Source organism: Pocillopora damicornis, chromosome 8, assembly GCF_964200805.1.
Source record: "Pocillopora damicornis chromosome 8, jaPocDami1.2, whole genome shotgun sequence".
NCBI classification, from domain to species: domain Eukaryota; kingdom Metazoa; phylum Cnidaria; class Anthozoa; order Scleractinia; family Pocilloporidae; genus Pocillopora; species Pocillopora damicornis.
Genome location: NC_142677.1, coordinates 22,638,512 through 22,707,106, shown reverse-complemented (window position 1 = coordinate 22,707,106; position 68,595 = coordinate 22,638,512). Strand labels below are relative to the sequence as shown.

At 36.8% G+C, this 68,595-nt stretch overlaps 8 protein-coding genes and 1 long non-coding RNA gene across 19 annotated transcripts in view; 7 read left to right on the top strand and 2 right to left on the bottom strand.

The window, feature by feature from the left end:
- The window catches only part of LOC113679752 (protein MMS22-like), a 32,155-nt gene extending 27,535 nt beyond the window's left edge, over positions 1-4,620 (top strand). For both annotated transcript variants that reach the window (XM_089179908.1, XM_027196720.2), the window contains exons 30-39: position 1; positions 308-361; positions 860-906; positions 1,506-1,584; positions 1,698-1,756; positions 2,241-2,335; positions 3,123-3,183; positions 3,320-3,377; positions 3,838-3,971; positions 4,132-4,620. The exon at position 1 is cut by the window's left edge and continues 98 nt beyond it. In XM_089179908.1, the coding sequence (XP_089036034.1) occupies position 1; positions 308-361; positions 860-906; positions 1,506-1,584; positions 1,698-1,756; positions 2,241-2,335; positions 3,123-3,183; positions 3,320-3,377; positions 3,838-3,971; positions 4,132-4,234 (691 nt within the window). In that variant the 3' untranslated portion in view covers positions 4,235-4,620. The remainder of the gene's footprint in view (positions 2-307; positions 362-859; positions 907-1,505; positions 1,585-1,697; positions 1,757-2,240; positions 2,336-3,122; positions 3,184-3,319; positions 3,378-3,837; positions 3,972-4,131) is intronic.
- Positions 4,621-5,239: 619 nt separating this feature from the next.
- Positions 5,240-7,804, top strand: LOC149041833 (glutathione S-transferase omega-1-like). The gene is made up of 5 exons (XM_089179918.1): positions 5,240-5,404; positions 5,640-5,802; positions 6,328-6,428; positions 6,579-6,696; positions 7,453-7,804. The coding sequence occupies exons 1-5, from the start codon at positions 5,315-5,317 to the stop codon at positions 7,674-7,676; spliced, it is 696 nt and encodes a 231-aa protein (XP_089036044.1). The 5' UTR covers positions 5,240-5,314; the 3' UTR covers positions 7,677-7,804.
- Positions 7,805-9,263: 1,459 nt separating this feature from the next.
- LOC113679751 (glutathione S-transferase omega-1) lies at positions 9,264-12,132 on the top strand. The gene is made up of 5 exons (XM_027196719.2): positions 9,264-9,429; positions 9,601-9,763; positions 10,555-10,655; positions 10,843-10,960; positions 11,401-12,132. Exons 1-5 carry the CDS (start codon positions 9,340-9,342, stop codon positions 11,643-11,645), a joined length of 717 nt encoding a protein of 238 aa, XP_027052520.2. The 5' UTR covers positions 9,264-9,339; the 3' UTR covers positions 11,646-12,132.
- A 1,948-nt stretch (positions 12,133-14,080) lies between these two features.
- LOC113679760 (tRNA wybutosine-synthesizing protein 5) lies at positions 14,081-21,720 on the top strand. 2 transcript variants are annotated; one of them, XM_027196731.2, is made up of 10 exons: positions 14,081-14,631; positions 16,244-16,310; positions 16,558-16,683; positions 17,055-17,104; positions 17,761-17,853; positions 18,316-18,489; positions 18,969-19,038; positions 19,533-19,598; positions 20,109-20,186; positions 20,685-21,720. In XM_027196731.2, exons 1-10 carry the CDS (start codon positions 14,180-14,182, stop codon positions 20,787-20,789), a joined length of 1,281 nt encoding a protein of 426 aa, XP_027052532.2. In that variant the 5' UTR covers positions 14,081-14,179; the 3' UTR covers positions 20,790-21,720. The 2 variants fall into 2 exon arrangements, with proteins under 2 accessions (XP_027052532.2, XP_089036042.1); XM_089179916.1 differs by lacking the exon at positions 20,109-20,186 and having other exon boundaries at positions 14,100-14,631; positions 20,685-21,012.
- On the bottom strand, positions 21,419-37,183 carry LOC113679754 (structural maintenance of chromosomes protein 6). The gene is made up of 30 exons (XM_027196722.2): positions 36,760-37,183; positions 35,805-35,919; positions 35,346-35,451; positions 34,539-34,675; positions 34,393-34,454; positions 34,119-34,199; positions 33,873-33,974; positions 33,642-33,779; positions 32,834-32,914; positions 32,403-32,549; positions 32,054-32,142; positions 31,562-31,726; positions 30,768-30,946; positions 30,340-30,515; positions 29,910-29,936; positions 29,526-29,606; positions 29,276-29,362; positions 28,822-28,931; positions 28,223-28,316; positions 27,617-27,682; positions 27,376-27,432; positions 27,188-27,238; positions 26,666-26,785; positions 25,744-25,881; positions 24,918-25,033; positions 24,297-24,396; positions 23,491-23,649; positions 22,593-22,745; positions 22,239-22,336; positions 21,419-22,062 (listed from the first exon to the last, which is right to left on the bottom strand). Exons 1-30 carry the CDS (start codon positions 36,943-36,945, stop codon positions 21,969-21,971), a joined length of 3,315 nt encoding a protein of 1,104 aa, XP_027052523.2. The 5' UTR covers positions 36,946-37,183; the 3' UTR covers positions 21,419-21,968.
- Positions 37,184-37,185: 2 nt separating this feature from the next.
- Positions 37,186-44,033, top strand: LOC113679755 (uncharacterized). Its single transcript, XM_027196723.2, has 13 exons — positions 37,186-37,358; positions 37,493-37,531; positions 37,954-38,529; positions 38,771-38,950; positions 39,504-39,605; positions 39,909-39,986; positions 40,178-40,285; positions 40,530-40,622; positions 40,714-40,782; positions 41,114-41,200; positions 41,908-41,997; positions 42,999-43,112; positions 43,606-44,033. The coding sequence occupies exons 1-13, from the start codon at positions 37,305-37,307 to the stop codon at positions 43,723-43,725; spliced, it is 1,710 nt and encodes a 569-aa protein (XP_027052524.2). The 5' UTR covers positions 37,186-37,304; the 3' UTR covers positions 43,726-44,033.
- Positions 44,034-45,961: 1,928 nt separating this feature from the next.
- On the bottom strand, positions 45,962-47,842 carry LOC113686576 (uncharacterized). Its single transcript, XR_003447665.2, has 2 exons — positions 47,313-47,842; positions 45,962-47,219 (listed from the first exon to the last, which is right to left on the bottom strand). It is a non-coding gene; the product is annotated as an uncharacterized LOC113686576 (long non-coding RNA).
- Positions 47,843-49,649: 1,807 nt separating this feature from the next.
- Positions 49,650-66,524, top strand: LOC113686601 (solute carrier family 28 member 3). 6 transcript variants are annotated; one of them, XM_089179910.1, is made up of 11 exons: positions 49,650-50,198; positions 50,374-50,521; positions 55,327-55,709; positions 56,445-56,586; positions 57,159-57,350; positions 58,041-58,202; positions 58,526-58,782; positions 59,120-59,288; positions 59,718-59,897; positions 64,318-64,498; positions 65,644-66,524. In XM_089179910.1, exons 2-11 carry the CDS (start codon positions 50,417-50,419, stop codon positions 65,721-65,723), a joined length of 1,851 nt encoding a protein of 616 aa, XP_089036036.1. In that variant the 5' UTR covers positions 49,650-50,198; positions 50,374-50,416; the 3' UTR covers positions 65,724-66,524. The 6 variants fall into 6 exon arrangements, with proteins under 6 accessions (XP_089036036.1, XP_089036037.1, XP_089036038.1 ...); XM_089179911.1 differs by lacking the exon at positions 64,318-64,498 and adding an exon at positions 64,546-64,726 and having other exon boundaries at positions 50,012-50,198; XM_089179912.1 differs by lacking the exons at positions 49,650-50,198; positions 50,374-50,521 and adding an exon at positions 50,791-50,902.
- Positions 66,525-68,231: 1,707 nt separating this feature from the next.
- Positions 68,232-68,595, top strand: part of LOC113686603 (hemicentin-1) — an 11,003-nt gene continuing 10,639 nt past the window's right edge. For 2 of the 4 annotated variants that reach the window (XM_089179906.1, XM_089179904.1), the window contains exon 1: positions 68,232-68,373. In XM_089179906.1, the coding sequence (XP_089036032.1) occupies positions 68,349-68,373 (25 nt within the window). In that variant the 5' untranslated portion in view covers positions 68,232-68,348. The remainder of the gene's footprint in view (positions 68,374-68,595) is intronic. The other 2 variants (XM_089179907.1, XM_089179905.1) reach the window with 2 other exon arrangements.

Genomic DNA, 68,595 nt, shown 5'->3' with positions numbered 1-68,595 from the left:
GGTAAGAGCAACTTTCATTCAACCGAAAGAACGCGCTAAAGAAAGTTTGTTCGCCCAGGCTAGAGAAAAATTGTTGAGCATTGCAATTATTAAAATGGAATATTTTTGATACTTCTTACATCGCAATTTTCCAATCTGCGCAGTCCTTTATGGTTGTTGCAACAACCGACGAGAGCCTCAATGGTGTAGTATTGGACTTTAAAGTTTTCAGCCAACCAAAGCAATTTGGCTCCTCGCTCTTACGTCCTAGACCGACTTAGCTTTTAGAAGAAATGTTTTAATTTGTTGAAATTATTTTTTGTCACAGATTTTGCCATCTTCCTCTCAGGCAGCCAATATTCCGACTAAGAACCCTTTTCTGGTATGTTAACTTGCTCATTTACCATTTATGGGTTGTTACATATTCAATTTTTTTTCGATAGCATTAGATGTTTTTTGTATGCATATCACCGCGCAATGACGACAGAAAGTTTACGCATGACAATTACGGCAATAAAACTTATATTTTCCAAGGTGGTAGGTTGCAGTTTGTTGTAATTTTATCTATTCTGAATTTTTTGTTTTTGTTTTGAGTATATGCCTCCCTCGGTGGTTTTGAATCTCACCAAACTAGCGGGTTCCCGCAAGTTCGACGCGATTTTGAACGTCACAAAAAGGAGGCCACATATTGTAGCGTATTTTCTATCCTTCTCATTCACGGCGAATGGTATTTTTTTTCCTTTCTTTTTATTTCTTCTGAATTGATATTTGGACTGAAGGAGAAGTGAACAAAATAATGTTTAACTTTTACCTTCCGCTGTTATCGCAAACGTCATGCACAACAATAATTCTGAGTGCTCTCTCTATGGACTTTCCACAGGTAGTTCTCAAAGGATCATGTTTAACCGATCCTGCACCTGAGAACAGGTTTGTGAAACAGGAAGGAAGCTATAAATAGCTCATTTCTTTACATCATTTATGAAAGACACTCATTGCACTCACACGGCTTCCATTCTGCATTCGCGAAAAATTATGAAGTCTTTGTAATCTTTTCTTAGCGATTGCCATTACGAACTTGAGTGTCGTAAAACCAAACTAAGTCATTAACAATGGCTAATCTGAGCGAAGGAAATTGTCATCAGGGAGCTTGTGAGAACTTAAAATAAAAGCAAGCAACATTCCCACCAAATTGTCTGAAGGGCGGGAAAACGCGAAGGATCAAGTTTCGATTGGTGTTAGTTTTACATCTGATTGGATAAGAATGCGTCGTGAGTGTGCTTGTCCAATCACAGGGCGTAGTGAAGAAAACCCCTTGCAATCCTTATTGTCTACAATAAATGAAAATTGCTCCCATGCGAGAAGCACAATGGAAATTCTGAAACATAGAAAAAATAATGGGAATATTATGTTCAGTGTTTAGACTTGAGAATGTACATAAAGATCAACAACTTTTTTTAGAAGGTATAAGTTCCAAGAATGTTGTTAATGCTTTCGTTCTATAAAATCGTTCTATTTTTTCACTGTAGCGAATTCCGCCAATTCGTTGTGGAGATCATTCAAGAGAATTTCTTGTGCCTTCCACAGCAGCCTGCGAATCTAGCGACAGTAAGTTCCTTATTTAAATGTTGTTATTGATAAGTTCTTATAAGGTAAACTTTAGAAGAAATGATATCAGAAAATTGTTGTTTAACTATTCGGTTTGCGACCTTTTTTTTCAGACTTTGTCCTTTTTGGAGCAGTTATTTCGGAAAACGCTCTGTTCTACTGAGACAGCAAGGTACTAGCAATTGATTTGTAGACATTCTTTTTTACAATTATCTTTTTGATTAATGCCTCATTTGTCTTTCTTATGGACAATAGGTTTCACAGTGAAACGGGTTCGTTTCAATATACTCCATTTTTAAAGGGGCAGCGACTTAAGCGAATGAAAACTTAAAGGGGCTGTGTGCTCAATCGTTTCGAAAAGTCACTTTCCTAGAATTCATTGTGGACAAAGAAACCCTTCCTTCCCTCCCTCCATCCCCCCTCACATGACCTCTGAAGACGAGGTTGGAATGCACACGGTCTAGATCGGTCCAGTGGCAAACCAGAAACTAGTCTGAAACATTTTAGACCCTGTGCGCGTGAAAGTGACGGCGAGGAAATATGTCAAATTTAATCTTCTCCTGCGTTAAGGATCGAACAGATAAATTCAGGGAAGGAAATCGTAGCCAGGTAAACGGAGAACAAAATGGATCATTTTTCTCATTTTTCCATTGCAGAAACACCCCAGTTTTGCTAGAATCTATCATGTTTTGTTTACTAACGTGTAATCAGTTTACCGCGGGAAACGAACCCCCCGAGATAAGAAGGCAAGGTAAAGGATTTCAAACATAATGGTAGTTGGGTTGTTATCTTCTTGTTTAATACACTTGAGATAAAGTAAAATAGTTTCTCGTGATGTAGTCACCCCCGAGCTGGACTGCGGAATGTCGAATGCATGCTGTGAATCCTAAAGTAAGATTGTTTTTATTTTTCTGGTGGGGAGAGCTCTAGTCGATATAGGCTAAAGTAATGAAATTTTTATTGTTGTAATATGCATGTATGTATGCATGTATCAAAGTGGTAGTTTCTAAAGAAACTGTGATGCTACGTCGATGGGAGAGTATAACAGGGGATTGTCTAACAGGCCCTTCGTCATAGCTGACGAAGGGCTAACGTTTGAAATGTCAGCCTTTAAACTCTTTAAGGTGGCCAATTTCCATTATCAACCCAGTTGATAATACTAAATATATATCAACTTTATTTATAGAGGGTGACAAAAGCCAATTAAAAACTGAAAAAAAACTTGCGGTTCTCAGTATCTTTTCTTAATGTACTCATTGTTTGCATGTTTAGATTTGAGGGGCTAACATCAGACATCAAGACATTTAGACATTACTGGAAAATATGATGCAATAGAGCTGTTACAATTTTGTAAAGATAGTGAAACCTTTTCCTGATCGTTTTCCCGGTTACATGAAATAAAGTAAATAATAACAATAATGGCTGCGGATGGACAAGTGTGATACATGTTGTGGCAAATGGGAATAGTTACTGAAGGGTGAATTTTTAAACAGGCACATATTATGGTGAATCTCCTTTCGTTTCTTCTTTCATTTCAGCCACTGAAATCTTACGTTTGGTGGTTGGAGCTTGTACGAAAACGCCGGAAATGAACTCCAGGTAAAGAATGAACTTGTTGTTCCCTTAATGTACGTTTCTTTTTCTTTTCTTTTTTTTTTTTTTTTTTTTTTTTAAAAAAAGGTTGTCTATTTAGAGGGTAATGTTGACATTTTGAGGTGATTTCTTTGTTTTTCAGGGAAGTTCTTTTGCCTCACTTAAGAAATTTCTTGTACAGTAAAATCACTCTGTACCAGGTGAGATTGTCTGAGATAACAGCTATGGGCAAAAATAACAACTACGTAGGAAAAATAACAAACATAACATGCTATTTTCCATTTTCTTCTTTTATGATAAGGCTTTTCTTATCAGCTGTGGGTGTCACGGGTTCAATCATGATCAGTAGGCATGTTCTCCTTACTATTCTCTATACATTTCCTAAGGTCCTGACGAGGGGAATTTGTTTAACAGTCAGGAGGCCCTTTTGTTGGTAATCGTTTCTTTTACTCTCGTGACCTTAATGTTTGATTCAGGGGTGATATTGTACGGGGAAATAAGATGCCAGTCACTCATAGGGTGAAAGGGTTCATTAACTGGAAGCTGATGAAAGGAAAAATGTGAATGTTTTTGCCTGTTACTGACGTTTGTCGACATTTCATTTCCGCGCATTTTTTAACTGACGTAGTAAAACCTTACTCGCTACTCTTCTTTTTTCAGGGTTTAGTGTTTAAAACACTTGAAACACTTGTCCCCTTCGACTCAGACCTCGTCACGGCGTTGATACCCGCCTGTAAACAGGCTGTGATACAGCTCGAACAGAAGAGGGGAGTGGGAACTGACATGCAATTGAGGTAAGCTGATTACTCATAGTGCACAGCCGCGCCTCCCCCACCCCCACCCCACCCTCCAATTTTCTTTTAAATACTTTATGGAAAAACTTTATTTCTTACGAATCCCTTGCATTATTAGGATCAAGTTTCATTATTTTTGTCTTTTTGCATTGTGCTGTAGATCTTCGTTTAAGTCATTTCTGAGTAAACTTGGACACAGCGGCGGAGAGGCAATCAAAGATTTCGAGAAGGAAGATACGGCCACAACATTGAATGTATCCTGATAGCAATGGTTTTAAGAGAAGTGATCAGTTGACACAAATGCCCTGGAGAAGGACTTTACGAAAGCTGAAGAGGAATTAAAGGCAACTGCGACAGTCGACGAAGTGATTAATGTTTTGGCTCATAGTGAAGAACACGTTAGAAAAAAAAAATTTTCGTAAAAAGATATACAGAAAAAAATGAGAGTGAATGAAGTAACTATTATTTTCTCTAGCCTCATTATTAGCCCATGTCACATTTCACGTCGTGGAAAATTTAATTATTTCGGGCATGAAACAGTTGATATGCATAATGGGAGGGCTCACTGCGGTGAAAAATCGTGTTTTTATTTCTACTAATTGTATTCCAAAACCTACGGTGAAATAATAAATCTCTGTCTTTAGAGCAATTTTTGGGGCGAAGGACTACACTCTTTTTCTTCTTGAATTCCACCCATTCACTAAAGTTAACCCCCTGAAAATTCTTTTTCAGGAACTATAAGAAGTATACTTTAGTGATGGTAAAATAAATCAGATAACTTAGATACGTCTTTGAAGTTAAACCACTTGATAACTGTCCAAATTTGCCATCAGGAATACGGTGCCGCTTAAGACAGGTTTGACTGTAACCGTTTCCCTCCCTCTCCCCCTCCCCACCCCTTCGCCTCGTATAAAAAGAATTGAAGGGTCAAAATACATGAATCACACCCGAAAGAAAACTCTGTGGTCTTGTCCTTGCCCATTGTCCATGGGCAAGTTACTGGAAAATTCCTATTCCTTTGGATTAGCTCGCGTCCAGCTCCAGTCGCGTCGAACAAAGACTAACTCTGTGGCAGTTGGAACGTCTTCGTCCACAATAATGGTTCTATATCGTGAGAAAAATGATGAAACGTTCGCTGGGGAAATTGTGTTCGATCCTACCGATGTATTGCGAAGAACGATTTCAGTCGTGACTCGACTGAACAAAAATAAAGCGTGACTCATCAGGTCAGCTGTCTCAACATGAAAGTAGCCAATACCGGGCCGTCAGTGTGACGCTGCAAAAATTTATGGTCGCACCGTGACTGTTATAAGAGTTGAGTTTGCTTTTTTTTTCGTGGAGAAATGGCTCACTTTTCGAAAGGATCTGACAAGCCGGCGCTGAAAGGCGAGAGCCTTCGCCTTTACAGTATGAGATTCTGTCCATTTGCACAGGTAAAGTACATCGTGTCTGAGGCAACGTAGCTCGTAGGCGCTTTGCATGTTTCTTTTACGACTGTTTCATTCACTTGTTTGCGTGCGCAGCACATCATCGTGTTTTGTGTTTTTTGTTTGGTGCTTGTCTTTATTTTCGATCGTTTGGCACATTCTAGCAAGCTTCCGTAATAAGCCATCATTTCCATACTTCATTGTAGTTTGAGTTGTATTCATCCCGGTGATTTATTTGCAGAGAGCACGACTTGTGTTAGCAGCAAAAGGAATCGAGTACGAATGTGTGAACGTCAATTTGATGGATAAACCAGAATGGTTTATCGAAATGAACCCAGCTGGAGCTGTCCCAGTGATCGAACTGCCTGATGGAAAGGTTCTTTATGAATCTGCGATATGCTGCGGTTGGTAAAATGTTTTTTGTTGCTGTTGTTGCTTTTGTTTCGCGCTTCTTAGTGTTTGACGCTAAAGGAACGCACGATTCTCATCTCACTTTCCGGCCTATGATTGCAGAACCAATAAAACGGTCCAAATTTGATTTGCCAAAAAATTGTAGGAAACTCTGAAGCTCTCATAGAAACTCTGCATGGTTTAAAATTTCCGACTATGAACTTGTGTGGCCAATCTCGGCAACCATTGGTAAACTAATTGGTGTCCCCAATTAGCTTATCTATAGCTAAAAACATTGACACGTTAATTAAGTTTTCATTCATTCATTCCTTCAACAGTTTTTTAAAGTTTCTCCTGCTTCACTTTAAAACCTTTGGGAACTTTTTATAGAGATAACATAATAGGCCAAATAATCATAAATGTAGCCCTTTCATTCTCACCTAATATTTAAGGAGCAAGCCCTTTTTAGTTCTAACTTTTTCTCAAGCTGAACTTTCTTCAGACCCTTTGTCAACTCCTTGTTAATTTTGTTTACTTAGAATTTTTGGAGGATTTTTATCCAGAGAAGGAACATCTATTTCCAAAAGATCTAGTTGAAAAACACAAGCAGAGAATAATGGTTGAAGTTTTGGGAAGCAAGGTATGATTGATCTTTATTAAAGCTGTTTTATATAATAAATGGTACTAAGTTTGAATCACATAGCAAAGACTTGGACATGGCAAATGGCAGGTGGCAGAATTTTTTAATTTAGTTATTGGGAATGATTGGCATATGTATTATTTTTTTTAGTTGATTCCTGCTTATTATAAAGAGATGCTGGGTAACGGAAGTCCTGAAACAGTGGCAGAACTAAATAAACATCTGACTGCTTTTGAAAAAGAACTGAATGGAAAAAAATTTGTTGGAGGTGGGTTATGAAATAAACTGCACCTGACAACTTTTTCTTATTTCAGAAGAGTGTGATTAGAATGTACATATTTCTTGGATTTCTAATGAAAATCCTAAAACTTCTAAACTTTACTGCAGAAGTCCTTCTGACAATTTCTAAATGTGGCTGAAAGATCCCCTTAAATTTTCATCTGAAGTCCAAAAATTTTTTCATTTAACAATGCTAAGTATCCAGTCTAATTTGGCAGGTATATGTTTCCAGAGTAAAATTTTTCTTCTGGAAAATTGACAACAAAGGCAATTAAACTCACACAGATCAATATTTATCAATCTGTATCTGCCAGTTTCACTGACACAAGGATAAATAATTGTTTCACATACATACCACACAGAAACTAAAAAATTAGTTTATTTTTGTCATTATTCTGAGAAATGGTCTAAAACCAAACTCTTGACACATGATTTTGTCTCTTCAGTTCTTGCCAGTCACTTGCAAACTAGCCAATCAGCACATGTGAAAAGTATTATTCATTTGTGTGGTGTACAATAATAAAAAAGTTATCCCAGTTTTTATAGTCTTTTCCTTTTAAAGCAAAAATCCACTGAATTGTGCTTGGAGATTTTTACATTAAAAAACACATTAGACACATGGCAAGATGTAGGACCCTAGAAACATAAGAAGAAAACTGGGTGTTTGGTTAATTTGAGTATTGGAATGTTGGGGAAAAGTATCACACATAATAAAAATGCATACATTCCGGCTTTCTTGTAACAGGTTCAAGTCCCAGCATGGCAGACTACCTCATGTGGCCATGGATTGAACGACTCTATCTAATAACTGATCTCCTGAAGGGGTTCCCAGTGCTCTCAGCCTGGTGTGCGGCCATGAGTGAAGTGCCTGCTGTGAAGGAGTGCTCTGTTCCGGCAGAATGGCACAAAAAGTTCTATGAAGGCTACAAAGCGAAAAATCCAGATGCACAGCTTGTTGGTCTCGAATGAAAAGCCTGAAACACAAATGTTAAACACGATCCTAGAGATACCGACAATGTAGAAAGGATTCTGTGTTTATTAATGATCATATAGCTGTGTACGAAACGAGAGAAATAAAAACTAAAGAAACAATCGCATATTCAGTAACAAGGTTGAGAATATACTCTTAGTAAACGATGTTACCACCAGCGTAGAAGTTGAGTCGTTGCTGTGTATCATTGTATGTAAATCATTCCATAACGGTCAGTAAGCCATGAAAGCTGCTGTCCTTTGCATTTTTACGATGGTAGGCTGGGAACGACTAGAAATTCCAAATGTAGGACTATTACTTGGAATAAGTGTGGATACACACATTGAAAATCTAATGTGCCGAAAACAGAGGGAAAAAAGTTAGTAAGGAAGAGTATACGATGAAAAATGTATCAAGCGCCTCCTACATCTTGCAGCGGAAACTAGCGAGGGTTCTATCATCTTATCAATCTTGCCACTTCCGTATACGTCAGTTACGTTCACTGTCCTTTCGATACTTCTTTGAACAAGTCATCTCATCAATGAACGTTCTGTTACACGAGCTAAAAGGCTTTGCCGAGAAGAGGTTTTAGACTTGGTTTTTCCCTCCCCCATCTTTGATAATCGTGATAACTTCTAATCATGAAACCCCTTGGTGAAATAACCCCCCCCCCCCCCTCCCACAAGCTGGTAAGACGTTAAGGTATGACTCCCAGGCGGACCCCTTCTGCAAATTTGTCAGCTTTTCGTTTGTTTTGTATTTTTCCGCTGATGCATGATGAATGATTTGTGTGCAGAGAGCGCGACTTATGCTTGCAGCAAAAGGAATCGTGTACAAATGTTTAAACATAACTTCATGTCTAGGCCAGACTGGTTTTTTTTTAATGAATCCGCTTGGCAAGGTCCCAGTTATAGAGCTTCCTGGCGGAAAGGTCTTGTATGAGTCGGCAATAGTGGTAAGTAACCGTCACGAGGAGTGGAAATGTGTTGGCAAAAAATCCTTTAAGAGATCCAAACTCGATCCTTAGTCGCTATTAGCTAATTGGACGTGCAATAGTGTTGTAGGATCTCTCACCCATCTTGTGCATGGATCGCTTCAGTATGGTGTATAACTACTTCCAAAAACAATAATAATAATAATAATAATTTATTTACTTCTATAGCGCCCTTTAACATTTGAATGATCAAAGGCGCTTTACAATTAGTGTCTTCCACCCATCCCACCCCAGGGGAGGACATCCACCACACAGTAATCTCGTGCGTGGGAAATTAACGTCTCCTACCCCAACCCTGCAGGAGACGGGGCTTGACTACGGTACGAGTGTCAAGTAATTAACTCACTATCGGGCAAAATAGTTGATAAAAAGAAGAATAAGATCGTTTGTTAATTGCTTATCTTTGCTTGTCAGTCGCATGTAACTGAAGTAGAGAAGTACGATAAGTGACGTGACAAGATCCTTATTGCACAGGTGCATGAAAATATTACGTGATCTCAAGCGTGCGTGACTCTAAAATGCGTGACTGATGACTGTGCAGGGACTGCGCAGTGACTGTGCAGTGACTGCGCAGTGACTGTGCAGTGACTGCGCAGTGACTGTGCAGTGACGGTGCAAACTCATTCGAAAGCAAACGTACTCTGTGAGCTATCGTTCTGTGGACTAAAATGACTCACTTTTCTAAAGGATCCGAAAAGCCTGTCTCAAAAACAGATGGCCTCCGCCTCTACAGTATGCGATTTTGTCCTTACGCACAGGTAAACATTTTGACGTTCTGTGCGTGCCGTATTAAACTTGATAGCCATAGTTGTGAAAGGTCAGAATCAGTATTTATTTCATCTGCCTTCTTTCTCGTTGGTTTTCTATTCGGGGTACTTGTAACACATTCTGCGAAATATACTCAGCGATTGTCTATTCCATGTTTGTAGAGAACACGACTAGTGCTTGCAGCAAAAGGGATTGAGCACGAGTGTGTGAACATCAACTTGAAAGACAAACCAGAATGGTTTTTCGAGCTGAACCCCGTTGGAAAGGTCCCAGTGATTGAGCTGCCTGGTGGAAAGGTTATTTACGAGTCTGCAATATGCTGTGGTAAGGGACAAGGTTTTGAAATCTTGTGTACGGGCCAAATAAGAAAATTCTTTCATGGCCTGGATTTCAGGAGTAACTTGAAAACCGTATATTTATAGTCAAACTATTGCAACTTCTCGATCCATGTGCGATTGTTATTACTTGTCTTCACTTCTCTTTTCAGAATAATTACTTAGAACGTTATTTAGAGGAGTTAATATGTTTTTCCGATAACAGTACTGTTTTTCATGGCAAGTGCTTGGCAATGTAACAACTCGGATGTCATGTGACCTAATACGGAACTGTACGTAGAACAAATCGCTGAATTTTCTCCAGGCAATAGTATTTGGGTAACCGGACTCATCTGCTTGAGATCCAAAATATCAATCTTTCCTTTTTGACTCGACTAGTTCCCTCTGAAATTAGTCATCATAAAATATTTTCCTGTTTATGAATGATTTCTTCTGAGGAGGAAGGGTTCAAGTTTGATTTACTGAAATCCCAAAGCCCACTGGTTCTGCCCCGGATTGAAATTTGATGGACCCAGTCCAGCAAGGAAAGCTTTGAACCAAATTAGTCTAAATTGTAGTCAAAATTTACAAAATGTCACATTTTCATCCTAAGTTGCAGATTCCTGTGTAATGAGGTGAAAAAAACCCATGTCTGTTGTTAGACCTTTATTTTTTTTTTTTTTTCCACGCAAAAGACTTCCACAAAAACTGGCTACCTTTTTAAATGACTGGCTACCTAAACATGAAAATTCATAAAATATTGGAGTTAAACTGAAAATCAAGTCATTTGTCATCTTTCAGATTTCCTAGAAGATATGTATCCAGGAAAGACAAATTTGTTTCCGAAGGATCCATTTGAAAAACACAAGCAACGATTACTGGTTGAAGTTCTGTGTAATAAGGTACACATTCATTCTTACCCACTCCTTATAGAATGTTTCTTCAGATTCAGAGGCAGCCCTGGAAGCTACAGAGTTTTGGAACAAAAACTGATCCTCAATTCAATGCCATGTCATTTGTGTCATGAATAAATTTATTACTTCCTGGTTGATAAAATCCAAGCCAATTACTTGATTTTATGCCTTGCAGCTCACATCTGCCTTTTACAAATCTATACGGGGTGGTGATGATGCCAAAGAGGAACTATACAAGCAACTGGCTGCATTAGAAAAAGAACTCAAAGAGAGGAATACAAAATTTATTGGAGGTGAGCTCTTGTCAATTATTTTGATTCAGATAGGTTTAAGTATATTGCCTGTTCTTCCAATGCTAGAGGAAACTGGTAACATGACAATTTGGTTAATTGTCTGAAAAATTAAAAAAAAAATTATATAATATCCTTCTCCCATCTATATGTGAAGGCCAGGGTTTCCCAGTTTTCATGAGGTTTTTACATTAATTTTCTAATGAGCCCCAAGGCTTATTTCTTTTCTCTGAAATGTTTATTTCTTCATGTTGATCTTTCAGTCTTCAACTAGTTTCATACCAGGAACTCGCACAAATAGATTGTACAGGAAGGATTCAGGGAGACAGGATTAGAAAAAGCTTCCCTCTTTCCACCACATCCTGTAAAAGAATCAGGCAAATAGAGCTGATAGTCTGCAAAGAAATCCCTAGTTCAAAATTATTATATTTCTTATTTACCAGGTTCAAGTCCCAGCATGGCAGACTATCTCATTTGGCCATGGCTTGAACGGCTCTATCTAATGACTGACCACTTTAAGACTGACTTGGGTAAGTTCCCAGTACTCTCAGCTTGGTGCGCGGCCATGAGTGACGTGCCTGCAGTGAAGGAATGCAGTTATCCAGCGGAATGGCACAAAAAATTCTTAGAGGGATACAGTACTGGCAATGCAGAGGCTCAGTTGTATGGCATTGAAGAGAAAGTGTAAACAGGCTTTCAAATCACGTTCGTATTTTTAACGTTGCTCCTTTCCAGAACTAAAAGGAGAAGGTAGAAAACCGTAATGAAAAAATTGAAAATATTTGTCGCGTAGTTATCTTCCACTGTGCTTGTCACGCCCTGCTTCACATTGCTTTCGGGGGCCGTGAAAAGCATATGATAAAATTTGACGCTTTGAATGAAACAAAGATATTGTGAAGGTTTTGCATATTAATTGAAAATTGTTTTTGCGGCTTCTTTAAGCTTTGATCATGAAAATACTATTCAAACTCCAAAACTGAAGGCTGTCACACTGAAGTTCCGACAACAAGGTGAAATGTTGATTGTGGGTTAAAACTTTTTTGTTTTTTACCATATAAAGAATACATACGTAAATGCACTTACAGTTACTTTCACGTATCTTGTTCCGTGTTGCGATATTCTCCATGCGGGGGCTGTAGAATTTTAATTCTGAATAAAACAACAGATCATGAGAATGTTGTGCATGTTCTTTGACAATTCTTTAGCGACTTCTCAAAATTTTGCCTAAAATTTGACGTCCAATTTCAAGGTACAAGGAGAAAAAAACGTTCACGACGTCCTTTTGGACCAAGTATAATATCAGCTTAAGGGTTCTGATATTGCAATGTTCCTCACTCATTGTTCAGCTGGCTATTTCAATCATTTCTACTCATCATCCGAAGAATCGACGTTAATTGTGAACTCAGTACATGATGTTTTATTGTCTCCAGAACTACCCAGTTTTCAGTGGCTATCGTTGCCATTCCTCGAAGTTAAAGATCATCTCAAATATGTTAGTCTTTCTTTATTTAATGATACTGGAGGGGATTTCATATTCATTTTTTCTTCATTGGGTGACCTCTAAGGACGTCGAGAAAGACTCAAGTATAGAAAAAAAGTTATTCATTTCAAGTAATACACAATTTCACGAGTGGAGCTTTATTTGAGACCCAAAAAATCTTAAGAATCATCCATGGTAACGTTAGATAGTAAATTTGTTGTAGACTTGCTATGATGTACCTCTTGTTCATAGTTTTTATGATCACTAAAATGAATTTCCTTTTTTACCCACGTTCAACTTCAAGAGAAGCGGTTAATTTACTCCTCCGTGAACTCTTTGTTTATTGCAGGCACTAAACTAACGAGCCGGTTGAAAACAGTCGCGCGGCTTTTTCACACCTCCCTCTACTAGCGGAAATTATGTGTCACAAGGCGTTACCCACTGGAAGCCAAGTTTCCAAAGACCATTATTTGATACCTAGGCTGTCGAAATCTGCGCGTGTAATTTATATCTAATTTGCATCTCTTAAGCTTTAAAAACTTCTACATTTCTTCTGTCATTGTCTGACATCCCAGAGAAAAGTTCTGTCGTTGTGGTGGGTAAGAAAATAAGCAACAAACAAATTTTAGAAGGAGTAAATATGAAAACAACTCGGAAAAAGAAACGTAAAAGGACACTTTATACTTTGACATTGTGCTGGCGATTCAACATTTCAAGTACACAACTCAACATCAGATGTTTTTTTCTTCATGTTTTTTACGCAATTCCGGAATTAAGCCGTCTTCGTCAATAAACCAGCTGTTTTTAAAAGCAACATAATCCATTGGGAAAATTTTCTCCATACCTGTTTTGTAGGCCGTCAAATTAGCGGCGCAGTCTTTAATCTAAAAAAGTCAAATAAAACAACAGATGAACATCAAGGTTCTTTTGAAGTCGAATTTCTTCCAACTCACGTCACTTTTTTATTCATGATCGGAATGAAACTATTTTTATCGGTAAACTAGATGTTTTTGAAATTAACATCAAGAAAGCCTTATCATTCGTGCGTGTTTTGTTGCCTTAAATATTATGGCCTTGGGTTGTGCTATATAATATCAAGTTGAAAAGGCTGAAAAAAAATTCCGTTGAGGTCCACTTTCTTCTAGTGCACCAGTTTAGGGAGTGGTTAGCGTATGTCGTGTGATCTTAAGTAAAATCTGCTACATGATTGACTGTTCAAAATAAACGCAACTTTCAAGCCGAATAAGTTCATTTTAAATTTGTGGTTTGAACTGAACTCAATATGCGCTGATATAGGTAGGAAGTTGAATAAATGGCTTTTAAAGTAGCCCTTTGATATACTCAGCAACAAGCTGCTTAAATTAAACAGAACTTTACGAATTAACTGGGACGATTAAATATGTAAAACATGGGGAAAAACAGACGGATCGATACATATCTTAACAGAGGCTGTGTTCTGCGATATAATATTATCACATCAAAGAGTCCTGTAGAGGGTGTCTTATTTTGTTTTTCAATATTCGCTTTATCTACATTTATAATGACGACAATAACTCAAATTCTAGAATAAATTCTTTAGATGCAAATTTCAGCATTTGCTGTAAATATAGAAACTTCCTCCCTAGCGATATCGCGTGACGTCATTCTATGCCCATTCTTATATGAAGGCAAGGACGTAATCTTACCAACCATCTGTGCATGAAAACAAAACGTGAACACAGCCGAAGTGGATACACAGCATCATGGGGAGAAGAAATTCCCTTTCACACTTTCTTTTCATAATTTATTTACAATTCTCACTGATTCCCGTAGCAAAACTCTCGTTGGAAGAAGTTTCTTCAACGGATTTTAGTGCACCTCCAGGTCACTTGGAGCCGCTCGGATCTCGTAATGTACAACACTCTCTTGAAGTTATCAATGACTTCTTAACTCCTATGGAGTTTTTCAAAAACTACGTATCACCCATAAAGCCTGTCTTGATACGAGGAGGAGCAAAAATCTCGCCGGCCTTGACCAAATGGACAGACGAATATTTCCTTTCTTTACCCGAATCAAACGATTTTAATGTTACTGCAGAACAAAGAAAGAAAGAGATTCGAACATTCCCTGCCTACGATGTGAGCTTCAAGGAGTTTGTGTCAACGTACAGAAAAGAGGATATTTACATGGTTAATGGTGTCCCTCCTTTCCTTCAGTAAGTAAATTTTGTTGTTACTTTGTTAAACTTACCAGAGGTGGATTAATAACAATAGATTGTTTATTTGCATAATTTTCTTCGACGGTGTTGATCGTAAAATACGTTTAAATGGTGTATTAGTTTTTAAGATTTTAAAACTGTATCCTCGGTTTAACTTGATGATTTCACATACAGCTGACACATTGTCTTAAAGACCTTATGATGATTTCTGGATAAAAAAGGATACAATTTTGGTATGTTATAACGTTCTCAATTAATAAATTCACCCCTCTATATGGATTTGCTTGAAGTAGTAGAGGTAGAGACCGAAAGACTGTAATTTAACTATATTTAAATATAATTTAAAATTTCATGCGTAATTTAAACTCACATTTAAACAGGAAAAATCGCATATGGCCTGGTCCTGAGTATTCTGAGTTGAAAATATTGTGGTCTTATGCTTAATGATACAGTGTATTTTTCAGAGATTTCTTTCTTCATCACTAGAGAACTTTTGAACGGCCATGCATTATCTTTTGCTTAATGAGATCTGTGCCTACCCCTTAGAACAAACATGAGTTGAGGATATGTCAGGTGTTCCATTGAATATGTTTGCTTATATTTATGAATTTCACAACCTTTGTAAAACTCCTTATTTCAAAAGATTCTGAATTGAGATTGAAGTCTGCAGATGGTGCAGATGTTATCACGTTCTAATCGCAAGATCAAGTCAGCTATTAATTTCACAGTTTCAACAATAGCTGTTCAGCAAAAAAGTGGACTGAAGCACTATTAAATATCCTGTGTTGACAGCATGATTTAGATTGCATAGTTATCCTTCTTAAGGGTGCAGGCAAGTCAAGAATTTAAAGAAAGTGACGAGACTTTTAACTCTGTAATACATGTTTCAGCAGAATCTTCTGTCATCTTCAGTTAATTAACGTACAAAGCATTGGAAGTTGAATTCTGATAAAATAATGGTGACAACAAGAAAGAGGCGAAGCATGAAAGTGTGAGGATTAAAAGGATAGTTTTAAATTTACATGGTGTAATTGTTGATTCAAGGATGGTTGTTCCCTTTGAGTATGAATAGCTTCTTTTATCTTGAGTTGAAAACTGGTAGTGGTGTGATCCAAAACATAGAAGCTACCTGCTGAACACAAAGGGCCACAATGTGCAGAATCATGCAGATGCCTGAAAAAGTGAGAGGCCCTGTCACTGACTAAGTGCTCTCTAACACATGTGGAAAATTGCCGGCACGTTTCACTGATGTAACAGGCATTGCAACCAGCACATACAAACTTCTAAACCACATGTGAACGGAGCCCGTCAGGGACAGGGTCTTTCACACCAAACAAGTTGCCGATCTTGAAGGAAGAGAAAACCAGCTTAATATCCAAGTTGCATTGGATGTAATTTATCAGGAGTTGTTGAGTTTGAATACTTGACAGAAATCAGTAGGGTTTTATGGATAATTCAAACACGGAATCTATCATTTCATAACATATAGCCAACCGAAAATAGTATAGTTTAATAATAAAATAGTATCTTAACACTGTTAAAAATAATTTGGACATTGTCTCAGCTTGTAACTTTTCCTACACCTCAAGTGCTGTCCATTTTAATGCAGGAAAGATGTAATCTTACCTCCACCACTTTTATGTAATGATATTGTGAAGGACAAGTTAATCGACACGGTTAGTCATTGTTCCAATGTATTAAATTCACTGATAAAATTGACGCCTTCCTAGAAAAACACTAAGCCTGGATCACATATTTTTATCTCAAAATTAAGTCTCTTTGAAAGGGTCTGAATTTTACAAGTTTCTAACACCTGCAGATTTCTTCATTGATTTTGTCCCTTTTTTGTGTTTTGTGTTATTCTTCTGTTAATCATTTTGTGTGTTTGTTCAGCCCTTTTCCCATGTTGTTTTAACTCTCCAGGTGATGTGGTTCAGTAGTGGTGGCACAAAGTCAGTCTTACATAACGACGATGTTGACAACATCAACTGTTTATTCAGTGGCACCAAGGAGCTTTTATTTATAGACTACAAAAAGTACAAGAAACAGGTGTGCTTGACAGCCATTTTGTTTTTCTTTTAGTTGTTTTGTTCAAAAAAAGATTGTTACCTATTCCAGGGTTAGAACAATATTGTGACATTTTGTTTTAACTCACTCTGAGATGAAAGCTTGAGAGGTATTTACCTTAATTAGAACAGTTACAAAGGTCTTATTAAGACCAAGTTTCACTTCTTTTAATCCAACCTGTCAAATGTCTTTCAAACACCTGGTCCCTGAACTCTACATTAGCTTTTAACAATTTACAGTCAGTGTATAGTCATCGTGATGCTTTCAGGCTATATACTAGTAAATATTTCTCTTTTACAAGGATTTCACCATGCAATATTTGAAAAAAGGCTTTTGTTTCCTTGATTGTCAAGGTTCCTATAGATTTCCCATCTGGTGGCTATTCTGGTGTAGATGTTGATCGGTAAGATATTAACAATATTATTTTGAAGTCCATGACTGTTTTTGTTGTTAAGTGGTATATTTCCTAGAGACATGTTTGTTGGTTGGAGTTTTCACATGAGTGTTTTTGTGACCTTAAAGCAACTTGCTGGCTCATATTTGGCAACTGGATATGGGACTGTCTATACCGTGCTAAAAATTTCCTTGCATATTTTGCAAGGTATTTTTGTTTGGTAAAAGAGAAAGAGGAAAAGTACGATGGATAGCTTTGAAAACAAATGTTTGACTGATCAATGATTAATTTCAAAGAAATTAAGTTACTTCCTTATTGGTCTGAATTTTTTTTACAAGTCTGGCAATATTTTTTATTTGACCAAGGTTGAACATGAAAGGGAGGCCTTGGGTAGCATAACTGTGACATAAGCATAACCTTTTCAGTGTTAATAAATGAAATATTTATCCCTTATCTCTGAAGATCTCATTAGAAATTCTCCTTACTGTATGTCATATAGTTCTTGTGATGTTAGTTTTGAGAATTTGGTATTGGATCAACTAATAATCCCCTAATTAATGTTTTTCTTGATTCTCATCACTTGTCTGCTTGATATTATATTGATATTGTAAGGAGAAATTCTGTCTTGGTCTTAAAGGGTTAACAATTGCTGTAACTTTTTTCAGCGTTGATTTTGTTAAGTATCCCAGTTTGAAAGATGTAGAGTATTTCAATGTGACAATGGAACCTGGTGATTGTCTGTTCATTCCTTACAAATGGTGAGATTTGCTCATTTGAATAATAATGCAAATTTGCAGTGCTTTTTAATGACTTTAAGTTGGCTTTTATAAGTATCTTTAAAGCTGTGTGGTTTCTGGCATGAAAAACTACCTTAAAGAGTATTGCTGATTAAGCTTCATGCTGCTGAAAGGGGGAAAGCTATGGCTGAATAAGCCATGTAGCTTGAATGCTGGTCAACTGCCCTAAGGAAGGTCATCGGAAAGTCTACAAGTGGAGGGAATTCTTAGGATTCTTGTTTGAATGACAATATGTTAAAGAAAAGAATATCGTTCTCATGAAATTGGAATTTTTAGAGTTATAGTTGGGAAGCTCCAAGGGTTAACAATTAAAATGGATTTTTATGATTCAAAGAAAATCTCAGAGATGAACATCAGTATTGATTGATATTATCAGGTGTACAAATAAACATACATTGTAATATTTCATGTGATTAACCTTAGGTATCACCAGGTACGGTCATATGATCGTAACATAGCAGTGAATGTTTGGTGGAAACACATACCTGACTTTGTTCCACAAGATTGTGATATGGAACCCAACCAGACATTGGACAATTTTAAGTTCTCTTCTCTTGAACAAGAGGCAAGCAATACCCAAGAGCAAGGGGGTTTTATGTAAGTGAAAGTTTGCTAAAGTACAAATGTACCTATAATTTTTAACCACTGTTTCACTTGATTATAACTTAATGATCAAGATACATTTGGCTCATGCAAGAGGTATTTACAGTTGACCACACATTAGCCACTATCAACTGACTATCTACTGAACTTTGATCAATCATGGATCAACTTTGGAATGATTTGATAACTGACTATATTTAGATACATATTTGTCAGACATAAATATTGACTCAGGCCTCTGATAAATTGCTCTAATGAAGGGCCAAATCTTGAAACTACAACTTTAGAAACTCTTTACGAAGGCCAATTTACATTTATCAACACAGTTGAAAAAACTAAATTATCTTTTTATACCCCCCATAGATGCAGCACTATTATAGTTTCTTTAGAAACTTTCTCCCTATTATACAATGTAGTATAAATGAATCAAAAGGTTTCTCAGCTGATTAATTTTCTTTCAAATTTTTCTTCAGGAAATACATGAGTGAACTGATTGCCAATGGTCAAGTTGGTTTTAGGGAGTTTGAAGACAAATTGAAAACAGTATGTAGGCTTTCACTCTAGTAAGCCTCTGGGGTGGATTTGTTACTAACCTTTAAACCCAAGGAGTGACCAGCTTCTAATTTCTCCATACAGTTATGTAATACAGCTGAATCATTCATTTATTTTATGAAAGTAAAGGAAATGGTCACCACCTTTAGAAGCTTTGATTGTAACACAAAGTTATCCTTGTCAATAGCGAAGGAAGTGAACAGAGAAAAGTATAGGGGATACAGATACTCATGTTAGGGTTGATATTTGTTCAAAAGTTATTATCAACAAAAGGATGACTTTCTATATAGAAATATAAGTCGCACCAGATTCTCAGGGCTCGTAATTGGTAAGGAGATGATAACCATTACCAAACAGATTGTTGGTGGTTAAAGTGAAATTTTGATACTTTAGGTTATATGTTTTAAAATAAGAAAAAAGAAATGAAGAGCTTATATTAGATGGGTGTTCCTTGAAGATTTGAAATGGATGCTTTTTTCTCTCAGGAGTCTGCCATTGTTGGTGTTGAGCCTTTTGAGTGGAATGACAAGCTGTCAGCTGTGGCTAGGAAGGTTAGAATAAGGAAGTTATTGTCTATCCAAGAAGGTTCATTCCAGTGATGAACAAACAAGATCTTGCCATTTAGTCAGTATCAATTCCTAAAAGACTCTTTAGAGGCAGTATAAACTCTGTTATTGATTCATAGGAGTGACTGGCTTCTAATTTCTCGTTACAGGATCGCCCTTGAAACAAATGTAAAGATCGTAAGGATAAAGGAAATGATTACCAATTTAAGAAGCTCCTGATTGTCAAACAAACTCTCCTTGTCATTGCTGTAGAAAATGTGAAGATTAGAGTGTGGAGAATATGAATATTCATTTTAGGATCTAAAGGGTGGAAGGGTGTTGCTCTTGGGGGTGTAAACAGAACTTGTTTATCAGGGGGTGAAGTATCTTCTCTGGTCATCAAATTAGTAACCCATCAGCTTAAAATCAAGCCTTTTTTGCTCTCCTATGTTATGGGAAATATTTCTGTTATAGGCAATAGCATGGTTATTCCTAAGTCAGAATCTCTCTCCTCAGATATTTCAATTATTAGACAAGGACAAGGATGGGTTGTTTTCAAAACATGATTTCAAACTATTGGAAGAGGATACTTCAGTAAGTTTATTTTCAGTCTTCATCAACCTCACCTGTCCTTGACTTAATTTAGTGACACTTCGAGGAAGTATTACAGTTATAGTATTGCTAGTTTCAATATTCTCATTTCTTGCAATACCGTTTTCCTCTTAACCCCTAAACTCCCAAGATCTGATAGTCAATTCCCCCCTGCAGCTACAACATATTTCCTTTTAAATTAGTAACAGGAATTTGGCGTTAGATCAAGACAACAACTTCTACTTAATATGTTTGAGTATTCTCATAACCTGTTTGCTAGATAATGTATGGATATTGCAGGGAGAAGTTAGATTTTAATCACTTCTGGGAGTTAAAGGGTTAAATTAGAATTTTTGTTAAATAAATTGGAGTGAGAAAAAGTTTTTCTTTTCTTTCTACATTTGTGACAAGTACTTAAAATTTATATTTCTTTCAATCCCTTTCCATCTTACCTTTAGTTTATTGCCTGACATTTATGTTGTTTTTCTCATATTTTGATAGGTGGAGAGTGTTGTTGAAAATGAATTGGCCAGGATCGAAGATATAATAGAGGATCAAGTGGAATCAAACTATTCTCCCCAAGATGAGATAAAAGATGAACTTTAACTCAAACCAACTTTCTTTTATTTTGATAATCTTTGACTCCACTCATCCACTTAGGCTGACTAAATTGAAATAAATTTTAATTTTTTTCCATATAAATGTACAGTAACTAAAATTGAGAGTTATTCTTAGTTTTGGGGCCCAATATCTTCATTTGAAAAATATATTTTAAAAAGTAAATTGTTAGTTCAATAATTAAGTTAAAGCAGAAGCAGTTTTACAGACATCCCTGGGACTCAGTTTTATTACTCTTCCTTTGAAATCACAGCTCCTTTCAAAGACGTCTTTTTTGGGGGGGGTGGGGGGGTGGGGGGGTGGGGGAAAGGGAGTTAGCAGGAAGGCACCATCAGTGGTTGATAGGAAAGCAGATAAGGTAGAGAAGAAATTTAATTGAGTTTCTTGACTTCCCCATCCCAAAACGCTGATCACACAGACTTATACATAAATTTGGTTTTATCAAATTAGTTGATGATGTAAATTAGCTATGGTAGGGAGTTTCCAAAGCTTTAGAATCTCTTTCCAATTTCAGTTGATGGAACCAAATTATCTTGTAAGACCCCAAACAGATACTGCACCTTTAGCATCTTACACTGTTTATTTATTAGTGCACAAATGGTATTTTTTAAAATGCAGGTTCAAAACTGTTTCATTTATTAGTCATTCAGTTGGTGGATGAGATGTTCAGAAACCTCTCTTGACTTGTTACAATTCCCAACAAAACAACAATGTCAACTTTCAAACAACTGCAGTGGTCCGATTCCTCTTTTTTATACTATGGCAAAATTATCTTCATCTCTTTACTACTGGTGTGTATTGTCATTTAAAAAACTTATGTACAAGTAAATTCAGAATAAAATAAATATTCAACCTTCATGAATTCATCACATGCACTAACATCTACCACAGAATTTCAATAAAATTTGTCATTTGCAAATCCTTGTTCTTAATTTACTAACATTTGTCACAAATACAATTTTAGAAGATGATTTTTGCTCCAACAAAATCTCTGGTCATAATATTTTGCTATCATTATTCTTGTCATCTACCAGTCAACCTGTGATTGAAAGACTAACATTAACTGTCCAAAATTGTGGGCTTTCCATTCTTCTTTCAACATAATTGATTGGCAATTTGTATAACAAAAGAAACTGTAACAGTGTTACAGTAACTGTAAGATGTATTTCAAGCATTGGCAGGAGGAAAGTCTAATGTAGTCTGTCCTCTTTCAGGATCAAGAAGTCTGAATATTTTTACTTTTGTGCTGCTTCCAATGGCACTGGAAGAAACAAAACATAGGAAGTGTAAAAAAAAAAAAGTGAACGAACATTTTCATAGTATACAACCAACTAGTGACAGTGAGAAAATAAAGACTGATTGACTGAGACTACCTTTGGAATGGTTACAGGACCAAATAGCATTTGTAAAAACTTAATAATGTTTCAGAAATCTTACCTCATATCCTGGGGTGTAAGAAGAATGAACTGCCTTTCTTGTTGTTCTTTAGCAACTTTTAGCATCATTTCCATGCTAATCCGTCTGTTTACCATGTCCTGAATGTCAGAAAATGAATACTATTTATTCAGGAAAAAACCTGCTTTTTATTACACTACATGTTTAATTGCAAGAAGCAAACTGATTGGCAGAAGTTTTCCAAACATCTACAGCATTTGACAACTATGACCACTTTGCTCCCTCTCCAAGATGGCCTTAATGGAGAAGTTTACTGAAGAGAATGACCTAAATTTATTTTACAAATCAAATACCCAAAATAAGAAGAAAGAACCATTTGCTTTGTAAATCACCCACCATGAAGACATCAAATTCATCCAGACATCGAAAAGGCGACTCCATTGCTTCCCATAGGGCCATGATAAATGAAACTGTGGAAAATGATCGCTCTCCTCCAGATAATGAACGGGTATCTTTGGCAACCCGTTTGGTGCCCTGTTCAACATTTACCTATAAAATTGGGAAAATCTTTAGTATTCTGAAGCCTAATGTTGAACAAATTCTTTTTCTCAAACCATTTTTTTATCATGAAGCTTGTAAAAGTGGCTGATTTGATCACAGTATCATCATCTGGTTGAGTGGAGAGCTGTTGTAAGGGGCATTGACATCATGGCAGCCTAATGCAGAGTTGCTTTGTAGTAAAATGTTATAGCAGTTTACAATTGTGTTGAAAACCCCAAATTGATTAAAGTAATATTGACGACCAATTAGAACAAAGGTTTATATTATCATTAGCTAATGAGAACTCAAAGTGAAAACGGGCAAGGTGCTTGAAGTGTGAGAAAATGTGAACGTGATTCTTTTTTAGTTTTGCATCTGATTGGTGGAGAAGATGGTGTGAGTTTTCTGGACCAACCACAGAGCAAAGTTTAGTAGAAAACCAAAGCAGATTACTGTTGACAGTCAACTGAAAATTATTCAAAATATGTGTGGGCCAAAAGTTTGCAATGATGTTGTGATTGACTCTATCACTCCCCCACAAATCATGTTCACACATTCAAACAGTGTTTTTATTTGTAGGTTGATTTCCTTGCTTCAGTTTGTTCTCTTGTCTCACATGACAATTAGCCCATCAATTCCCATACATGCAAGGCTCTTACAGCAAGGCATGAAGTGGAGCCTTCATATAAAAACCTTGTTATACAAGTTCAATAAAATAGGTGAAGAAAATTAGAAATCATAAAAATTAACCAACCTGAAGGCTTAGCGATTCACTTCCATGATCAAAAGCCATCTTACCACTGTAACCTCTCTGAGAGAGCATCATTGTAAAGAAGTACTTGGCACGAATAGCAATGTAATGCCTGTAATTTATGAATGCTTTAGCTCTCTGCTCCATGACTGCCTTCAGGCGCTACGAGTATGGAGGAAAAGTGATATGATCAAAATATCAAAGTTTTGCCATATAACTACTTTTCCTTACTAATTAGCTACACCGATATTGCTAACATTAATTTAAACGACTCCATTTGACAAATAGATTCTGTTGAGTAACAGATCACAGAGGATGTCAAAATGTAGTGAGAGCATCAGTGACACACCAGGTGCATCACTGATTTTCTTAGCACATTTTGATGTCTTCTGTTGATCTATTACTGAACAGACATGGAATCTATTTGATTTTGTTGTGTATATTTTTTTCTTAAAAAAGCAACAAACTGTTGATGATAACACCAGCTATGCATCTGTCCTCTAACAGATCATAAGAACCAATCAAAATATGTTCATAATTTAGCTTATCATATAAAGTACAGATTACTCCCTACAAATCCAAATATAGCCAACTGTGAAGTGATAATTTAATTCATATTTCTTTACAGATTTGTCACAAAATTTGCTGTTAGATCAAACTAGCAATTTCTATGTGATAGGTATAAGTATTCTTGTTGCTTACTTGCTATATAATGTATGGATAATATAGGGAGAAGTTACATGTCAATCACTTCTGGAATTAACTATTCCTGCAGAGGAAAACTGTACAATTCAGAGGGGGAAACTCACCCTGTTGTATCTTTTTAGGTTCTTCAATGACTCCATAATACCTTCATACCGTTTCTTTGCTTCAAAGTAATCTCTTGTTATATCCTCATGTCTGCCCTTGCTGGGAGAGGGTGAAGGAAAAGAAGACAAAAAAAAATCATGAACAACCCTCACATGAGAGTAAGGAGAAGGAAGCAAGGGGCCCATTCAACTGCAGTTTATTCAGGGATTTTTATAACTATCAGCTAACAATGGTGTAATAGCTGGCTGTATCTAAAATGGGGGGACTAAGGCATAACCCAAACACAAAAGATTCAGGCTCAACAGACAGTGGTAAGAGGTCTTATAGATGGTGATAGACTGCTGGTAACTGGCTGTTACTGAAACCATGACAGCGTGTAACAGCTAGGAGAATTGTCACTACCACCCCCCCTCTCCCATGAATGGTATGCCAGTCCACTTAGCATTTGATAGAACTTATATTGATATGATAGAATAGTATTAAAGTTTGCTGATACTTATTTAAATCTCTATATTGCTCTGAAAAAAAGTTACAAGCAACTATTGAGTTCATTTGCATCAAAAATACGGAGAAAAAAATATTTTGCCCTTCATGACACAAGTTTTAAAAAGTGTGCATACTTTCGTTCTTCTGTCTGTATCCGTTTGGTTTTTTGAATGATCTCTGTTTCAAGACTTTTCACTGATCTTTTTGTTGTAACCCGTTCACAAAACTCGCTGGCTTGTTGAGTCTTCACCTGAATAACGACAAACAACAGTTTTAAAGACAGAAAAATGCACTCTTTTACAATGCATCAGTAGAGCTAGGAGGTCATTACATACCTACATTACATGTATCAAGATGTCCTCAAATAGCTGCATGCACAAGTAACAGTTATGAATTGACAAAAAAAAGGCTAATCCGGGTCTTTTTTGCATGAATCAAGTATGAGAGTTGCTATTTGTTGCAGAAGGGATGCTCATTCATGCTAGACACTTAACCCTAACCCTAATCTTAAGCAACCGTTTTGCCTACAAATTGTTTTTCTAATAACCAGTTCACTAATGTCTTACAGCCTAGGTCATTTCCCCAATGTCTCATGGTAGTTTGCTAATGTCCCATAGGTTGTTTCACTAACAAAACTAAAAGAAGACATTAGGGAAACAAGTTAAGAGATGTTAGGGCAGTGACCTAAGACATTGGTAAACTGGTCAATATCAAATAAATGCAATTCCTCCCAGGTGTAGGAAAGCATTGTGAAAATAAGCTGTCTTGTCCAAGATCAAAAGACAATAGCCCTGACAGTGTTTGAAGCTGATCTCTTTGGAGCTGCCACATCACAGCACAGTCTTCCTTAGGTAACAGACAGAGGTTATATAAATTACAGCCACTGATAAAAAAAAAGGAGTTCATGTGCCCAACATGACCCAACTCAGGAATATGAAGCCTTATTAATGATATCCTTACCCTGACAAGTTTTTTCATGTTTTCATGTTCCCTCTCTGCTTTTCTGATGGTATCCTGTAGTTCCTTCACCTTTGTTTCAAAGTGTTTCTTGTGGCTCTTCTTTGTCTCAATCTCCACTTCAATACTATTTTGTTGAGTCTTATTAGTTGTACAAGGAAAATAAGACATTGATAACTGACCTCTCTCAGGTAATGTTAAGCGTTGGCTATTCATACTTTGATAATCTAGGAAAAGATTGGTATGGTTTTACTTGGCTCTTTTCTTAGCCTATGGAGCAGTTTTCAATTTACTTCTGAAAAACTTTAAACCAAAGTACATTGCAATCACAACAGACATCAGGAAGTGAGTACTTAAAGTAAAAATAGACAAACCATCAATAACATGGGAAAATGCAGGCAACCAAGTCTCAAATAGTTTTTGTTTTGTGTAGTGTATGATTGATCAATAGGATGGCACAAGTTTTTTTTTTTTACACCAATAAAAGACTGAACTAATGGAAAACCAAAACAATCACCAATTACTTTCAACTCTCCAATTGAAAATTGCTAGAAGAATCAAGCCATCCTCCTAACTTGTAAAATCAGTATGCATGTTCTCCATAACATTTTCTATACACTTCCTGAGACACTGATGAGGAGAACTTGTTTAACAACAAGAGCTTATTTAGTTGTTGATCATTTCCTGTATTCTCATGACCTCAATGTGCGACTCAGGGGTAATATTGTAAGGAGGAGTTAGGTGCTAGTCACTTTTAGACTATTGTTTACACACAATAGATAGAAAATCACCAAAATGGAAAGAATACGGCAAAAATTGAGGGAGCAAGGATAGTTAGAGATGAAGACAATTGTATCACATGGTAAATGACAAACTCAAAAAAATTTTGGTCTAACTTGACATATTAAACAAAATGTGTTCTCACTCTTAATGGTTCAGCCTTGTCTAACAGATTTTGTATTTTCTCCTTGTGTTCTGCCTCCTTCAATTGTTGTTTGTTCAGTTCAGTGTGTGCTTGTTCTAACTCTCCTTCAACTTCAGCAGTCTGCAATAGAAAAACCCGTTAAGATCTACCCTAAAACAAACTTTTGAGCTGGACAAGATATTTCTCAAAAAGTCTTTTTTGTTAAAAAAATTGTATTTCTGTTCTTTGAGAGGTGGACCTATCAAATGTTTCCCCTTCCGATGCCACAGAAAACTTGTTGAAGGTAAAGCTTTCAGAGGTGTTGGCATGAATGTGGCATTAGATAGGTGTGTCACCCTCTGCAAGGCATCACAAGGGGTTTAGTTCTGGACCAATCCACGCACCATAACAAGCTCACAGAGGCAGACACCAGGTACCAGTTGGATTCATTTTTTATATGAAAAAAGTCACACTATCATGGGTTCAAATGGAAACTCAGTAAACAGTTTATGACATTATCATTCACTGGATGTGTAACATAACCTGTTTCCCCAAATCTTCCAACTGCTGAGTGTAATGCTCAACCTCTTCCTCCTGGAAAAAACAGATAAATCAACAACAATTACTCTGTTGGAAAACAATGATAGTCAAACAGAATACAAAAATTTAGGCCTGAAATCACTCAAGCCTTACTTAGACAAGAAAGCCTTTAAGAAAGAAGACCAACTTACCAATGTGGTGACATCTGGAAGGTCCTCCTCTTCATAATTTTCAAGCTCTTTTATTTCCTATAGTTAGAGTGAAATGCTATACTTTTGTAAAATCAAGGATGTAATTTGTTCACAGTGCAAGTACAAATAAAACAGTTTGCTTTAAATTTCTTTAAAAAGGAAATAATCTTGCAACATTAAATTTAAAAAATCTCTTAATAGAATTTTAATTAGCAAACAGTTGTTTCAAAACCATACTCACACCAAGGGCTTTATTGACCAATTCCTGCTCACGAAATGCTTTCTGTTTTGCCTTGTGAAGCTCTTTCTATGACACAATAGGAAAATATGCACATAAATAGAATTGTTTTCTGCATCTAGCAAAATTGATAACTATGTAAATTCATCTAAAAATGAGTTTATGCAGTTTAAGCTTGACCAGTGGAAATCCTTGGGAAGATGGAACCATCACTGCAGCTGACTGCATCCATCACTGCAGCTGACTGCTTACAAGGATGTGTAAAAAAAAATTTTCAATGCCAAGGAAACTTATACCAGAAAGCTATTTGGGGAACTATACTCAACTATAAACCAAAGTATTTGAAATGTTATGCAGGGCATGAGGGACAGTTATTTCAAGAGCAGTTTATTTCCTTAGGCTATCACACTACTGTAAGGCCTGAGTTTTCTTTTTGAGAACTGTTTACTCAATTAAGTGTTAGTTGATAATCATATTTAGGCTAAGGAATAGTGATAACAAGAGCCTTCAATTTTTTTGCTGATATAAAGCCAGTTAAAGCACAGTTTTTTTGTTACATGATAAAAACCTTCACAAGCTCAAGACCAGACAAACTAGTCACTGACTCACCCCATTGTCTCTGATCATTCTGTCAACTTCCTCCAAGTCTCTTTGGCACTGCTGACAGTGCTGTTGTTTGTGTTGAAGATCCAGCTCTAACTGTCTGAAAAAGCAAAACAAAGTAAAACAAACAAATAAACAATAAATTCACCACAAAGCCCCCTGTTTGCAAGGGTTGAAAAATGCAAAGGTTGCAACATTTGTGCACACTATCCAACCACCTCTGGTTGATCTCATTAAATGGCTTGACAAGACAACCATCTTCCAAGGCTAAGTTTCCATCAGTGACTCAAGTATAATGGATCTTAATTACTATGACCATGGCTTCAACATGAGTGTGAGCATAAGAGTGAGAAGGAAAATTGGTTCTCACACTTCCACTTGCAATTTTCAGTGTTTTTAAGACCATTTTGCAAAACTTGCACTTCCACTTTTAAAAGAAAGCAAGTTAAGAACTGGCTTGGGTCTCCAAAATCCACCTTTAAATTTTCTTATACAAGCTTGGAGAAAAATCAGTTCCAGCACTTCCTTACAGAAAATCATATCAACAATTAGTGGAAAACTTTAGTGTGTCATGTACATTGAGTGCAAATAAATTTCTGACCTACCTGATCTCTACCTCAATGTCCTTCTGTAAGTATCTGGCTTTATCCATCATCGATGCATATGATCTGGCCGTTTTTCCACCAAGCAGTTGATCTCCATTCATGGCATAAGCCTGAAATGTTACACAATAGATTCTTCGTTAATTGATTATAACTTTTGAGAGGGTTAACTCTGCACCCAGCAAGACCATTATGTTACTTTTGGAGATTTCAAAAACTTGAGCATAAAAGGCCAAACCTATATTTAGCCTTGTGTGATCAGAACCTCTCTTTAGCACCTCAGAGATGTACTGGTACACTGTACATTTCAAAGTGAGATAGGTTTCAATTGCAAAACTTGCTGTCATCATAGGCATATATCAGATCTAGGCTGTAAAAAGTGTGCCTTTTTGAGCAAAGACTCATTCACATGATTAGATGGGGTCTAAGCTGGAGAAAACAGGATATCCAAACTCACCATTCTAGCTTTTGCAGGAGGGCGTTGAAACATAACTTGACGTGCTACTTTGGGGTCTTCGATGAGTAAAACAGACTCTATGGCAACCTGAGAGTGAAAGTATCAGTGACTTGTGAGAAAGATCTGCAGTGATTGTTATTTTCAGAGAGGAAGCCAGGATTATACTTCCACCTGAACAACGTGGAAATGAACTGATCACACAATTGCTAAAATAAGTACATCCAAAAAATGTACTGACAGTTCTGCTAACCTGATCAATCAGACAGTTTGTAACAACCGGATTGTCAATAATCAGCATGTCTAAAATGGTAGGAAACTCACATCTGGGTTTCTGAATTAAATCAAAGATGATAATTCACATTATTAATTTTTTTATGTCAGAAATCATGGCCAATAATTTTTTAACTGCTCTCAGTAATTTATGGTAGAGGTATGTGTGGGTGCTCTCAAGGGCAAATTTTGCCTGTAAGATTGAGATTTAAGATACTCATTTAGAAGAAATCTTAAGGATTGTTTAATAACCAAAGATTGACATAGAAATGTTCTCAGGTCAATGGATCACCCACAGAAAAGGAAGAAGCCAAAATAACTGTCCATAAGTAGTTATTAGTTACAATTGATGTATTTCTCTTACATTAGCAGAAACATCATGAACCTCATTCTGAAATGAAACAACAAAACAGAATTATGAGAAACCACTATAGTCCACAAAGGTACACAAAAATAACAAAGAAGAATGATTATTTTTTAAATGATGTCATATAACTGTGGTTCCTAATGGCTCTAGTAACTTAAAACCTCTGTTGTTAAGATCCAGCCATTTTTTGTGTTTACATTACTCTCCATATTACACTGTCAAGCAAAACTATTTGGGTTCTTATCCCTCTCCTTCCTAAAGGTGAATATAAGTAAGTTTTATTTTTCAACTGAGACATCCTGCAGGACATTGCCTTGTGGAGGACACTAACAAATTTCTTCTGCCCTACAACACCACTCCAAGGCACCCTCACCAATATGATCTCTCAGCAATGAGTTAAAAGACAAAATAACTTTCTCAGACAAACCTGAAACCTGCTGACAATTATGGTGGGTATGTTATCTTTTCCAGACACTTGCTGGAAAAGCTGGCGGAGAACTTGCTGGTCATGACTGTCATGACAACAGAATGCCCAACCAAACTTCTTGATGCAGGATTCCACTGCTAAAGCCCACTTCTGATCCTTCAAGGTTAGATGAGCTCCTTAAATTACAAAAAACTTAAGTAAATATCTTGTACTAAATGTAGTTTCAGTTAAGAATCAATTCTAGAATCCCTTAGTTGAGAGAAACTAGAGACTAAATGTGTTACTTGATCACCACAAAATCAAAATTTATGAAATATTCTGATTTCTTGAATTTTGATTTTAGTTCAAGCAAAGATTTGAATCCTTCTGACTGATAATAAGAAAATATATTGAAAGAAAAAATATAGAAAAAAAAAACAGTGTGTTACCAATGGGGCCAACAGGTTTTTGATGAAACTTTCCTCTCCGTTCTGCCTGCTCCACTCTTTGGAGAAGATCAGGTACCCAAGACCCAAATAGTTTGAGTTTGTTGTTACGGCTTCCTTGAAGATCTCTTAATTGTCTCTGAATTGCATCAGCTCTATGAGTTGCATCATTTACATCTGTCCTGCAGAGAAAGATTGGTAAAAGAGGTTTATTCTAAATACACACCTAACAAAAAAAGGAAAATGGGCCATGCAATATGAAAGTTTTGCCAAGCCTGAACATCACTTTTTGTGGATTTTCTGATTGTATGTGCTTTAAATTCAACAAGTACTAAATGCTAAAGGTTACATTTCCCTCTAACAAACTGCAAGAATTAATACCCTGCATAAATGTCAGGGATTTCATAAATGAAAAAAATTTATTACTGCAAAAAATAAAGAACAGCCAATCTAAAAAACCCACAATAACAATCCTACAAATTCTTCATAACAGAGATATCCTAGCTTGTGACAGAAAGGAATGGAAAGAATTTCCTTTTTGCTAAAAATACTTCATCATAGGTGTAGTGCCATTCACTTAAACATGACTTGTACTATTACTGAGCCAAGGCAGTGATCCTTTCTTACTAGAAAAAAACAGCTTGACTTGATATTACATGTTCCATAACTTTTCAAAATCTGCCTGTGTGGTTCAGTTACAGTGTAACAATTGACAGTCACACTAATTTTTACCATAACCATTAACAGTTTACTACTACAAACCTCCCATGGATATAACAAGTTACTTGTTAGCTTACCTCAGCTGGTAAGTTCTTTCTTTTGCTCTGCTGATAGCTTGTTCCAGCTGTCCTCTGTGATGATTTGTCATTGACAACTGGCTTTCCAGTGCTTTGAACTCATCTCTTTTTTGCTGAAGAGCATCTTGTCGTTGCCTCCTCTCAGATTCTAGATCACGCATAGCTCTGTAAAAAAGACATAAAAAATTAAACAAAAACTCCATGTATCATGTACATGAACAGAATTATCATGTTTGAGGCAAATAATAACATCAATTACCAGGAGTATGTTGTGATGTCCAATTAGCAAAAATTTTGAGATTCACTACATAATGGATTACAAAATTGTGCTCTTTGAAGCATCACTGTGTGCTTGAGGGTTATTATCTTGGATATTTAGGGTGCACAGCCTTGAAAAGGCTCTGATAAAAGCAGAGTTGAGAAGGCAAGAAAAAAAGTAAGGCACTGGAGTGGCCTTTAAGGCCTTTAAGTGGGAACCCCCTAAGCACTTACGTTTGTCTGATTTCCTCAATTTTCTCCATCAACTGCTTTTGATCATTTTCTGATGTGTTCTTCTCCTGCTTCAACTTTCGTACTCTGGACTGAAATAAATGCATATTCAAGCCTTCAGAATATATATGAAAGCCAGCATTTGTCTATTTTTGGGTAACATACATGAGATTTGGTTACCAGAATTGAGAAAATTCTTAATATCTTGTCACTGTTATTTTGCCATTTTCTAGGTTACTAATTTCTGAATGTTCAGTGCTGATCTATCTACGTAGTTGTAACAGCCTAAATCTAAACAAGGCAAAATAAAGGTGTAATACCATAAAAAAATGCATTAACAATGGAAGCACACCTGTTTTTCTCTGTAAAGGTTTTTCTTTTGTTTAAGTTCATTGCATATAGCAGCTTGTTCTCCATTCAACTGTTTGGCCTCTTGAGTGATGGCATTGAACTGCTGATTAACTTCAGCCCACTGTTCTTCCAAGTTTCTTATTTCTTCCTTTAATGAAATAATCCATAAATCTCAGATTGTAATAATGTAAATAAAATTGTCCAAACAACTAATTCACAAATAAAAGGTTCCAGACAGACACCTCTTTCCTGCTCATGGTTGTAAGTCCTAAGAAACAACTGATTTATGGAAAAAAGGTTTTCATTTTAACAGCAGAAAAAACACTCTTCTGACTTTCTTCGCTAGTTATTAAAACTTCAATATTCAAGAAGAGGATTTTCCAGTATCAATTGCATATCGAGGCAATGTGAAACAATTTGCATGCATTATACCTGGCAAGTTGTAACTCTTTCTTCATATCTTGGCAACCTTGCCTTCTGACTTTCTTCTTCTCTTGCTAGGGGACCAAGTTGCTAGAGTACAACAAGAGAGCACATTTTAATCATAGGTCTTCACTAGTCTTGTTGTAATGCAGCACATTGCTGTCATTGTTCCCTCAGCCCACCTTGCTAACACTGCAGCAAAGTGGGTCCCTTAGTTGTCGGCACACAAACAAATGCACAAGTGTACAATGCTAGTCCTGAGTGCGCAAGGATGATCTCATCATTGGGAACACTGTGGTACTTACAACATGCACACTAAAACACAAAACAAGAACATTCCAATTTGGGGGATGTCAGAGGTTGATGGGACAACAGATAATAGATTTGTATATTCTCCACATTTCTCTACTAGACTGAAGAAATGTAAAATGGTTTCCGTGTTTACATCAGGCTATGTAAACACAGAAACCATTTTATATTTCTTTTATAAAATAACTAATGAAAGAGGAATGAAAACCGTGTTTACATACACTCATGTAAAATGGTTTTATAGCCAATCAGAGTGCACATACTATTTGAATTATTTTATAAAACATATTGAAAATATGAAAAGTTACATTTAAACCACTTCTGGAAGTGTTGGAATTGGTTCAATATAAGGACAAGATTATGATAAAGAAAAAAATTAACAAGAGTAAAATAGCTATGTAGAGCAAACTTTTGGAGGGTTGCACCAGTTATGACTCAATAATACAATAGGGATCTGATCTTGAAATTTTTGTGATATTGTAATCCTGTAATTCTGCAAACAGTGTACCTTTTCAGTTTCAAAAACTTCTGCCCAGACTCTCTCTTTCTTTAGATCTTCAACCTGCTCCTTCATATTTTTCAATTGTGCAATATCTTTGTATTTATCTTCTAGTTCTTTTACTTGATGCTGCATAGCTGGAAGGGTCTGCAATGAGTTGAAATGATGTGATTTTTGTTTCCAAGCACTGTATTTTCAAAGATAATTACATGTAAGGTTAACCATGTGGTATGTATGTACCTCTTGTTTTCTGTCCAGGGTATTTTTTATGATATCTTGCTGTTCAATAATCAGCTGATAATCTGTACTCATTTGCTCCAGTTGGGTGGCTTTAAGGAAAAACTAACAAACAAGAAAAAAAATAGTTGAATACCAGGCTACAAATTGATGTCTTCTCTGAAATCTATCTCTTTCTCAAATCAAATCAATAGCAATGATAAATTTACTACAATCTACAATTACCTGTACAAGTTCAAAAACACATACCTTGTATTTGTCTTTGGGATCTGAAGAGTTCAGAAAATTTCTACTTGTGTCTTGATTCAACACTGATACTGGGTTATCAACCTGGGACACAATTGAAATTAATCAACTTCTGACTGGGAAAGTTGCCTAACAATCAAGAGCTGCTTGTGTTGGAGATCATTTCCTATATTCTCATGATCTTAATGTTTCATTCAGGGGAAATATTGTAATGAGAAATTAGATGCTAGTCACTCTTAGGAGTCAAAGGTTAAGTGAAGTCCCAATTCCAGTTTACCTGAATGTTGAATTGGTCGAGAATGTGATTAAGTTCATCCTTTTTCTGTGATATTAATTTACCTGAAACAAAAAAAATATCAAAGATATTTGTGAGCCCCTGTTTATGGTAGCAAAAATGTGCCTGATAATTATTTATTTCTGTACCGTCATGCGATTTGAGCTTATAGGATCCACTCCCATCACTACTGATTCTTCTTTCCACTGTTATAGACTCTCCATAATCATCTGGTTTGTATGCATCCTGTCCTCTGTTTCGTAGCTTGATTGAGACTTGGGCATAACTAAGACACAAAAAAATGACTTAATATAAAAATAATCAATGACTAAACTACTTAATGTGGTTTAAAATAATTTAGACCATGCTGGACAGGCCTGTCATGTAACATTTACTCTGTCTTCCCAGGTCAACCCCATGTCTTAGCAGAAGCTGTTAAGGTCACAAAACTGTTGAAATTGTTACAACAATCCCCTCCCCTCCCCACCAGTTTGGCAAGTATTGGGTAAGAAAATACAGTACAGTCTTCCTCTAGCTAGCAGTGTGATGATGCCTGGTTGGATGCAACTCATAAGTTTTTCAAGGTTACTTGTTGCACACAGTTGGAGTTTTGGGCTCCACTATCCTCTATGGCAACTCCTAAGTACTTCATCATTTGATAAACATGACTTTGACTGATTCATATACCTTTGGTCATTGTCACATAAAATGATAGAGCAGAGGTTGTTGAGGGATGCCAGAGTCCCCAAAGGCAGGGTTGTAGCTAGGAATTCTAATGCTACCGGCTAAAATTTCAAGTGTGGTGGCACAAACATTGCATCTGATGAATTTTGCTAGCAGCCAGAGCTTAGCAACAACCAGACAAAGGCATGTGGGAATTCCACAGAAACTGGGTAAAGCTTTGCTCATGTGAGTCTGATTATTCTGTTTGTATTGAGATTAAAGAAATTTCTCACCTGCACTTATCTTTTATGAATCCCTTGAGAGAATTTCCTCTATTGGTAGTGGTGGCCTTTCCACCTAATCCTACCACTAATGCTGTCATAATGGCACTCTTACCACCTTGAAAATAGATCATGGAAAAATCAAAATCCAACCTTTTCTTCCTTTCTGGACTGTTTGAAAGATAACCAATTAGTTCTCAAATCTTCCATTTGCAACTAATAAACCAACAAAAGAATGGTAGTACCTCTCATTATTGCCTAAAATCATTTTAAATTCTTAAAAACTCAACAGGTGAAAGATTGCCTTATTATTTAAAAATTCCCTTTATATGTCATGCTTAAATGGGGGAGAACACTGTAATATGTCAACTAGTTGCTGGCTGGTTATAATAAATTCACACCACTGCTACACTTGGTTTTCACTATAAAGTAAGAGTGATCAACAATTGGTCTTGTTTCAAAAGCACTTACTTCCGTTTCGTCCAATGATAAAGTTCACATTTGGTCCAAGAGGCACTTCCAGCATGGTATGGCACATGAAATTCACTAATGTCACCTTCTCAATAATTCCAACTTCAGCCTCTGACTGCAAAGTTATAAAATGAATGTTAACAGAACCTAATCAGCACCTGATGAGGTGCTTATCATTGCAAAAAAAAAAAAAAACTGGAATTCAAAATAAAAAGGCCATGATTTGAATGACTCTGCTTGGAAAGTTTGAAAATTCTTTATCACTCCTTTTCTATAAGGAGAAACACTTACAGCATTACTCCACTTCTTTTGAAGGACTAATGGTAAGTTTTAAATTTTTCCATTAAAATTAATGGAAAAGGACACTTTGTGGAAGTATTTTCAAGGAAATAAAGTAGCTAATTAAATATATGAGTTTATATAATAAGCTCAGTTATGCACGCATTCTGATTGCTTCTCAATTATGATCTATTGGAGGACAGACGTATAGATGACCTCATCATTAAAAGTTTTTTTAATTCTTTATTATATAAAACAAATAGATTCCAAGTTGCTGCACATTTGTTCAGTAATAAATCACAGAGGATGTCAAAATGTGGTAAGAACATCAGTGACACACTCGGCTGCGCCTTGTGTGCCACTTTTTTGTTCTTACCACATTTTGACATCATCTGTGATCTATTACTGAACAGACACACGGCAACTTGGAATCTGTTTGTTAAACTGATACCATTAGAACAAATATATGTCAGCTAAAAGTTTTAACCGCTGTGCTGATAATCAGGCTCAATAGTTTTCGAATACCTCCCTGATTTCCACCACACCTTTAATAAATGTGTTATTTAAGATGCATGTTAGTGTAATCGCTATAATCTGCTAATCTGGGACCAGTATGTGAGTTAGTTTACCCTACTTTCGTCTTGTTCACTAGTTCAAAATATATATGTATTCTTACCGACGAAACTGGAAAATCTGGAGCTTGCGAGCAGTTGAAAGTATCTTCTTCCATACTTCCCTCGTGTGCTACACTTCTAGCTGATGAAACTCGTTTTTTCTTGGGTTGAGGTGATTCCCCCTGCGTTTCTTGATTGACCTCTGCTTCTTCTTCGCCATCTGATGATAATCTTCGCTTACGCGCCATGATGTTACTTCGGGTTTCTTCCCAATAACATCTATAAAACCTAGATCTTCTTAGACAAAAGAGCTATTAAAATATTCAATTACTAGAGATTTTAAGGGCTATCTGGTAAAATAAGAACTTCTCCGTTGAAATTTACAATAATAAAACAGAGTTTTTAAAATGCAAATCAAAATACAGTGTGCATTAAACACGTTTAAAATGGCGCCAAAGACATTCGATCACATGACCACGCGAGACTGATGTCTCATGGGAGAAGTTTGGAACGCCTGGCCGAAAAGTGTTGCTACATTTCAGTTCCTGTTGAATTTGGTTCGATCTTTTAAATTTTCTGGTTAATGGCAAGGTGAAGACAAAATCTTATGATGGATGGAAATACATGGGCTGATTTTGGTTCATCAGCGGGAAATGAAGAGGTACTGTAAGGGAAGATTTTTGTGGTCTTCGTGTAGAACTTTTCAACTCGTAATCGAAATGCGTGGACAATATCGAGAATGAATTGTAACGTGTTAGTGTAACGTTTATATATATATATGTGTATCTTTTTCAGAATGATGACGATGATTGGGCAGACTTTGGAGGTTTCGAGGTGAACCTTTTTCCCCGTACATGCAAGTTTTCTAGATTGATATCATATATCAAATTTGTGGACATAGCTGGCTTTATTTCAATCCTAGTGCAGTTTTAATTTCATCCCTAAATCATTTTTCTGTTTTAATGGGTTTGACTAGGGTATTGTTGTTGGATTTGATTTAAGAGCTTAGGACTAGAATAATTGAATTCTTGTAGTAATTTCAGGTTGGAAGAATGATTATTTGTAATTAGTTAATTGTTCTGGTGTGTTATGGTATTTGGGTAACAATTTAATTTCTTTGTTTAAGACCAATGCATTACTTGTTGTAGACTACTGTATTTTATTTTATTGTTTTTTGCCTGTTCAAATGTGGATCTCAGATTTTGATACTTTTCTGTGCATAAACCATGCAAACATGTGTAGGACTTCTCTTTCAGTCTGCAACACCAGCTGCAAATGGAAGTAGTGCACCAGGATCTCTAATTACTTGGGCTGCAGTTGCCCCTCCATCATCATCACCCACCACATCTGGGATATTGCCATCTAATATTGCGCCATCATTCAACACTTCAAGTAAAACTGACAAAAAATCAACTTCTTCAATCCAGAACCCTCCAGCTGTTGGTGACCATTCAGATTTTATTAACTCGTTTCTTTTAAACAATCAAAATGTATCTCCAGCAACATCTGCATCATCAGGAAAATCTTTGAAAGAGGAAGAAAACAAGCCAGACTACAAAACAGAATATGACAGCTTTCATGCAGATTTTTCTTCTTTTCTCGCTGAATCATTAACAGAGCCAGTGGAAACAATTTCAGATCCATCTAACAAAGAACAAGGCCAACAACTTCAGACACAAGCCAGTCATACAAGTGGTGGAAATTCAGCAGTGACAGATGAAAAATTTATACCATCATATATCACAGCTGTAAATCAACAAACACAAGAAAACAGTCCTAATACGTTTAATACTTTAGATAAAGAAGTTTCATCAGCTCAAGACATACTATCGGTATGTAAAGAAAAGGCTCTACTTTTAACTAACATGCTTGAGTTTTAACCAAATGCCATTTTAATGAAATTTTTACTTTTGCCTTAAGTTTTTTTCCATAAAATCTTCATTTCTCCTTCCCTCTCTATGAAATATTTATCTCCTTAGAAACTCCACCCTTCAGTGAAAAGGAGAGTTCTAATTAAAATCCATATAAATCAAAACCCAATGTACTTACAAATAAATACCTTTTTATGCATAGGTTGTAATGGCACAACAACAGCCAAGTTCAATGTTTGAAAAGCCAACAGACAGTACTCACAAAGAACTTACTCAGCAGCTTCATGATGCAAATAAAGTAAACAAGGAACTTGAGGAGAAGATGGATGGACTTCAAGAAAAATTATCCATTGCTGAGAAAGAAAAATTAAAGTTACGAGAGGTATCTGGCATTGTCCTTCAATTTTCATTCAATTTGGTATTCAAACAGTACTGTTGTATGTGTGGAATGTATTCTATATTTCAGCCTTAGGCACCTAATTGGAAGTGAATTACTACTACAACTGTGTTATAGTGAAGATCTTGAGTCTGAGAACAGTTGGTCTTATGTATCATGGTTGCCCAGTGGGAGTAGTCTTGGAAGGGAATATTAACAGTGACAGTTTGTGGGGAGGGTCTGGGGATCCAGATCCCCTTCCCCAACAGATCTGTGGGTTTATTTTCTTCTTGTCTGATACCAAAATTCTCACAATTACAAGATCCAATGTTACTACTTAAGGTGAAGAATTTAAACTTAAAATAAATCTGTGTATTCTGAATCAAAATTTCTACTCCCCCCCCCCCCCCCCCCTCCTCCACCTGTAAGGAATTTCTAGATCTGCTCCTGGTACCTATTATTTCTGTGTTGACAACTTGACCAGAGAACAAATTCAGAGCAATTAAAATGTGTTGTGGATTATTTCTAAACTATCTTGTGAACTGATATTTGCCAATAGGACCTAAATGCACTTCTAGAAAAGGATAAAACTCTTGAAGAAGAATCCCAGAATCTTACGGAAATGCTTGCTAAACAAACAGAGAAATACCAACATCTTCAGGTAAGAGAAATTTTGAGAAGGATCTATTAAACCTTTAACTCCCAGATAAAAATTGTAATTTTCCTTATTGTCAACCATACAATTGTTATAATTTTAGTTCAGAGAATTTAGTATTGGATCAACTAATAATCCCCAAATTGTTATTTTATTTTTCTTTATTCTCTTCACTTATCTGGTTGATATTTTATTGATATCGTGAGGAGAAATTCTGTCTTGGTCACTCATGGGAATTAAAGGGTTAAGTGTAATCCATATGACTGAAAAATTAAGTTACAAATTGCTGTTTTCTCTGTAATTCTACAGGAACAACATGAAAATCAAGTAAAAGAGATTAGAAAAGCTGGCCATGACACCTTGGCAGTAATTGTGGAGGAATATAAGGTAGTGCCACTGGAACTGAATTTATGTCAGTTATATTCTTTTTTATTCCTTTTTCCCTCTCATCCTCTTTTTCTTCTTTTCATTTAATCTTCATCTCCTCCCTTCTGCAGCCAGTACCTCCTCCTCCACTACTTTTCCTTTCCACCTGTCTTTAGAAGTGTTTAATAATAGTTGATGCCTTCCCTCTCAAGGAATTATCCAGAAAAGCTGTTTTGGAACAACAAGAATGTAACAAGAATGAAATAGAAAAGCTTCTGGAAGATCAAAAAAAGAAGTTTCAGGGCTTCCTTCAAGATCAGGTAAAGAAATCAATTTCCTTTTTCTTTCTTCAATATTGATTTTCTTTACATCCTCAAATTGTTAGCAGTCATTTCCTCAACTGTTGTTAGATGGATGTTTTTGCATTAGTTTGCATTATGTAGCTTTAAAAAGTGTTAAGAGCTTGCCACATTCAGTGCTTTTCTCTTTCCACCAAATATTTCTAATTTCCAATCACACGAGTCTCATAAACTTTCACGTTGAAGTTGACCTTTCACCTTGTAGCAAGAGAGCTTTGAAAGAACTTTACAAGAGGAGAGGAAACAGAACGAACAAAAAACAAGTGATTTGTTGGATGAAGAAAAACAAAGGCACAAGGTAAGAATGTTTATGCGCAGAATAGAAAACCTAACAAAGTTTTTACAAGTAGAAGTGTTAAGCTTTTTAACAGTTTTTTCGTTGCCTGTAGGAGGAGATTGAATCTCATATTGAAAAAGAACGATTAAAGAGCAAAGAGGCTTTAGACAAAGCTATTGAGGTAAGTAAGTGTTCTATTTGACATGGCAACTAGAAAATGCGTTAGTTTTACTATGCTGTGCTCAGTGATTGGTAAAGAAAACTCTTACCACCCTCTTAGCCAATAAAATTGAAAGAAAAAAACCATCTGCAACTAGATCACTCACATTTTCCCACGCTTTGGGTAGTTTGATGGATTTTACTCCGAGTTTCTTTCGGTTATTTGTGATATTTCACTCCACTGTGATTGGCTTTTGTAATTACATTGGTCTTGATTTTCTGATGCTCGGACGAAATGCGCTCTTTCTTCTTTGAAGTTTGAAGGTATGCCTCTGATATTTCTTCTCCATCAGGATGCCAAACAGCAGTGCACAGAAGCAGTAGAAGCGGCAAGAAAAGAGGAGAGGAGAAAATATGAGGAATTCATTACGGAGCATGAGGTGTGTTTATTTTTTTTGGGCCGAGGTAACCACGGCGTGCATGTGAAAGGTAGCTTCAGACTGAACAGCCCCAAAACCTGAAATTTCTAAATGTGATGAATTCGTTGCAGAAGTTCCTTTTTATTGCTACTACTGTTACTTCTGCCACATTCCTATGCAGCAAGAATTCACACTTGAGTGTTATCCCTGACCTTGGAAATTTTTGACTTGTACTTCTACGCTAAATCTATTTATTAATGTGGTAACCAATAAAGTAGTAAAAAGAAACTAGTATGGCTTTACATAAGAGATAAACATCCACAGTCCTAGAGAGACTCATGAACGTCCCCCCCCCCCTTTCTTTTATGGGGATAAGAAATAACAAACATATGAAAGAGGAGTAAGCGGACTAAGCTGATCTGGTTGTGATAAGATAGATCACGTTGGCCAAACTAGCTCCAAATATAGCAGTACAACCGCCATATTGCAACGCGATCCGTTTATGAGTTGAGTCTGGGTGACATGATATACACTGTGTGTGTGATGAAAATACTCTAAGAAACATGCTTCTTCGCTTGGGCTTGGGTGAATATGCATGTAGAAAGATACATCACGTATTCTCTGAGCATTTTATTGCTCTTCTGACGGATGGCTTTATATACAGATCTGCTGTTGGCAGGTTTCTTAATCCTTCCGGCTCCATGTGATTTTTTTTTCCTTGTCCACAGGAAGCCATCAAGACAATAACAGACCGAGAAGGACACCGGCTACAGAGACTTGTGGAAGATGCTATGAAGGAAGAGAGAGAAGCTAGCAAAGTGTGTGTCGCTCAAATAATTTTTTATCTCCTCTTGTCCCATTCAAAATAGCAGTATTTAAGTGATTCGCAATTAAGTTTGAAAGAAACTTGACTATAACTTGAGACAGTTTTAACAATATGCAAAATTGTTCTCGCCTTGAAAGAGACTAGACACGATACGATAAACAACACAAATGAGGCCGCGCGTCCTCGCTACAATTTAGCCAAAATAGCGGTATTTTTTAACTCAAAAAAGCGGCTCAACAAAATTTTAAATTTGTGTTACATCAGAATAGTTTTTAACACATATCAAAAAAAAAAATTTACACGTTTAAGGAGATTAAAACGGATTGTAAATGATACGCTTGAAAACGTTGGCTAAAGTTTTCAAGACTCATAATCCGAGGTGTGACATCACTCCTCTAAACAAGAGGGGCGCCATGAAAATCACATTGACAAATCACAGTAAGGTAAGAAAAAAAGGAACGAATCATTAAAGTAGACAGACTTTAAACGCGAGTTGAAAATGTAAATTGGCCATCGTAAAGAGTAAACAAGCTGACTTTTCAAGCGTTAGCCCTTCGTCATCGCTCTGACGAAGGGTTAACGCTCGAAACGTCAGCTTGTTTACTCTTTACGGTGGCCAATTTACGTTTTCAACTCAGTTGTTAATACTAAATTACCTGCTATACTCTCCCACCGACGCAACACCAACCCCTTTAAACGCGGGAAGGTTGGTAAGTACATACCATCGGAAAGTGCGGACAAACTTGCGAAAAGGGCGTGTTGAGCGTGACTGCCGGGAGAATTTTTTCACTCCATTTATCTTATGAATTCTCGTGTGGCAACGCTTCTAATGAAAGAAATTTTAGACCTGTTTTGATGATCAGTTAAAGTCCACATCAATATTTGTGGTTGTGTACGGGGTTTTTCAGGTGTTGCTTTTCCACCAGCCTTTCTTTTGCGGTCTTCACAGTTTCTGTTTGTTTCTGTTTGTTTCTGTTTTGATCTGTAACGCAGGTTGTGTTGGAAGAGGCTCTGAAGGAGGAAAGGCAGAGAGGGAAGGAGTTTGCTGAGGAAATAAAGGAGGAGACAAAGAAAGAAATGTTGGAATACTCACGAGTTAGACAAGAGGTAAAAATAGGGGGTCATGATGGAAAGTATCTAATGAATGAGGGAATGAATGAATGAATGAAATATAAATGAATGATTAAATAAATGAGTGAATGACTGAATGAATGGATAGATAAACTTGGTAACAGTACAAAAGGAAAGAGTGATCGAGGGAGAAGGTAAGTAACAGATGCTGGGAATGACAAAATCTAAAAAATGACTAAAAAATACAACACAAATTCATAAATATTAAGGCACAAAGTGCCGGTTTTAGTCGTTTTTCTTGATATACAATTACGTCAGTTGTTTCCAAAGGAAGTTTGATAGTTAGATTCACAAACGGCGGCATAATTCGCTCCAGCTCAAGAGCATTTTTGTCTTCAGCTTATCCTGAAACCAAAGTATTCGAGGACGCGAATTGACTTCGGTATAAAGTGTATTTCACAGATATTCAAAGATGTCTTTAAGTGGGGCAGTCTTTAATACTGACATTTGTGGTCCGTTCTTCAAACAGGCTGATAGAGCCGTTCGACAAAAGTACCTTCATGGTTTGGACCTATTTTTGGAGAGCGCAAGGGCTCAGCTGAAAATGCTGATGGAGGATCAACGCGAGAAGGACCCTGTCAGCGACTAGTTGTAGTGAAAATGACTAAAAAAGACAACACAAATTCCTAAATATTAAGGCACAAAGTGCCGGCTTTAGTCGTTTTTCTTGATATACAATTACGTCAGTTGTTTCCAAAGGAAGTTTGATAGTTAGTGTCTTTTTATACAAGGTAGTTGGTAGCAGGTGAATCTAACCCTAAGCATAATTATAGATGAATCAAGTAATGCAAGTCTATTATGGCCGACGTTTAGCTAAATATCAAAACAGCTTTAGCAATCATGTCAAACCTCTTAAAAAGCGTACAGAAACACGATGATAAAAATTTAACAACCAAACGCGACAGTGATGTGTGTTTAGTCAGCGGGTTTATGGTCACGATATTTCGTGATTAAACGTCCGCGCATGAGCAAACGTTGTCATGACTTGGGAAAAACAGCCGCAAACGAGTGCGCAGGCTCCGCTACGCGAGCCATTTGAACGTTCATTCCGCTGATTTAAAGGAGCCATTTATTCTATTCCTTGCAATGACTGTGACAACGAATTCATCGGACAGACTAAACGTCAGTTTGGTACACGTTTGAAAGAGCATTAAAAAGCGGTTTTCTTTTGCTAAAAAGAAAATTTAGCCTTATCAAAGCACGCATGCCTTACAATTGGGCAGATAAGTCTAAAATTATCATCACTTATCGGCGTTACCACCAGCGCCTTTGTTTGGAAGCTTGGCATATTAACTCCGGCCACGCTCCTTTAAATCGTGCTGATGGTGGCTTACTTCCTGACGCCTATTTAGACATCGTCAGAAAAAAAGGGAAGCTAATTAGTGAGTGTATAAAAGGACCTTAATGCAGCGTTTAGATCACCCCTGATGAAGGCATTAGACAGGAGTGTCGAAACGTTTGGTCTATGAATTTTAACTTCGGTTACATTCATTAAATCTTTAAACCAGAGCAGCATCAAACCATGTCTGGCAACGTTATCTGTTTTGGTTTGAGCTTATTCCTTCGAAATGAAGATAAGCAATGGGAAAACCGGGCGCGCTTCCCCGTTTAGAAACTTCCGTGTCATGTGGGAGAAGGGAACGTCACTTCTGAGAATAAGCTTTTGGCGAGGACAACCGAAATTGGCTTATAAAAACACAACGATATATATTTTTTAATTTTTTATTCATTAATTTATATTTTGGAAAACAAGGGAGATATATACACCGGTGGAAAGGAATGCATATGGTTCCAAGTAACCCAAGATTATCAGAAACCGACACGATAGAGGCAGTGGGTGGTGTCCTGCGATATCCCTCTTTTTTGCAGATTGAATAGCACGGCAAAGAAACACGGAAGGCACAAAAGGTTGCTAGATATAACAACAGCACGCATGGTGGTACTCGATGTTTCAAATTAAATTGAGATGTATTCGGGGGAAGCGTAAATTGGTTGCGATCCTAAATGTTTCAGGAAGTATTTTGTGAAATCTGATGTTATGCAAAACTCGCTGGCTTACATTTCGCTTTCGAGACAATTACCAACGATAACCTCGAAAGTCCAACCAGCTGTATTGAAAGAGAGAGGACCGTGTTTGAAGAATCCATGTTGCATAGTAATCTACATATGAATACTACTTTCAAAAGTTGAAAGAAATCCAATTTTAAAAGCTGTTAGCGTCATGGTATTAAGGCTTTCATCCAAATTAATAAAAGTTTAAAGTAGGAATCTGCATGACTGACACCATTTTGTTATTACGTTCATAATTATTCTCAATTTCTTGGAGCTGGTTCAATGAATTTGTTTCGGGAAAAACTGAATGTTAAAAGATTATCTCGAAGAACATTTATCTGTTTAATCTATTTAGCTTGGCGTTTTCAAGTTTATGTACTCAGTAGCCTTGGGAGAAAACTAAGCTGCAATAGTAAGCGTTGTCGCAGTTCGGAGACCCGATAGGGAACCTGTGGTCAGCGTTATTCTCCTTTAAATTTTACTTTAAACCTGCATGAAGCCGTACCCCCTCCCCCATGGAGAAACTCCTTGCGAAGGGGGTACGGCTACAAGTAGGCTGAAATTTACTCTGAAGTAAGGGTTGTTCGGATTCCTTTTTTTTTTGGTAACCGCTGGTCATTCTTTTTTCAGTTCCGTTTTTCCCCTTTCCGTCGCTTTGAATACGAAGAGAAGAAAAATAAAGACGTATCTGTCAAGTCCATGCTATTTTTTTTTTAGTTGTCTTCTTGGTAATCCTCGCCTCTACCAGGTCCCAATATTTTTAACAGCTGACTGACAGTTGTCACCAGTTTCTTTAATTTTGGGAGTATAAGAAATGAAACCACTCGGATTTCAAATTAATCAAGGCAATCACTCAGTTTGTCAGCTTGGCAGCCTTCTGACTTAGAGGTAATGTAACTCTGTGTTTATGGTAGGTGATTGTACAAATGTCAGAAAAAGATTCTGTATTCATATCAAGCTTTTTCCCCTAAGGAAGCAAGCGCGTCGATTAAGTAACTGATAACTAATATAAATCTTTATAAATCTTTCGTGCATTTTCCACTAATCTTTTCAGTGCAAGACCACTCGCACTTGTCACTTCTCATGATAATGATGAGATATGCTTACATCACAGCAATCGATATCGCTTGTTTATACTATACAGTTTTGTTTCTAGTAAGCAAAACAGTTTCTCATATGTAGCATCCTTGAAACTCACAGGAATAAGCGTACACATAATAAGCACAACAGCGCTTTGCCTTTTTTTTTTACGGAGGCAAACGAAGGGGGGAGGCGCGAAGGGCGAGTTGAGCGCACGTAAGAAGATGGGTGTTAAAAAAAGCGCCTGCACGTATGCCATTGTTTAGTGTTTCGCCTCCGGACCTTCATATCACTTGCTGTTATTCTACTACTCAGCGTACGGTTAACCAAGGGTATCAACGGGAGAGTAGCTCTGTCAGTTAACGATATTTTTTTCTTCGCGATCATGAACTGCTTGTGACTACCAGCGCCTTTAATCACAGGTGGTCCATGCTCCAGCTGGGAGATGATCATCTTGCGAAATAAGAGTCATGATGAAATTATAAGAGTTTGTATGGGAATATTTACGTCCGGTTTTTTGGAATAAAAAAATACAGTCAAATTCTCAATAAAAATACTTCACCTAACTTTCACAGTGTAGTGCTTGTTATCTGACCGCTTACTGTGTTGAAAGGAACCCATTTTAGCGAGTTATCCATTTCAAGGTTTACTACATGAGTGAATCCCTTATGTAGTAAATATTCCCATAAAAACTTTTATAATTTTGCCATAGCTCTTATTTCGCAAGATGATCATCTTAAAGCTGGATCTTGGGCTGCTTGTGCTTTAATGAAACTACCGTTCCATAGTTGATGATTCGCATGCTTTTATGACGGTTCACGGTAAAACTGCCCCTTTTACACTGTGAACCATGAAATTATAAGCCTTTTGACAGCAAACTATGAGCTCTCTCGAGATACTTTTATCCTGATTTGCTGGTAGTTTTGTGGAAGGCCTGAACATGCTGCGGAGCTGCGAGATGAATAAGAAGGGAGAAAATGAAATCGATAGCTTCGCCCCACCACCTCATTCTTTTTAAGGTAACACTAACACACGCATAGTTACCAGTTACGATGGTTACACTGCCCCCGCATAACATTCTTTGCTGTTAGCGTCACTCTGAGATGGAGAGCTGCGAGAAAAAGAGAAAAGAGAGGATGCCTTCAACCTGCCCGCCGCCATCGCTCGTGTTTTCGATAAAACACACACAAAACCGCCAGCCATGAAGGCCATACTGTCCCCCGCTTAACCTGCTCTGTTGGCGGTACGTACTATGTGGAGTCCGAGTAGCGTAGCAGCGAGAGGAATGGAGAAAAAAATTATAAAGTCCCTCGAGGCTTGACGCCAACGCCGCTTGTGTCCTGATGAAATATATAAAAAAACCGTCAGCCACGATGGTTTCGCTGCCCCCGCATAACTAACCTGCTTTGCTTATGGCATTAAGGAAGTTTGAACGAAGGGAAGCAGCAAGAGAAATGGGACGCAGAAAGTCCCTCGATGCTTAGTTCACTGCCCATGCACTACCCGTATGTAACGAGCAGAAGAACAGCGAGAACAATGGTACGAGCCAAGGGCTTTGTGCTACCGCTGCTTTTGTTTTGATGACGCACACGACAAAAACTGCCAGCTACTACCTGCCCCCTCATGGAAAACACGTGCTCATAGACGCCTCTGTTTTTCGTAAGAAGTAGACTAGCTATTCTTGAGAGAAAACAAGGGAGACTGAAACACTTATCATTTTACAAGAATTCGGTCACGCAAACGAAGGAAACTCTATTACCATTCAATAAGTCATAGTACTACGAAATATATCATGATAGCGATGTCTGGACAGTAGAAAAACTTGATTCGAAAAAGTGCCGTGAGGCCTAATAACAGTCTAGCGGATAACATCAGGGAAAACCTAAAAATATTTCGTCCGAAGACCCCCAAGCTTCAATTTGTGTAATGATATATATATATATTATTAGTAATTTAACAATGGCGTTGATAGGCGGGAAACTCAGCCAGTCGTGAAATATTCACTTACGGCTTAGAGTTCTAGTTTGAAGGCAAGCTCATTCCTTGCAATTTTTCAATTCCATGAGATTTGACCACGAACAGGAATTGTTGGTCAAAAGTTTTTCCAGATGGTTTTATCAAATTTGATACAAGCCCGTAGGCGATTCAGATGCATTTTCCAAAATGAATGCCTCGTGGAATTTTGGAGATGTTACTACAGCTGCTAATCACGTGTGACCTTGAAAAACAAAACAGTTCTCGTTACGAGACAAGCGTGGTACACTAACAGGAACAGTTTCTCCATACCACATTTGCAAGAGATTGTTCGAATAATTTTTCCGGTTGTGCTTCTTCAGCGGACATTGTAACATTTTACAATCCTGTCAATGTGAAGCAAAAGCTCAAACTTCACCTCGGATCGAAGCCTTCTAAAACAATAGGTTTGTCTATACGCGAAAATAATCCTTAGCTTATTCAAGCGGAGGCTTCGGTAAGACGCCAGCCCATCACTTATTAAGTTATGGCATATTTCCACTTTTACAACCTGTGGCTTGAGTATAAACAGCCCGTAGATTTCTCTATCGCATCGATACGCCTCTACAAAAACTAGGATATTGTTTATATGTAGCACTCACTGTTTCACCAGACGCAATTTAAGCATAGTATTAATTTCCCCTTTTGAAATAAAAATAATCATATTTGATATTCAGGGTCTGAGCGAAATAAGTTAAATTTTTCAATTATTTCGGGACATCCTTTTTATATGTTTTTCTATAGGAGCGCTGCTTCTAGCACGTGGCGGCGAAAAAAGTAAAATTTGCTATGGTATCTTTATAGGCGCAAACAGCATTCCCGCCAAAACACATCACCATCTGCGATACACGACTCGTTTGTCACGTTTGAGATCACATGAAATTTAACGTGATATCAGTATATGTTAGTAGACGATTTGGTGTGTAGTATCGCTGAGTATTTTTACGAATTGTACCGTATTTTGAGGAGTTAACCGTATTGTACCGTATTTTGAGGAGTTGGCATTAACCGCCACAATACAAACAACGAGTCTAATAAGTTATTTATCACCCAACTGCTCTTTTTTCTGCTAATAGGTCTCTCTGCTCATTTCTCACAAGGTGAGAATAGCAAAGCGGATAGAGACGCGTAGCGCGCGCAGCCGACCAGTAAACAGGTTTTTTTACAGTACAAAATAACCAAATGTCCAAATAACCGTCGAATATCGCAGATGTTTGTACTCTATTGGCGCGTTATTTGTAGTCTACTTTGTGCATTTTAATAATAAACCTTAATACTTTCCTCTTGACCTTACGACGACGTCTAAATATGTAAAATTTTAATAGCCTCTGACAAGGTCGAAAGAATTTTAATTTATGTATTTCCGACGTTGAGGTAGCTGTTAAGTAATTGTGTTAGTGGCTATCTTAGAATTTCCTTTCCTACCCGTAAAGTCGTTGCATCTTACGGTTGGTAATAATAATACAGACCAACCGACTAACTTAATTAGTGTCTTCAAGAAATGCTCATATGTTTACACTTCCGATCTTAGTCGACTGCGTATGTTGTCGTTTTATCTGAGAGTAAATGTGAAGACCCATTTGAGCTGTTTGGTCCAAGTTGCTTTCTACTTGACCTTTCCTACTTTGATTACTGATCTTTCGTTATGATCGTGTTTTGATTGGGTGAAGAGACAAGTGTCAGACGTTGAGCATTCTAATTGGCTAACTCATTATTCGCGCGCAAATCAAGGGGTTTGAAAGTCCATTTGGCGCTTCAAACCCCAACACAACTACAAGCTGCAAGCAAGTTCACATTCAACTCTTTCCGTCAATCTCTGATTTTAGTCCTTTTCATTGGCACAGCCGCCACAGCAGCAACTACTCCTATTTTCGTTTTTCTACCTGACCTGACAGTTTAAGATCACCGTAATTTCTGGTAAGTAAATTTGCGTAGTGGAATGTTTATGGCGCCAAAACGCAAGTTTTGGCGCCAACATGTTTCAGCAAAACATTAAGTTTTGAAGGCAACCGAGCCAAAAATGTTTTCCTTGAATTGAAGTGATGCGTAAACTTGGCCTTACCTGTAATCGAGAGCCTTTTTCTCTTCTTAGTTTGATATATTGACGTCGTAAGATTTGGATCGCGCGTTCGACAATGGATAACCCCCCGACCAAAGTAAACCTTGAAGACAGCGGCTGTGTGGTCGATGGATTGCGAAGTGCTCTTTTGGATGGCACCGTGGAAGACCAAAATTTAATGGTACGTCGTGTTCAATCACAATTTTTTGCTATGTCGCGACTGATACCCAACTTCGTAGTTGTATATAACTCTTCCTAACTGAGAACGCGGTGTTACCTCGTGGAATATATTACTATTACTTGAGCTCTATATTACCGAGCTCAAGATCAGATTTTAGGCGAGTCTCTGAGCCATAAGAATCACTGCATTTTTTGAAGATGTTTTTAAAATATTTGGCCTTTGCTTATTGCAATTAGAGCCTATGTCCATTCAAATGCTCGGATTGAATTATAAGTAATGTTGATGACGTCACAAGGTAAGCGCCGTAGTTGTAAACGCACGTGTAGTGAAGGCTGATAGAATCAGAAGTGCACTTTGTCGAAACTTATTGACATGACTTCGGTAAGTACGTATTGGCGTTCCTTTCTGTGTCTGATATTTGTATTGATGCTCTGGCAAAGTGTGAAAAATGTGAGGTGGACTTTGTTATTTGAGTAAGAATACAATGAAGTGATCCTTCGCCTATATTTCTAAAATTTGTTCCAGTTTTGTTTTCCTTATTGACCTCATTCCAAAAATAATCTTAAAAAAACTTTGTGTACGATTAATATGTCTGGTCAAATCGACACTCTTCCTCATAGTTAACAAAATCGAATGCTTTACTCGCATGAACCCGCCTTCCTTAGGCTGTGCGGCCTTATTGTCTATTTCGTTCGTCCATTTTAGAAATGTCAAGGATGCTGTATTTTATAGACTAACGATTTTAACACGTTGTGGCTACATGGGATTGGCTATACTGGTTTAGTTGGTCTGTACGTTTTTTATTTCCCCGTAACAATGTTAGTTATGCAACACCCAGAGGATCACAACAATTGTGCATTATGTCCGTACTGGGAACATGAATTACCAATAATACTATTGTGTCTTGTTCGCGAAAAAGTGGCCAGGCTTCAAGTTTACGAGAGCTCTCTTTCCTGGGCACAAAATATATATCATAGCAAACCGAAAAACAAACAAGAAAATTTTCACAATTTTTATACCGTAGAATTTAGTGTCATGTTTCCGCTTCACTGCATACATCTCGCCACGTTCGATATTCCAAACTTAGCAGTAAGTTTCTTTAGTTGTATTGCTTGTAAATATTGGCAGTAACAGCAGAGACAGGCGAACACACAGCTGTACCTAAAACCTGTTCATAGTAGGTGCCGTTGTATGCAAATTGCGTGATTTTGAGGCCAAAAAGACAGCATCATATCCTCCACAGGCAAAGAAGTTTGTCCTAGGGAAGCGTCTAGTCATCGATCGAGATGCATCTGCTGCGTTTTGGAAACAAACCTAACGAGGAAGTTTGCCGCGGATTTGTCTTTGCAAATCTTTTTAATTCACTATATCTCTAGGTAAGGTTATGATGAAACATTCTAGTTGCCAATTTGGCGACTAATTTTCAGGATTTGGTCGCCAAAGTGAAAAATTTAGTCGCATTGGCGCCTGTATTAGGCGCAATTTCACGCCCTGTATGGCTGTTTGTATGACACAGTTTGCTTTGACAAAGGACCAACACTGGAAACGTCAGCCTCTAAACTCTTTACAATGGCCAATTTACGTTTTCAACTCAGTTGATAACACTAAATTACCCTGTTATACTCCCTCTGACACAACACAACAGTTTCTTTGGAAACTTATTCCCATTACAACACAATTACCCTTGTCAGCAGATAATACGAGCCTGTCTGGATCCTTATTAAAAGCTCTAAGTGCATTGAAAACATCTGTTGAATGTTTTTGGGAGGAGGTTTAGCTTGTCAGAGTATGCTTGCTTACTTCTGATCTTATCGAGTGCCTATGGTTGTCATTGAGTTGAGTATTGCTCTCCTCAACAGTGTTGATGATTTTATCTGTGGGTATTTTGCTAGGAGTGATTGCAAACTAGAGACCTTTCTCTAAACCACTCTGTTCAAGTGCAGATACCGTATTTACCCGTGTATAATGCGCACTTTTTTTTCCATAAAAACAAGCATCAAAATCGCGGTGTGTATTATACACGGATTCTATTGTTTGTCAAGCACGTCCTAATTTGCATACATTAAAAACGCAACAAAGAAAGTAAAAGTGCACGGATCGGTGGCCTGGGGAGGAGAAAGAGCTTGCTTGTTAACGACTCATTTGAAGCTCACATGACAGATACTGTGAACACTTCCTTCAAATGCGAACTTCCCTTCTCCAGTCGCTCGATGTATCTTTGAGCAAACCATTTAGAGATGGAGTCCGAAAGGAGTGGATGGCTGATGGAATTCACGAACTTACTGGACGACAAAAAAAGGCTTCGGAGGAACTGATCCGTTCGTATATTTCACAAGCGTAGGAAGGCATTCCATCAGAAATAATCGCTGCCTCTCTCTGAAGTGTGGGATCACAAACAATTCGAATGGATCACAAGATGAATTGGTTTACAATTCAACTGAGATCACTGATGAACTTGAGGATTCAGTCATCGAAAACCTATTCGAATCAGACTGTGAGTCGGTTTAAAGACACTGAACATTTTACTTAAATCACGCAATTGCAATGCAGTAATTATATTCAAGCTACCAGCAGTACTGTGAGTAGAAATAATGTTTATGAACGGCTGTTATGATAATAATTCAAGTTGGGAATTTAGGTATATTAGTAAGGACTTCAAGTTACAACATTTATAAAACGTTTGACTGTTACTGAATAGAAAAGCTTGTAAATAGGTGCTCGGTGCGTTCGATATTTGTAGTAGCAACTAGTTAGAAATTGTTGTAAACACATTATTGATGAATTCCCAGCTCTTGTTAATTAAGTGAAAAAATGGAAGTTTTTATTCTTGGTATTTGTCATGAAATCTTTTTTTTCGGAAAAAAGAGGTCAAAAATAAGGGTGCGTATTATACACAGGCGCGCATTATACACGGGTAAATACGGTAACTCCTTGGAGGAAAGGTTCATGAACAATTTATCTTTCGGTGATGAGCCTGAACTACTAGGAGACCTTTTACTGAGCAAATGGAGGAGTTTACTGTCATGATTCTTAATCTGTTTGATAAACATCTGTTGTTCTTTCAAAGAGCAGAACTCCTCAACCCAGGAGGTTTTGGAATTGTTGATGAATTAGATCACCCCTGATGAAGGGACTAGACAGGAGTGTCGAAACATTGGGTCTATGAATTGTAACTTGTCAGTTACATGCATTAAATTTTTAAACCAGAGTAGCATCAAACCATGTCTGAAGTAATTAGACATTGCAAAGTGATCATATGTCATCAGAATCTTGCTGAAAATGAAAACTGAAAAAGACCTGTTTAGACTCGGAAAACATAAATTAATTTGCATCTACTGTATCTACTTGTGTATAAATGAACCTTTCATGACCAAAAAAAATCAGCCCAAAAAAATCACTGTCCACTCGTACACAAGTCATACACAAAGACCTGACCCAAGCAATCTAAGAAATTAGCATAGCAAATACCTGAAGTCCATTAGAAAAACCAAGTTTTCAAAGTTCTAGTTCTAGTCTATTTTTAGTGTATTTTTCACTAACAAAAAAGTTTGAAGTATAAATTTTAAGTGGCTTAAATGTAAACCTACTGGAGCTGATTTCTATTGTGTCTTCTGATCTGTAGAGCAGAATTTTTTTCTTACAACTTTGCTGACCCTAACCCTAAAAGGTTACTCCACCGCTCTGACAAAGGGCTAATGCTTGAAATGGCAGCCTTTTTAACTCTTTACTTTGGCCAATTTATGATCTCAACTCGGGATATCTAGTCAGCTTGCCAACGGTCCAACTCACTGACATATAAAATCGAGTGGAGACGTCGGCTAGTTGGTCCTCAATCCAATACAACTTATTAGAAGTTAAAAATACAGAAAAGTAAACAATATTTAGTAAAAAAGCACTGGTGAACATTGGTGAACATCAAACAGAAGCTTAACCATTGGTGAACATCACCAATGACTATAATAGCTTAAGACACGAACAAATTATTGTGCAACAACAACACTGTAAAGACTCATCATGTCAATTGCTCATTTTTTAAAGAAAACTTGGCTTTCTAGACAAAATCTTTAGTAAAAAGTTATTCTCTTTATTTGCAACAAAGTTTATAAGGATCTCAAGGTGAATAAAGTGAAGTAAACATCACCAATGACTCTAACTGCTTCAGACGCGAACGAGTTATTGTGTGACAACAACACTGTAAAGACTCATCATGACAATTGGTCAGATTTTTTAAGAAAACTTAGCTTTCTAGATATGATCTTTAGTAAAAAGCAATTCTTTTTATTTGCAACAAAGTTTATAAGGATCTCAAGGCGAATAAAGCAAAGTAAACATCAGCAATGACTATATCCGCTTCAGACGTGAACAAGTTATTGTGTGACAACAACACCGTAAAGACTCATCATGTCAATCGCTCAGATTTTTTAAAGAAAATTTGGCTTTCTAGACAAGATCTTTAGTAAAAATCAATTCTTTTTATTTGCAACAAAGTTTATAAGGATCACAAGGCAAATAAAGCAAAGTAAACATCGCCAATGACTTTATCCGCTTCAGACGTGAACGAGTTATTGTGTGACAACAACACCATTTGTGCGTTGACTTTTTACCAAGTAACTTGACTTAAATAAATAAGACCGTTTGCCATGAGATCCTCATCCTGTGTTTTTGAAATAAAAAATGTTGAAAGTAGGTTCCCAAGGTCTTTGGGCATGGACTGAAAAAATGTTCTCCATAGGATTTGAAATCCTAGGGCTTGTATGGTGTCTTATTTAAATGGTTTTAATTATGTTTTTTTTCTTGAACTGAAGCTTGATCATTTGGAGATGTCTGGGATGAATGAGTCCAAGTCAAGTTTAAAGGATGAAACTCCAGTCAAGAAGAAGAAGAGATTTCATGTTTTTGTGGCCAAATGGGAAGAGTCACCAGAGTACAACAGGTGTTATGAAATTTGGGAAAAACACAGCTTGTCAATTATCCTGGTGTGCGTAACAGTCCTTTTACTCATCTACAGCATCGTTGCCATTGCTCATAGTGGATTTGACAAAGCTAAGTCCTTGTTTGGACTTACCATGTTTTTGTGGTTTTGCATGACGTACATGTTCATAAGTAAGCACTGTGGAGCAGAAATCTATCAAGTGGTTTTGAAGCCAATTTCTGAGGCATTCAACAGTAGATGGCGTTATTTGAAATGGTGAGTGGACATTGTTCTAGAGCAGGAGTATGTTGTTATGTAAAGGATTTTTTAGGAAATGTTTGTCCATGTACTTTTAATCTTTGTCAGGGAGTACTGAGTAAATGAGAAGAGTGATTAAATTTTAATGTTTGTATCCACTCCTTTTATGAACTTTTTGACAACCAGTAGCATCACATGTGTAGCCCTGGAGCATAAAAAAGCTTTAGTAAATTGTCATGGGACCTTGAATAAATTTCTTGCTGTGGAATTCTACTGTATGATTCATCGCATTTACATACAGTTTATAGTGCCACTGACAATATACCTAGGCCACAGTTTCCCACGCCACGTGCATAGTTTGAGCATGACTTACAGGACTTTTTGCTGTTTTTTTTACCGAGTTAGTTTTAGCGAAGGATCTTAGGCTGTGTAAGAAGCAATAACTTTGAATCATCACCAGATAGACCCTCATTTGTTTTTCGTTTTTATTATCCTGTACAATAATACAAGGAATCAGACTCATAGAAGTTGTTGTGTCTTATTTATTCTGCCAAGTGTAGCTGGCCCCTACATCTACACTGTTGGACCAACATAGGGCACAAAAGCAAAAATTGTGTGGATATCCAAGATTTGTTGAAACATGAGTCATAACTGCTTCAACCTTGTAAAGAACTTTCACTTAAATCTCTAAATAAAAGACAAACAAATTAAGATTGAATGACCGATTCTCAGTGCAAATGATTTCTTTTCTAGGGTTCTTTTGGTTATTGTGTTGGTATTACTTGGAGTATTTTTCGGAATGGACACTGCTAAGAAACCTGAGCGTTTTATCTCCCTTGCTGGATTGCTTGTGAACATTCTCTTCTGTTGGATTTTCTCAAAACACCCAAGAAAGGTAAATTCCACCCCCTTTTTTCGAACTCTTTGGCTGAACATCCACTAGAAGTAATCATCATTCAGTAGATATGCAAATCCTCAAATAAGTAATGAGTTTATTTCAAATTTAGGATGAGTGGGGTACACTTTGAGTTGGGTGGCTGGGGGGAAAAACGTTCAAGGTATGGGACACCTATGGCTGTGGAAACCATTGGGGATAGCCTCTAAATATTTCCCCAAGTCATTGAAGACACATGTTTGTTTGTTTGTTTTTAATTTATTATTATTTTGATACAGCATTTGCATGAAAACTTAAATAAACTGCATGTGTAATAATGGTGAGGTCTGTTACTTATATTCAATGGCAGTACATTTGGTACTCATGTTATTTTTATTTTCTAACTTGTTCAAAAACTGAATGAATTAGTGTATTAGTGAATGGAAAAGAGAAAACATGAGGAATTTTTTACATCCTTTTTTTTCTCTTGTTACTTGTCAGATTAACACTGGGAAAAGAGAGGGGGGATTACTGTAAGTAGACTTAAGAATTGTTTACAAATTGTTTTTCAACTCTCCATTCTTCATTGCTAGGTTAAGTGGCGACCAGTTATCTGGGGACTTGCTTTACAGTTTGTATTTGGCTTGCTTATTCTTCGTACCAAATTTGGTTTTGAAGCTTTCAAAGGTGCAGGAAATCAAGTGACAGCATTCTTGGATTACACCAGTGTTGGGGCTGCATTTGTGTTTGGAGAAGGCTACAGAGAACATTTCTTTGCCTTCCAGGTATACATTAATGTGCTTTATTGTAGACGACATTCAGCTGTTTGCTAAGTGATAACTGTTTACTTATGGTTAGTTTATTGGAGAGGATACATCAGTCAAACCCTTACCTCCTAGACACTATCTAGGGGCTAATTTTCTAATATACTAGGCCAAAATTGTCATATGGAGGCCAAGTGTAGAACAGAACTTTGCCACCTTATGGAAAAGGGAGAAAGATTGCAAGTGTGTGTTTTGGATTAACCCTTGAAGTCCCACAAGTGATTAACATGTAATTTCTCCTTATATTATCCATACACTATCCTACAAACAGGTAATGAGAATACTCAAACTTATCAGGTAGAAGTTTTCTCTTGATTTAACAACAAATTCTTGTTACTAATTTACAAGGAAATGTGTAGCAGCTGGAGGGGAGAATTAACAATCAGATCCTGGCAGTTAAAGGGTCAAGGCTCTTATTTTAAGCCTTTGTAGTTTATTACACCTGCACTATCAACTGGGTTACACAAAAGCAACTTTTTAAGGGGTTCTTTTTTTTCCTGCAAAGGACTCTGATAAGAAATAGCATACTTGAAGTAAATCATAGTTGTTTGACTTGTGGTTAAAATAACCTGATGAATTGATCTTTTTACTACATTTGATGTTGTTAGAGAAACTGAAGTATAAAAATTTTTTAAATTTTTCAATCAACAGGTGCTGCCCATTATTATTTTCTTCAGTTCAGTTATCTCACTGTGTTATTATATTGGTATCATGCAAGTGATTATCAAGAAAATTGCGTGGCTTATGCAGAAAACAATGAAGACAAGTGGTGTGGAGAGTTTGAATGCTGCTGGAAATATCTTTATTGGACAGGTACTGTACATGTGTAATCTAATTTATAAACTCTGATCCTTGAATCTGGTTGGTACCATTTAATTCACTGCCAGGTTGCCAAGAAGACAATATTGCCTGACTTGTACTTCACATTCACCACTGTCTTCTTTTCAGAAAAAATTCTGCCATTCTTTGTGTACTTGATGCATGTGTATAAAACCATCAGGACTTAAGTGCATTATCTCTCTTGAGGCAGACAAGAAGGTTCTTTAGAAAAATGAATTGAGAGAGTGATGGATTCCTCAACTTGGAAATATTTGAATATTCATTCTTGTGTTCTGTTTTTGTTTTGTTCTATGTAGACTGAAGCACCCCTTATGGTTAGACCATTTCTTGAACATGTCACAATGTCAGAGCTTCATGCAATAATGACAGGTGGATTTGCTACCATCGCAGGAAGTGTATTGGCAGCTTACATTGAGTATGGTGTATCAGCCTCTCATTTGTTGAGTGCATCTGTGATGTCTGCGCCAGCCGCTCTTGCCATTTCAAAGCTAATGTACCCAGAAACAGAAACTCCAGAAACTCTTGATGATGAAAATATTGAACTGCCCAAAGGGTAAGCCAAGTGAATAGTGGTGTCTGATTCAGGGTTGAAAGGATTTTTTAGTAACTAGACTTTGATACAAAGTCTCAGTGCAATGTCATGCTTCCATATTGAAACACTAAGAATAGTATGGGTGCTTTTCAAAGTAAAAGGTGAAATGCATTAGTTGCCAGCTCAGCTTGACAACCCTTTCGATTATGACCACATTTTGAGACAAAGTATGAAACTTTGTGTTAGGTGCTAGTGGTTTTATGTATTGACTTTCTGCATAATCCTCTTGGTTGGGTGTTTTATTGAATGTTTGTTCCACTCCTGTTCATGGATCTTTGACTTTGTCTTTGTCTTGTAGAAATGAAAGGAATATTATTGAAGCGGCTGCCAAAGGTGCCAGTACTGCTATTGCTCTTGTTGCCAACATTGCAGCCAATCTGATTGCTTTCCTTGCCTTTTTGGCGTTTTTCAATGGAGTCTTGTCGTGGCTTGGATCAATGGTTGGAAAACCAGAACTTAGTTTTGAGGTATTAATTAGGTCAAAATTTTCTAGTACCTTGAAGTGATTTAATTTATCTTGACTTTTGTTTGTGATTGAATAAACCAGAAATCAGTATACTTAGTCAGAGAAATCTATTTGTTTGCACAATGAATCAAAAAGCCAGAGCAGAATGTTCTTGTTGGTGAATGTTATGGAGCCTTGTTGTGACTTGCAACAAGGTTGGAAAGTGAGTACTAAAGGTTTAAATATTGTACAACCTTAAAGTACTTTTATGTTTAAGGTGTAAACAGAAATCAGTGAAGAATTTCCCTTCATTAGAAGAGATACTTGTAGGTTTAAGCATTAAAACTGTGCTTGTAGAAAATGTTGTGAGCCTCCAACTCTAGGAAGCTTCATATTGGCTTAAAAGGAAATATGTAAAAATCACTAGAGGATTTGTCTTCTTGTCTTTCAGTATATTTGTTCATATGTACTACGACCAGTTGCCTTTATCATGGGTGTTCCTTGGGAAGATTCTGATGTTGTTGCAGAGCTTCTTGGTATTAAAACATTCCTAAATGAGTTTGTGGCTTATACACGGCTTGCTGGGTTTATTGATAACCGAAAAAAATTGAATGGCTTGCGCACAATTTCGGTGAGTGTTATATAGAATATAACAAAATGCACACAGCATGAAGTTATCTACTGTTAAGTTAAAGTTGTATGGTTCTTATATGTTGTAAGAGATGATGGAAGCTTCATAATCAAAACATTTAGATGCATGAATGGTATTACCATTCTTTCAAAGCTGTCTTCCTGCTTTGCTGTCTTTAAAGGGAATGCGCACACTCTAAAGAAAAACAATTGTTTAAATATACTTGTAGATGATGAACTTAACATACTGAGTGCAAAACAATGAATATGGAAGGTGTTTGGTATAGTTTAGACAGACAGAGCTGCCTTAGATAGGTATAATGTAGTGTTGCATTCAGGAATTGAAAAAAGCTTAGTAGAACAGATTGTACATCTTTCATATAAGTTGTTATGAATTGTTCTGCAATTCTCAGCATGCAAAATTTGTCTCCTGCCTGTGCATTTGAACAGTCGTTTTTATTTTAGTGGCTGCATTCCTTCAAGTAAAACTCAGTGAATTTTGGTTTTGTGTAAATGCATGATATTAATTTATTTTCATACTTAGGATCATAGCAGTGTCAAAGACATATAGTCAAGAGTTCCTTTTGAGCTTTACACAGTCATATTTAGATTTACAGTTCGTAGTATTTTGTCAAAATTTTATTTTCTTGAATGGTTTAAATGGGATCATAGTTTTGGTTTTAAATGTTAGCTGGCTTTAGTTGAACAGGTTCCAGCACCCATCAACCAGTCTTTGCATGTTATGGCAACTGTCACCATAATCCATTGATGGATGAGAAAAAAAAAAGACGATTGTGTCATAAACTCAAGCTTGAAGTTGGCAAATGTTCACTTAACTGCATTCTTGACATAATCTTAGTGCATGTGCCCATGAAAATGGAAGGAAATTAAATGCTGTGATGCATGTTCCATTCTCCCATCAGCTAACAAAATATTCCCCTTGATATGAACTAATGGCTGTGTTGTAAACATAGGGTTATAGTTTGCAATTGCAAACTTAACAGCATTCTTGTCATAATCTCATTATATGTTTATGAAAATGTTGAGGAAAACAATTCTTAAATCAGATAAACAGCTTGTTTTCTTTGATGTAATCACTCAAACCCACTTTGTGTTAATAATTTTAACATATCACATGTTCAGTATGCAATGTCTGCAAAAACACTAAACCTGAAGATTCACAATTCAACTTCTGATTTATCATGTATTCCAAACTTAATATGGGTTGTAATGCATACACTAACTGTTCATACTGGCCTTTCTTACAACATTCCTGTCTCTTTTATAATAACTTTGTTTAGAATTTGAAAGTTTTTAAACTTTTGCTTACTGGATCTTTTTGCATTTTTATTTTATGATAACTTTTCATGATTAAATTAAAATCTTTCATGAAAGCATTAAATTTACAATATAATTGCCTAGTAACCTATTTCTTGGGCTAAGGGTAAGTAAAAACCATGTAGAATCATTAACACTTGATCTTTCAAAAAGACTCAAATATAACAGCTAGATGTACATGTTGGTGAATTTCAGGCCTTTTAAAATGTTTTTTCTTCACTCTTGAATTTTTGTTTTACTTAATTTCCAATCAAACTTACATTGCAATAAAATTGTAAATTTGCTTCACCTTTGTATTTGTTATTAGAGAAAGTTTGCATTTTAATATCAAGAAATCTAATACTAAAAAATGGAATGTCTAAAGTTGCCTTTATTTTGCTCTGTCATGTGTTTTTTTAACACTTAACATTCATTTTAAATCATTGGTAGGGCAGTCTCAAAAGACAAATTTTCCTAAAGACATGTTTGCCTTTTGTTATAAAGAATGTTTACTGCCATTGTCGCTGTACCTCTTAAACATAATACACTGACTGCAAATCTATTATTTCTCTCTGTTCTTGGAATTAATATGTTTTTCAAATGAGTAAACACATTTTACATTGTTCTACCTACTTAATACTAAATGCACTGAATAATGGGCTCCTGACTGAATTCAGTTTTTCTCAAAATGAATAACATGAATATAATATCTGAGATTTTCTCACACTGAAGACAATTCTAAAGAAAATCTTACATCTGTTTAATATGCTTGATCAAACATCTAAAATATGATAACTTAGATTTACCAATTAAAGGCTTGTAATTTAACACACATGTATGAAATAAAAAATGTTACATTTTCCCTCTTCTACAGCTCCTGATTAAACAGTCTCCCAAACAGATTCAGTAAATATTTTTTAAAATGTTAATTGAAATTTCACCTTAGTTTCTTGCTTTTGTTTTAGTTTTTATAATTACCATTTTCTTTAAACCCTTAAGGCTAGATTTAACCATAGAAGAATGAAATTGTAGATTTTTGTTAAATGAACTTGAATCCATCAAGTGCACTCTCATTATTGAATGAGCTTTAACCCTTTGCCATCCCTATTGTGAAAACTTCTTGTTTGACCTATGAAGACTAACCTTTAAACATTAACAATTCCAGTGGTTCCCCTGAGGATCATCTATCAATTTGAAAATTTGTGAACTCCATAAATATGTATAGTATTTGAAGGATAACATGAAGATAATGTGGTCACGGGGAAATAGAAGCTTTAATCAATTTTTATGAATAGGATTCTTATTTGGTGTAAAAAAATTAATTCCTGATTTCTATTATTTCTAAACCTGTAACATTATTTTTGACCATGAATAACCCACAACTGAGTAAAAGGTACTCAGAGATAAATTTCAATTTAGGTTCTTTTTGTTGTGTAATAATTGCCTCTGAATCTTTCTTTTCTTCACTGCTTATTAATATTTCCAGTGTCGAATAAATGATAAAACCTCATTTAACAATAGTAACATCAATTACTCAATTACTGATTTGTCAGATTTATGTGGATTTGTGAAATTTGAAAAGTACGCTAAGTGAAATGTTTTAGTTAAGCAAAGTTCAACATAACATTTCAAGGAGGTTTAAACTTCAGATCTTATTTTTTAATTAATAATTTAAATCAGAACCATACAATAGTAACCCAGAAATTGACACTGGGAAAATAATCTTTTAATCTTATTTCTGCTTGCTGCCCTTAGAAATTACATACGAATTAGAGGTTAATTTCGACACTTACAACCTGTTAACCTATCTTATAACAGCTAAAACAGGAAATAAAAAAATCATGTGAAATTCTCCACTTTTGGAACAGCTCATTCTTAAAAGTGACAAGGTAATAAATATGTTAATTTCTAACCCCCTGGCTTCTAAGATTTGATCAGTAATTCTCTCTTCTATTCGCTCTACATTTCCATGTAATTGAGATAATTATATCACAATAACAACGTTCAACCGATAACTTAAGTTTGTTGTCGTTTCCTAGTTACAGAATAACGCATTTAAATCGCAAGGAGGACGCATTGAAATCGCAAGGAGGATGAAATTGTTAGTCTACCTAAAATATATCTTCAATTATTCTTGACCTCAGTGAACTTAACCTTTTTTACCCTGAGAACTTACAAACAGTTCTGTTGCTACTGTAAGAAAAATTATCCCGTTAACTCTAATTTCACATCAAGTAATTTTTACGGATCTTAATAAAGCAATAGTTGATGGATCAGCTTTTCCTATTCATGAACATTAACCCAAAATAATTTTCATTTGACTTTTTTTTAAGTGCCGTTTTGTTATTGCACTACAATTGCCTTTCATTTGTCAATTTTCGAATTGTTGCTTTTTCGTTCATTATATCATTTGTTCCCATTCAGTTTTCTTTGCTTTCATTCTAGTTTCCACTTGTCCTAACATAGATATCGGTTTTATTTAATTTTTCTATAGTTACTTTTGTTGTTAACGATTTAGTTCGTGTTCGCACTCTTTTTAATATAGTTTTCATTCTTGGTATTAGTTTGCACTCGTCTTTAGTTTAGTTTTAATTGGTTTAATGTAGTTTGCACTTGTATTAACATGTTCTTCATTTTAGTTATTCTAAATAGCACTTTTCTTAACACAGTTTTCATTCGTTTTAGCACCATTCTACACTCACGTTAATCTAGTTTTCATTCACTTATACCTCCACTTTTATTGGATCACTACTTCGGCCATCTCCAATGTTCTTAATCCTTGTAACAAAAGCTCTTCATCTTCGGTAAATGTTCTACTGTCACCCAGTAATGGATATCTGCTTCATCATAGTCGGTCTTTTTTACTTCCTTCATTGGATCTCTCATACCAATATCTAATATCTTGTCACCCAGTAATGTGCCCCTTCTTCACAGTCTCTTCTCCTCTTTTCTAAGAGATTCCTTTCTCGTTTCTATTGTATCACTTCATATTTCTCATGATCAATACTCTTTGAAACACAAAGTTGTCATCTTCAGCAACTTTTGCCACCACATAACTTGTAACCACTTAACACAATTCTCTCTTTACCGAACTTTTCTAACAGATTCGCTCGGAGATTATTGCCACGTATGCGTTATGTGGCTTTTCCAACTTCAGCTCGATCGGAATTCAAATTGGAGGTTTGGCTCCGTTAGCCCCGTCACGACGACAAGACTTGGCCACGGTTGCCTTACGTGCACTGGTTGCGGGTACAGTTGCTTGCTTGATGACGGCATGCGTTGCAGGTGAGATTTGTAACGTACATCTTTTTTAATTGCATCTGTCCAAACAGATACGTTCTGAAATCATTAGCACCTATGCTCTCTGTGGGTTTGCTAATTTGTCATCCGTCGGGGTTGTGCTTGGAGGTCTGGGGCCCATGGCTCCTAGTCGTGTACCGGACATGTCCAAGATAGCAATCAGGGCCCTTATTGCTGGTACTGTTGCATGTTTCATGACTGCTTGTGTAGCAGGTGAGATTTATTAGTGTTACTTCTGATACATTGGATTCAGGAATCGAGAGTGATTAGAGCGGCTAGTCAGACCTAAGGTGAACATAAAATGGTACCTTTTTTTCAGCCAATCACAGTACATTGAAAGGATATCTTAAGATATATCGTCAAAACTAATCCGAGGTTGCACGAGCTTTTCTTCACTGTATTCTCATATAGCGTGCTGTTCTTGGTCAAGAAAACTCGTCCCACCTTCCCAATCAATTAAATGCCAAAACTCAATCTAATCACGACTTGATCTGTGTTTTACCTCGCTTAAACCTTTGACTCTTAAAAGTGACTAGCATTTAGTATCTCCTTACAATATCACTCCTGAATCAAATGATAAGTTCACGAGAATAAAGGAGATGATCAACTAAATAAGCTCTTGATTTTCAAATAGACTCTCCTTGTCAGTACCATGGGAAAGGTTAAGGGAACAGAATGGAGAATATGCATACACGTGTTACCTATTTGACGTTGTGGTCTCTGGCGAATGGATTTTGTTAGTAGTCAAACTTAGACACATCTCTCTTTTTCCTTACAAATTTTGCTTTTAAATTGCTCAAATTAATGTCATCAGTGATTAAACCGTGACATATCTCCCTTTTTCTCCACAATTTCTGTGCGAGAAGATACAGAAAGGCTACCGTTCGGTACCCAAAATCTACTTTTCATGTGCCAGTAAGCAATTATTGAAGAGGAAATTGGAAAACGGAGATAAGGACAAAATGATGAAATCACGGAATAGTCAAGATAACACTTATTAGCAGTTTGAGCAGTATCCGACTACCTAGCACACGTTAAACCACTTAGGGAATTCCTACCACAGCGTAATGTGATCAGGCAGTGTTTATTGTTTGGTGATTTTGTTTTCTTCTCACGTGGTTTCTTTCCAGGTGTCCTTTATGATGAGAGTTTGTACGAAGGTGTAGTTCAGATAGCGACTGCAGCACCCAATGCAACAGTTGCTCCCTAAATTGCAGTGTACAGCCATATTGTAGATAGCTAATGCTTGGGCCTTTTACTTCTTTTTTTTGTACCCTACTGCAAAGCTAAAGATCTTCAACAGACGACTGGGAAACTTATTAACAATCTTGCCGAAGTTAATTGTTATAAGTCAGTGGAACCTTGATTTAAGCATTGTTATTTTCTGTAGACTTTATTGATCGTTTTCAAGGAAAGAAGGAGATCGAATTGTTTTGTTTACAAAGGCTTTCTGTACTCAAATGTTTCTTTCAACACTTTGAAGGTGAATGCTGTGCAGGCTTTCGCTCTTATGATCAGATTCACAACTCTTCCCTCTGACTGTCATAAATTTCCTCGAGAAATTGGTATTTTTTCAAAGTAATGCCCTCCAGCTGATAACGCTGCACATTATTAACTGCTTACTGGATAATGTATCGATGTTGTAGGGAGATTTCACATAACTGAAAGCATTAGAGCACATCAGCGCATATGCACGCTGAAGGAGAGTGCGTGGGGGTATCTTTCTTTGCCATATGTGGGAAATAATATTTTAGTTCACACTATACTGTTTTGATGCTGCTTTCATGGTAGATAGAAAATTTATGAGGATATCAAGTAAGTGTGTGTAAATGTTCGTTGAAATAGAAACAGTTTAAAGAGAAACATTCGTATTTAGTAACTCAGAATTAAAAAGAGCTACAATTAAGGGGAAAATAAGATTCAAACAATTTAAAAAGTTTACTGTAAACCTGCTAGGAGATTAGATTTTTTCTCTTTTGAAATAAAATCCCTGGATATTTTTAAAAGACGATTTCACAGTGGGGTAATATTTTGGTAAACACCGTCCTACAGCTTATAGCGTTCTTAAAACTTAATGAAGTAAATTTAACAATATCGTACGTTATTAATAAAAGAATGAAAAAAAGACAGGATTTAAGTAAATTTTTTTTTCCTTTTTAAGCGAGAGAGCGCCAACCCAGTCTAGTTCCTGTCTTGGGTACATCAATGAGTATAGACATTTATTTGCAAATGGAGCTTCACACCCGACCACCCCGCTCCCGCCAAAATCGAATTTAAGGTTTTCAAGTTTTGATGTCCTTATTGCTACAAGGGTCTCCCTAATGGACCCTGGTGTTCGATCTTGCATCGGAGCTACCGTCTTTAAATTACCATCTTATTAAGAAAGTTTTTTTTAAAAATTGCTCTGCCCTTTGAAGAAACAGGTGTGTTACCCCGCTGCTAAGAGACCCTATAAGCGAGTTTAAAAGCTAGAAGTGACATATCACACTAACTTCATACACCACAGACACCTCTACAGCTAAACCTTGGCGTGCGATCAATCGTTTTTTTATTTGGTGGGAGCGCAAAAATCGATGGTTTGGTTCCAATTTTCGCGCTACAGTGTATTTCTTCCTCTGTCATATCAAAGCAACGCATGATTGCAGGTTACTCGTCTGTCCTCAGAGCATATCGTTAAGGTGATACAAGGACGCCGGTGATCCCTCTTCCTTTAGCTTCGGTTATCTTCCATCGCAGTTGTATTTTCAATGGCGCTTTGAACATTCTCAAAGGTAAATAGAGGTGGAGGTGTAAGAAGACTGGGTTATTACGAAGCGACTACTTTGCACTGTCCGCTGAGTAATTCGTCGTAGAAAAGTTCTACTATACCGTCCAGTTGCAGGACAGCGACCACTAATCAGAGCTGGCAACCCTGCCTGATTGGAGATTTCTTCCACGGCCTCTCTGGCCCTTAAGGCCAATTTACCTCGATGACGTAATTGCAACAAGGAGTCACTTTTTCGCCCTTTCCAGGTGACTCAAACGAAACGGGTAACCACGGCGAAATAAAGAATCTTTGGAACTAGGCAATGTTCTCCGTCAAGCGGAGGGACGCGAATACACCATTAAACCCTCAGGAGTAACTAACATCTAATTTCTCCTTACAATATCATCCCTGAATCAAACATTAAGGTTACCAACTAACAAAGGTCTTGATTGTTAAACAAATTCTCCTCGTCGGCACCCAAGGAAATGTATAGAGAACAGTAGGGAGAATATGTATACTGATGTTAGGGTTGAAGAAAATCAGAAAGTACAGAGAGGATAAAGGATCAAATGGCTGCCATTATCAGCTCTTGGGCGAAAAATCTGGAACAAAGAGAGTGTGCTTGCTGTCTCGGCCCAGTCACTAGTACAGATGATAACAGAAAGGAAAGGGCAAGGGACTTACTTTGCTACGGGTTTGGGGATGCGAATTTAAAAGCGCTTACGAAAATTAGGTTAAAAACTTAAACTTCTGACTGAAGACTGTTGGTGGCCCGGGGCGATTGGTAAGAACATTTAGCTCTTTGAAAAGGCAGCTATTACGAATTAAATCAAGCACGATCGTGCTCTTTAGAGGTTAATTTTTTTATCAACTTTAACTTTGTCACTTTCCCCCTCATGGCCAAACATAGACCCTCCACCCCCCACCCCCAACGGAAAGTGATCTTTGAGTGCTGATTTTTTTTCTGTCATCACCCTTTATTCATCTCCTACCTCGCCCAATCCATCAAACAATTTACTGTAAATGCAGTTTCCTCCGATGTTGTATTCAGGGGAATAAATACAGTGATAAACTCCTTACAGGTGAAAGATGACTTTAAGGATCCTTTTAAAAGGTAACTGAAATTTGCCCTTCGTCCAATGTTTTCTCTTACTTCAAAACTTGCTTCCATGAGAACAGCTTTCAACGATACGTGTTTGTCCATCGTTTTTGGATGATTCCGTGATGAGCCGTCACTGAAATCAACTTAATATCTCCTACCGCGTTTTATATAAGATATAACCTATCTCTGAATGTATCGAAAAAAATGTAGAAGAAATATCGATAAAGAATGAGA

Excerpts from the sequence above, each read along its gene's own strand:
- LOC113686601 (XM_089179910.1), top strand. The coding sequence starts at position 50,417 with ATGGATAACCCCCCGACCAAAGTAAACCTTGAAGACAGCGGCTGTGTG. Across the intron at positions 58,783-59,119 it reads AATATTGAACTGCCCAAAGG|AAATGAAAGGAATATTATTG; the intron begins GTAAGCCAAGTG and ends TTTGTCTTGTAG. Across the intron at positions 59,898-64,317 it reads ATGGCTTGCGCACAATTTCG|ATTCGCTCGGAGATTATTGC; the intron begins GTGAGTGTTATA and ends CTTTTCTAACAG.
- LOC113679751 (XM_027196719.2), top strand. The coding sequence starts at position 9,340 with ATGACTCACTTTTCTAAAGGATCCGAAAAGCCTGTCTCAAAAACAGAT. Across the intron at positions 9,430-9,600 it reads GATTTTGTCCTTACGCACAG|AGAACACGACTAGTGCTTGC; the intron begins GTAAACATTTTG and ends CCATGTTTGTAG. Across the intron at positions 9,764-10,554 it reads CGAGTCTGCAATATGCTGTG|ATTTCCTAGAAGATATGTAT; the intron begins GTAAGGGACAAG and ends GTCATCTTTCAG.
- LOC113679760 (XM_027196731.2), top strand. The coding sequence starts at position 14,180 with ATGGGGAGAAGAAATTCCCTTTCACACTTTCTTTTCATAATTTATTTA. Across the intron at positions 14,632-16,243 it reads GGTGTCCCTCCTTTCCTTCA|GAAAGATGTAATCTTACCTC; the intron begins GTAAGTAAATTT and ends ATTTTAATGCAG. Across the intron at positions 17,854-18,315 it reads CTGTTCATTCCTTACAAATG|GTATCACCAGGTACGGTCAT; the intron begins GTGAGATTTGCT and ends GATTAACCTTAG.
- LOC113679754 (XM_027196722.2), bottom strand. The coding sequence starts at position 36,945 with ATGGCGCGTAAGCGAAGATTATCATCAGATGGCGAAGAAGAAGCAGAG. Across the intron at positions 30,516-30,767 it reads AAAACCTGTTGGCCCCATTG|GAGCTCATCTAACCTTGAAG; the intron begins GTAACACACTGT and ends TTGTAATTTAAG. Across the intron at positions 22,063-22,238 it reads CTTACACCCCAGGATATGAG|TGCCATTGGAAGCAGCACAA; the intron begins GTAAGATTTCTG and ends TGTTTCTTCCAG.
- LOC113679755 (XM_027196723.2), top strand. The coding sequence starts at position 37,305 with ATGATGGATGGAAATACATGGGCTGATTTTGGTTCATCAGCGGGAAAT. Across the intron at positions 37,359-37,492 it reads CATCAGCGGGAAATGAAGAG|AATGATGACGATGATTGGGC; the intron begins GTACTGTAAGGG and ends TATCTTTTTCAG. Across the intron at positions 37,532-37,953 it reads CAGACTTTGGAGGTTTCGAG|TCTGCAACACCAGCTGCAAA; the intron begins GTGAACCTTTTT and ends CTTCTCTTTCAG.
- LOC149041833 (XM_089179918.1), top strand. The coding sequence starts at position 5,315 with ATGGCTCACTTTTCGAAAGGATCTGACAAGCCGGCGCTGAAAGGCGAG. Across the intron at positions 5,405-5,639 it reads GATTCTGTCCATTTGCACAG|AGAGCACGACTTGTGTTAGC; the intron begins GTAAAGTACATC and ends ATTTATTTGCAG. Across the intron at positions 5,803-6,327 it reads TGAATCTGCGATATGCTGCG|AATTTTTGGAGGATTTTTAT; the intron begins GTTGGTAAAATG and ends TTGTTTACTTAG.